We start from the raw sequence: 67,957 nt of genomic DNA, 5'->3' as shown, positions 1-67,957 counted from the left end.
CCTGCAGAAAACCATCTTGGTCTGCAGAGGAAAGCAATTTTGTGTGAACCAGCTGTTTTATTTAGCTTTTCTTGTCTTTTTGTTATTGTTATTTTAAAACTTTTGTTTTTTCAGAATTTTTTATGGAGTTGTTTCATTTACCTTTTGAAGTGTTTTGAGACGGCAAAATTGTTTCAGTTGTTTTGAAGTAGTGAATCATTTCTGAAACATTTGATACATTTTAAACATTTCCACGTGAAATGATTTTGTAATGTCACTGGTTCACTTTGTGTTTAAAGCATTTTAAAACTGCGAACCACTTTATTTATTTATTTACCATTTTGAAAACGATTTTTTTTCCTCTTTTCTCAAAGAATGTGAATCATTTAATATACTTGTCTCATTTACTTTGGAATGTTTTTAAAAAATAAATATTTTCTAAATGAATCTTTAAGTTTCAAACTAGTGAATCTTTTTGAGAACTGATTGTTTTTATCCTTTTTAAAAAAAAAAAAAAAAAAGCATTTCAAAACAATGTCTTTCCCTCACAAACCACACATTGAAATAGTAAAACTAAATGACACGCACGCATCTTCAACCGCTTAATCCAATTAAGGGCCACAGGGCACTGGAGCCTATCCCTGCAGTCACAGGGTGTGAGGCGGGATACACCCTGGACAGGAGGCCAGTTTGTCACATAGCCACATATAGACAAACACATTCAGACCTCCACGCACACCTACAGACAATTTAAAGTTTCCAGTTCACCTAACTGGAACTATATGGGAGGAAGCCAGAGCACCTGGAGGGAACCCAAGCAAACACAGGGAGAACACGCAAACTCCACACAATAGGCCACAGGTGGGAATCGATCCCATGGCCTTCTTGCTCTGAGGCAACAGTGCTAACCACTAAGCCACTGTGCTGCCAAATAAATTAGTAATTTTTTTTTTTTTAAATGGCCATCTGATTTAGCATTTTGAATCTTTTGAAATGGAACTGTTTCATAACATAACTGTTTCTTTTAATGTTTCCACCATATAGAAAATGGTGAAAACTTTCGTATTTCACTATGCAGCCATTTGAAGCAGAAATAATATTCTGATACAACTGTTTCATTTACTGCTTGCGGTGTTTCAAAACAAATTATTTTCTAAATGAATTATTTAAATTATTTACTTTTGAGCAGTTGGTCCATTTGGTTAAATCACTAGAACATTTTGGACGGATTTAAACAAGAAAGGTATCCTCGAGCTGCATCTGAATGTGTGTCATAATGAAAGCAGTTGTGAGATCACCGTGAGCTGGGTGCTGTTTGCATCATGTTGGGCGTGTTTGGAGGATGAGCGTTACCCCGGCACACGGCAGCAGGTTGGCGAAGTTTGTTGGAATCTTTGATGTTGCTTTACTGGCACACATTAAATTGAGAATAACTTAAAATTCTATTTGTTTTCCATCCAGTTGGAACAGGTAACCACAGAGGTATCACTTTTCATTTGGGATTATGCGTCGACTTCATGATGCAATTATTTATTTTCAGATAAATTGCTGCATTTCTTTCCTCTTTTTTTGGCTCAATAAGCCCCGCCTTCTGCATGGGCCTCTAACAATAGGCTACAAGGTCAAAGGTCATTCTTGTTTAAGAAGCAGGACTATTTTGGGCCTGTACAAACTAAACATTATCCCGTGTGACATTATTAAATAACAATATAAATAAATGAATATGTGATTATTCTCTATTCTCATTCTTTAAAACACGCTTTTTGAAGTCGCAAACTTTCCACTGTATATCAGCCAGTTCTGCTTAAATTTGAGAAATGTTGCATCCTAAATTGAACTCTTCCTTTGGCACAGAGTTCCATTCCGCGAGTCAAATAACTCGTCTCTGGTGGAGAAGCAGCCAAGTCAGAGATAAAGTTAACAGATGTTTCCACAGGAAATGTGATGTTTTCTCTCGGCGTGGGACTGAGAGGTGCTTCAGTGCTGACAGCAGCGGCGGTAAACACGTCTGCCCGGACGTGACAGCAGAGGTCACAGTGTGTGAGCTCATAAAGGCAGATAAAAGGCCATTTATCTGCTGACTGCCACTCGTACGTCTACAACAACCAGCCGTCTTAAAACGGTTTTCCCCTCCGGATCGAAATAAATAAACTTCTCCTCAGCTTTGGCATACGCTCTCTAAATTACAAGCCCACCTCGCCAGTTTAACACAGGGGTGATTCTTTAACTACGGGCACTATTGGCCTTGTAATGTAATTTCCACCACACCATTGCCTTACAATATAAAGTGCCTTGGGGCAACTGTTTGTTGTGATTTGGAGCTATATACATGTGCTCTGATGTCACTGTTTATCTCCGTAGAAACTACCCAAACAATCTTTCATACAAACTGTTTAAGGGACATTACAGTGTTTGTGGTGGAAATTACGGCAATAGTGTGGGACAACTACATTTTGTTTAAAAAATCACAACAGTTGTATGACATTGACTACCCCAATTATGTTTTGATTATTTTTACTGATATTTATTCAGAGATATTTTAAAACATTAGAAAAAATGTTTCTTTACCATTCATTTTTATCATTGAAGATCAAAAGTCTGGGTGTGGGACAAGCACAAAACGGCAATATTTGCATATAATGATGCTGAAAAAAGGTGGAAAAAGTCATCACAGACTACTAGAATAAATTTCTTAACACACTTTCATTGTAAAGATAACTATAAAAGTGTGGAAATTTCCCCTTTTTCTGTTTTTCATACAACTATGATCAAAGGACATAAGTGCCTGTAGTCTAAGAATCACCCACAAATCAAACTAATAAATGCAATTAAATTCAAACTGGCCAGATTAAGAGAGTTTATAATGAGGATGAACTGTTTCACATTTGGTGAAGTTTGATCAAAAATGCACCTTTGTTTTGCATATACAATATCTCATAGACATGCCTGCCACCTGCTGGATGGTTAGTCAATTGATGATGAATTAGGAGCAATAGTAACACCGCTTCTGCACAGAAATGCAGTACATTTGAGAAGTAAATCATTATTCTGTGATGTTAAATGGTAAATGGACTGCATTTATATAGCGTTTTCCATCGGCATGAGACGCTCAAAGCACTTTACAATAAAGCCTGACATTCACCCTGATGCGCAGTGCTGCCATACAAGTTACCCACTACACACTGTGAGCAACTAGGGGATTAAGGACCTTGCCCAAGGGCCCTTGGTGATTTTCCAGTCAGGCTGGGATTTGAACCAAGGATCCTCTGGTCTCAAGCCCACCGTTTAACCACTAGACCATTCCCCTATTAGCCCTGATGTTATATCATACCTACACATATAATGCTGTAGGAAGGATTTTGTATGAATTTAGCCATGAATGAAAGAGATTGTCACAGGTGTCTTGGTGGCTTCCCTCACTAGTTTTCTTCTTGCACAATCAGTCAGTTTTTGAGAAATTCCTGCTCAATGCTGTTTGTATTTCTTAATGATTGAAGTAAATGAAATCCAAGACATATGTAGTGACTCAGAAAACTTCATGTATCCACCTTCTGCCCTGTCTCAAGAAAACTGGCTGTAAAATTGATGATTTGTTTTCACTATAAACCTTCATTTGTCCACATACTTATGGATACAAAACTGTAATTCCAAAATAGTTAATGCAGTATTTCTAGACAGAAAGACTAAATTTTATTACTGTCCAAGTACATATGGGCCTAAGTGTCGGTTCTTCTGAAAGCATTTTATTATTCCTGCACAGCAACAACCAAACTTAACATATGGGGTTGACAAACAAAGGGAGGAAGGGTCACCATGACAACCAAAACCATGTAATATGCATATAAAATATGTCACAGGATCGGCAAGTGTATTTAACGGCACCATTGGACTGTTGTGAAGGTGTTGTGAATGTGAGGCATCATTGTAAAGCAGTTTGAGCTCCTGATTCAGATGGGAAACTGCTATATGAATACAGTCCATTTACCGCTGTAAGAGTCCTTCTACATACCACCAGAAATGTCTGACATTTTCAACTATTTCAGTGGCAAAAAGAAGTGGTTTGAGATTTTTTTGTGCTTGACCCATAGCTTCACATTGTGTAGCCTTTAGCAGGTGTTAGCATTCTCACTCAATACTGGGCTGATCATTACCGTTTTTATACTGAGTGAAAAGCCAAAACATAATAACACAGCTGTGGTTGAAAAATTCCACTTCTCCTTCCAGTGGCACACAGTGACCGCTCTGTTTTCAGCTTTCAAACTGGACTCTGCTGCCATCACTTTGTTTTTTTAAATCGTGCTCATTTTAACCCTTTAACGTTCAGCTCTAGTGTTTTTGGAAGAGCATGTTGACATCCGCTACATTCTATTGAAAAATGTGAGGACATTAAAGGGTTAAAAAGAATCTTCTTCTTGAATCATTTCAGCAAATCATTTAAAAGGTTACAGAGGAACACAAATGCGGTTTTACTGGAGCGTGACTCGTGTTGGACAGAACTCTGCAGGAGATTAGGCACAATCCCAAATCTCCTCTTTTCAGTGAAAGCATCATTCAGCTCTTTCAGTCACTGGTGTAACGTGGTATATTTTGAGTTTATGCAACAAACAATATGACAGAACTTATGATTCCGCAGCCGTAACTCCACAGCTACATCAGCGTTTCCATAAGCGCCTCTTGCTTTAACACATTTTTCATTTTTGTATTTTAACTGTCACTGCGTGGCCATGAAAGGTACCAAGACCTTCTTGTGCATTAACTGCATTTAAAGCTACAGTGTACGGAATTTGCTGCCACCAATGGTCAGGTTTGCAGATTGGATTATGCCATTGTCAGTCATGTTTTTGCTTCTTCGGTGATGGTGTTTCATGCTCCATTGCATTCTCTTGTGATGAGCAATATTTACAATCCTCTGCTTCATAAAATGAGGATTCTTTTGGGCTACTGGATCACCATGGTGGCCTCCATGAAGGGGCCTGATCCCATGTAGATATGAAGGCCTCATTCTAATCTCATTAAAACAAATCAGTTTGTCATTCCAGCTAATTATACGCTAATGAACAGGTGGTCATTAATGTGTTCCATTTATGCTAATAAACGCCCCTAAATCCTACAGACTGTCGCTTTAAAGTTCTTCCTGTCAGACTGAAGCTCTCAGCCTTCCTACTGCTGTCAATGTCCTTGGAGTTCATTTATTGGCACTGAACCCTGAGACGGGTGGGGGTGACAGAACACTGTCATTCAGTGAGCGTAGCTAATAATCAATAGGCGCCGTATTTCCCTCTTACGACCAGATTTTATGAACAGTCCAGTGGAGCCTGTCATTTCTACATCAGTGCAGAAAGCTTCATTGTGGCTGCCTTCAGTCACTTCACCGGCCCTGACGACGAACGACGCGTTGACTTTCAGTGTATGATTCACCTGGGGTAGAACGTCAAAGCGTATTAGTTCACAAAGTTCTGAAAGCTGTTTGCTGAACTTTAACAGGTCACAGCAGAACTTTATGAAGTTCTCAAAAAAGCTCTGGAGCCTAAAACTGATTGATTAATCAGAATATGGAAAAAACCAGACAGGTTTGATTTGAGGAGGTTCTGAGTTCAAATCAAGCTGTCCAGCCTGAAGGTTAAAATGTCTGTATCAGGGTGATTCTTTAACTACAGGCACTATTGGCCTTGTAAGTGTAATTTCCACCACACCCATTGCCTTACAATATAAGCATCTTGGGCAACTGTTTGTTGTGATTTGGCGCTATATACATGTGCTCTGATATCACTGTTTATCTCCATAGAAACTACCCAAACAATCTTTCATACAAACTGTTTAAAGGGACATTACAGTGTTGTGGTGGAATTACGGCAATAGTATGGGACAACTACATTTTGTTTAAAAAAATCACAACAGTTGTATGACATTGAATACCCCAATTATGTTTTGATTATTTTACTGATATTTTATTCAGATATTTTAAAACATTAGAAAACATTTCTTTACCATTCATTTTAATCATTGAAGATCAAAGTCTGGATGTGGGACAAGCACAAAACGGCAATATTTGCATATAATGATGCTGAAAAAAGGTGAAAAAGTCCAGACTACTAGAACAAATTTCTTAACACACTTCATTGTAAAGATAACTATAAAAGTGTGAAATTTCCAAAGGACATAGTAAGTGCCCGTAGTCTAAGAATCACCCATCAATGTCTGAAAGTGTTCAGATACATTAGAACAAGTAACAGTCGGGTGTCTGCTGAGTGATTCTTCAATCCGATTTTGTTGTAACGTCAATTTTGTCCATAAGTTCTAGGGTCTGACAGTCATACCAAACACCCAATGTGGAAATATCCGATTGTCGCTCACTTGGGTCATCTACAAAAAAAAAAAATCATGGTAGAAATGGCTGATTGGTTTGGTGATCTCTGCAATTGCAACAGAGGATAAAACATTCCTGGTTCTCGCTATGATGAAAGTGTGGCTTTAACTTTGGCGAGGGGGAGGAGTTTGGCACATGCTGCATCCAATCAAATAAAGAAAACAATTGATGCAATCACGTGACACTGTTAAGCATTTGTAGCTTAACGAAGGAAGCTCCACCCTAGATTTGTGATGAACGCAGGTTTTGTTGGACACTTGTTCAAAAGAGTTGCCCAGAAAACCTCAACATGTCAAGCAGGCTCCAGTGATGGATTTAATGGACATGTTGGCACACGAAACTGTTTGTGATCACGCAAAAAAAAAAAAAAAGCTCAGTCACACAATCAGGTGACAAAAATGCTCAGTTAAGATCTTGCAATTAGAAACATGAGGAGCCTGTTGGTCTGTTTTATGCTCTTAAGGTAGAAGATTTCCAGCATGAAGGATCTCTGGTCCTGACCTGCATCATCAGAACCCAATGTAGGACTGGATGTGCAATAGTTTTTACAGAATCAGTTATGGGAATTTCACAATTCCACACAGTTAGTCCAATAATCCTATACCTATACTTCTTTACCATTCATTTTTATCATTGAAGATCAAAAGTCTGGGTGTGGGACAAACAGAAAACGGCAATATTTGCATATAATGATGCTGAAAAAAGGTGAAAAAGTCATCATAGACTAGAACAAATTTCTTAACACACTTTCATTGTAAAGAACTATAAAAGTGTGAAATTTCCCCTTTTTTTCTGTTTTTCATACAATATGATCAAAGGACATAAGTGCCTGTAGTCTAAGAATCACCCATTTGTTTAAAAACAAAAAATAAATAAACTATACAGTTTCCCCAGGAATCAAAGCACTTAAAATTAAACAAAAGCCAAAGTGTGTTTTTTTTTTTTTTTGACAGGTGACAACATAATCTGCAAAATACGGTATGGGGGTGGCGGTTACACGGTTTGAAAGACACCGACAGATTTACACACATAAAATGGAGTGCAAGACCTTATTAACAGCTTCACCACAAAACTACAAGATTCAGATACAGAATCAAGATGGTCTTCAATAACCCAACTTTATTAAATCTTTGTTGAAAGCAGAATACAAAAAGGATTTTATTCCAATTTCACAGAGCGTAGTGGCCTTTGCTTCAGAAAATAGAAACAAGTCACTAACTGTCCAGAGTGAGAAAAAAAAAATCTTCCACTGCAGTGACTGAGATTAACAAAGTCAGCATGAAAATATCTTATGGCAATGCTGCTACATTAAGGCCAAAACTCCTACAAAACTTTGTTGGTAAAGTGACAATGTAGAGTTAATATATTTGACATTAAATACAATGTATGTGGGTGGGTGGGGGGGGGGGGTGGTGTCATCAGCAGTATTGCACAGAAAGTTCTCCCGGTACCCCTTAAAACAAAAAACACATGCACACATTAAATTCAAGTGTACACTCTGGAGACTTCAAACCGAGGTTTTAGTGGAACCAACTGCTGCTGGACAAGTTTCCATTTTTGTTTTTTTTTTTGCCTACATGATCTCGATGTTTGGGTTCTAGTGAGGAAATGTTTTGTTTGTTCCCTTCTTTTGAGATAGCAGCCTGAGAATCTCTTTTTTAAAGCGACAGTTACAAAGGAGTGTTTGCCAGATCCTGCATTTTTCTTCCACGGTCACATGACCTTCCACAAGAACGAAGCCATCGGTGACCTCGTTTCTCATCAAAATGCAGTGAGACGCCCGCAGAAGGATGTCTTGGCCTCTAATACCTCATCATTGGCAGAAAAGCAGAAATGTAATAAGTAAAAAATTAGAAGTTGCATTCACTCTGCTAAATAAAGTTCTGCTCACACCACAGAGATGACCCTTAAATGTTTGTGAACTTAAAAACAAAACATGGACAGTTTTCAGGTCTGTCGAAGCTGGAGCAAAACAAAACCAGAATACAATTAAAGCTAGGTTTCTACCGAGCATCAGGTCAACTGATGTAATAATTTAAATACAGATAAGCTAATCTAAAATTATGTCACAACAACGTAGTTAAAAAAAGAAAGAAATCAATTAAATATCATAAGAACCAACAAAACAGAGACAAGTCAGAGAGAAATAAAGAGTGGAACACAGACTAGCAGGAGTGGTTTGGGTCTGTGGAGCTTTGTGAAAAGCTAAGTTCATCATTCAGTCTATAAAATGGCGATCGGGCCGCAGGGCCTTAACGGTACCGATAGAGTCGGAATGGTTACGATTCTGCAGTCGCCTTCACGTGTGGTAGATCTTGTGCTCGTATTCACTGTGAGGCGACGCCGTGTCTCTGTAGATGGGCGGCGGGATGCTACCGCGTTGCTGGTGGTTGTCGGGAGAGTCAGGTTCAGCAGGCTGGTGCAGGTGGGCAAGTAGACGTGCTGCACGTGTTCCACCTCCGCCCGGCACACGGGACACAGCTGAGGTCAAAGGACAGAAATGGTATTTAATTCATGTACTGCGTGATCATGATTACAGCTGAGCAGAGATACATTAGGAACAACAGTAAGTCAAGATGAGTACAACTTAGACACTTGATAATGACATCATAGGGATGATGAACACAAGACATTTTATATATAAATAGCTTTCTCCCAAATAATTTAATTTTGAATTGCCAGCAGTAACTGAACCAAGTCTTTATGACAATTTTAACCTTCACAAAATTCCATCTATACCTGCAATGCTGCTCTACATCCTAAGCATCAGTTTAATCCACATACAGTCAGGTACGTACATATTCGAACAGTGAGAATGATGGAATGAAGATGTGTCGTAGGTCCAAGATTCCAGTATTAAAAAGGGTTCAACAAAAAAATATTGTTTATACAGCAAGAGGCCACTCACTGGCTTCCTGTTTCACCCTGGACTGTAGTACCATAAGTGGCCACTTGAGGCACTCACTGGCTACGTTTATAAACTGTTGTGGCATACCGTCTTTCCTCGGGTCAGACGCACAGCTAGGACAGGTACAGTACAATAAGCTATAAACTCGTTCATGTATGGACCTGTATTTGTTACATTTACCCGGCATTCATTTTGCCAGTGGTCAACTGATGTGCCTTTGACAGCAATTACAGCCTCAAGGTCTTCTTGAATATGATGCCACATCTTTGGGCAGTTTTGTCATTCCTCTTTGCAGCACCTCTCAAGCTCCATCAGGTTGGATGGGAGCGTCGGTGCACAGCCATTTTTAGTTTCTCTCAGAGATGTTCAATCAGATTCAGGTCTGGACTCTGGCTGGGCCACTCAAGGACATTCAGAGTTGTCCTGAAGCCACTCCTTTGATATCTTGGCTGTGTGCTTAGGAAAACAAGCTGAAAGATAAAGTGTCACCCCAGTCTGAGGTCAAGAGTGCTCTGGAGCTGGTTTTCATCCAGGATGTCTCTGTATATTGCTGCATTCATCTTTCCCTCAATCCTGACTATAGTCTCCCAGTTCTTGCTGCTGAAAAACATCTCCACAGCATGATTGCCTGCCACCACCAAGCTTCACTGTAGATGGTGCCTGGTTTCATTCAAACATGACACCTGTCTTTCACGCCCAAGAGTTCAATCTTTGTCTCATCCGACCTGAGAATTTTGTTTCTCCTGGTCTGAGAGTCCTTCAGGTGCCTTTTGGCAAACTCCAGATGGGCTGACGTGTCTTTTACTAAGGAGTGGTTCCGTCTGGCCACTTCTACCATACAGGCCTGATTGGTGGATTGCTGCAGAGATTATTGTCCTTCTGGAAGGTTCTTCTCTGTCCACAGAGGAATGCTGCAGCTCTGACAGATGTGAACACAGGATCTTGGTCACCTCCCTGACTAAGGCCCTCTCCCCGATCGTTCAGTTTAGAAGGGCATCAGCTCTAGGAACAGTCCTGGTGGATCCGAATGTCTTCCTTTTATGGATGATGGAGGCCACTGTGCTCATTGGAACCTTCAAAGCAGCAGAAATGTTCTGTACTCTTCCCCAGATTTGTACCTTGAGACAATCCTGTCTCAGAGGTCTACAGACAACTCTTTTGACTTCATGTTTAGTTTGTGCTCTGACATGCACTGTCAACTGTGGGACCTTATATGTAGACAGGCGTGTGTCTTCCAAATCATGTCCAAGCAACTGAATTTACCCCAGGTGGACTCCAATTAAGCTGTAGAAACATTTCAAGGATGATCAGTGGAAACAGGATGCACCTGAGCTCAATTTTGAGCTCATGGTAAAGGGTGACAATACTTGTGTACATGTGATTTCTTAATTTTTTTTATTAATACATTGCAAAAATCTCACATTGTCAGTATGGGGTACTGTGTGTTGAATTTTGAGGAAAAAAATGAATTTCATCCATTTTGGAGTGTACCAACAAGTATGGCTTCATATAAGGTGAAAGATTTTCAGGTTTGTTGGTGAAAACACTAAAGTGTGACCTTTTAGCTGCCACGTTTGTTATTAGAGCTCAGAGATCTGGCCGGGTGCTGTAATCTTTATAAAAGAACACACACACCCACCTGCCTCCATAAAGATGTGACACGTTTAGCTGATTAAGTGCGCCGACAGTCCTGCTCAGCAGAGCGCAAGCAAAGCTTCAGATGCTATTTAAAGACCCGTAAATGGATAAGACGTTTGACGTGTAACCAGAGAGCTTTCGGCATCTTTGCCAACTGAATGTAGGTCAAAGCAGTCGGCCTCAAGGACAAAAGTAAAGTCCTCAATGTCCTGTCACCTTTAAGGTCGCAGTGATATCGTCTGTTAAATGTCACTGCGGTTTGTTAAATATGGACACCAGCTTTAAATCAAGTCACAAACTTATCAGCCACCAACATCTAGAGATACTCTGAGTCAATCAGCGCCTCACCTGCAGCTGACTCGCACAGGCCTGGCAGCACACCATGTGGCCGCATGGGCAGAACACGGCGTCCATCTCCTCCTCGCAGCACAGCATGCACAGCAGCGCCTCTCTGAGCTTCTGAAGCCTCTCCTGCAGGGCTCGGCTCTGCTGACAGCTTCCGCAGTCCACCCCCTCAACCTGCTGGTTGTCCCGGCCCGGGGAGCGTGACGGTGAGGAGCGATCGCCGCTGATGGAGCGCGGCGCCAGGTCCACGACGCCGCAGTTATAGAGGGCGCGCCGGGCGTGGTCGTACACTTCTTTGGCGGTGCGCGGATATCGAAGACATATTTCTTGCCCAGGTTGATGTTTTCAGTGAGAAAACAGTGAGGCCAGGTGTCCTTTGAAATCTCGGCTGTACTGCATCATCCACCGCATTGGTAACTGTGTCGCACCTGTAGCACGAAAATGGAGGCGATTACTAACGTCGCCACAGAAAGATAATTCCCATGACAGCAGCTGTTGACCTTATCTTACAATAATCTCATCTGTTGAGAAGGCGCCAATTCTGTTGGACTCATTGCCTTCATGCATTATTTATTTAAAAAAAAAAAAAAAAAAAAAAAAAAAAAAAAAATCTAGCTTTCAGTCTGTTCTGACAGCACAGTTTACGCAAGCAGACTTAAGACTGCTGCAAAAAAAAAAATATGTAGACGGCATTATTACATCCGCTAATAAAGTTAGATGGACGTTATGTTTTCGCCCCCGTTTTGTTTGTGAACAGCCTAGAACCCACAATTTTTTCATATATCGTTATGAAATTTTACAGGAGTCAATATCCTGATAGGCAAGAACTGATTCAATTTGCAAGGTCAAAAGGCCAAATTCAGGAATTCCTATCCTTTAACATGAAAGGAATCTTCAAAAATTCCCAACTGTGAAAAAAGATCCAATTTCTTTCATATTGAGAGCAATATGTAGGCTGGCATCCTTTAACGACTGAAAGTTTGATCTGGATTACAGATTTTGTGGCTGTTGAAAACCCCATTTAATGTATATTTTACATTATATCTTAATCAAACGTGCCCCAATCACACTCATATTTGAAACTGAGGTGCAGACTAACACTCAGTATCACCTGACAAAGTTTGATCCAGATTGGGGATTTTGTGGACATTTTAATTTTAATATTCAAAGCCCATTTGGTGTACATTATATCTTAATCAAAACTGCTTTAATCAATTGTATGTTTGACAGTGAGGTGCAAACTGGCGCTCTTAATGAATAGAAGCAAGTTTGATCCACATCTGATCCTTAAGGTGAAGTTAGCAATTTCATTTTAACTTTGAAAAGCCCTTTTGATCTATATTTTGTATCATATCTTAGCCTATGAAAGCCACTTCAAACAGGACTTTGACATTGAAAATTTTTCCAAGATAAAAATTTGTGGAATTGGAAACTAGTGTTGGTGCAGGTTTGCACTCTACGAGCTCAGTGCGCTAGTTAAATCTGTTCTTTGAAAACAATAGTGCACTTTGTGCCCCCTGTGATTAGCACAGGACAATTTTACAATCACGTTAATAGTTTCTACCCCCCCAGTGCATCTTGCACAAACTATTGTTTGCTCAGCACAGATTCTGGCCAAATGCACATTGTTACAACCCTCCAACTTTACATAATTTTATCAAAAGACAAATAGCAGAACAAGTGTGTTCAGAATGTACTTTGGGCCACATTTTTATACTGTAATCTGTTGGTCTACTGTGTAAACCTGAGACATGCTACAGTTCTGAGGTTTGCTCAAAAGAAGGCCAGATGGTGAATGAGTACCGCTACAAAAAAAAATATCACATGATAAAGTTAATTTTAAATTGTTTCGGCAGTTGGCACACCAAGTGAGCTAAAGTCTACAGTAAAGTAGCAGCTCATGTTTTCATCTGTTCAAAATCCCCCTTTTTTTACAGTATGGCCGTTGTACTAGCGTTGGCGTACCTGTAGAAGGCGTGGGTCTCTGTGATGGCCCGATACAGCCCGCTGGCTGCTCGATTGCTAATGAGTTTAAACAAAAGCACCACACTGTCGCGTGTGTCCTTGGTGACAGTCAGGTAGACGCTTTTCCCTGACTGGGTGGCAATCTGGATGATGGATAGCTTATTCTAAAATGAGACAGACAAGAAGCCGGTTACTTGATGTAATATGTCAGCTGAGCTGGCACTGAGGTGTTACCTCAGCATGTACCTGTTAACTAAGGTGAAGTCCTCTTTGCAGATGGCAATTCCCTCAGGGCCAACTCCTATAGCCAAGCGCTGGCCACTGGCATCACGCGCCCAGTGCCATTCCACGCCGTAGTGCTCCAGAGAGGAAACCAGCTGCAGGGCCCGATACTCCACCGAGGCCGGAGGTCAAACCTTCCAACACCTTGTGTCTCGAAATGATACTGTAGCAGTAAGGTACAGGAGAATATCTGTTTAGTTGATCAATTAATGCTGCTTGACAAATTACAACAGCAAGTTTTTTTTTTTTTTTTTAAATAAGCTAAAATACAGTCACATTTTGCCATCACTGAAATCCCTTTAATTACCCAGTGGCCACTGAGACTCTGGTTAGGAACAGGCTCCGTAAAGGCTCCCTGACACGTGCAACGACTTTGATCTGTGCACTTGCATGCACAAAAAATTGAAATGTTCAAAATCTCCATCACCATTAATGATTTGAGCATTGCGCAAACAATGTGAGTGCAAGTGATTGTGTCAGCACAGTGCATCAGAGCGCAGGTCGTGTGAAACGATTATAAACGAGATGTTAAATCTATCATAAACGTACCTTTTACAGCTGCATACAAGAAAGAATGAACATGCAACTGTTTTACAAAACTATTACAAGTATAAACATTACAAATACTTACCTTTTTAGACTGCTCCAAATGCGTTCACCACATTAAGAGCGCATGTGTGACAGAGACAGAAAGGCTGCAGCAGTCTGCGATTCCAGAAGCGATGTAGAGGCGTTTTTCAACAGCCACTCCGACAGAAAATGATAATCGCTACAAAATAATTATTTTATATGCGCAGTGTCTAGTGCACGACGCGTGGCAGCCAGTGGTGGAACAAAGCACAGCATCCAGCTGGGAACACAGCAGTGGGATCATCACAACGAAGTGCATGCAAGTGCACGGATCAAAGTCGTGCAAGTGTTCAGGGCACCTTAAGTTGCATGCAAACAAAAGGCCTACTTCACGTTGTCTACGAAACTTCATGTGTGCGACAATGCTACAAAGATATCATGGATCACGATGGACCTATGATTACAATGGAGATTAATCGATACAAATCGGTATCTAGATACAACATGCGGGATGCGAATGTATCAATTCATTCAGGGTGCATCGATTCAATTGATGGGGGAAATTGTGATGCATCACTCGCTGCATGCGTGCATCGATTTTTTATGCGGCACATCGAATGCACAATCCTGCTCTGCGTTGTTTTGAACACGGAAGGAAGCCAGAAAGCACATTTCTCCCACAACAAACATGCAGGTCCACGAGAACAACAGCAAGCAGTCAGATGAGATTTTTGACACCCTAAACATTTAAATTCAGGCGTTTGGAGAGACTTCAGTTTTTTTTTTTGTTTTTTTTTTTTAAAAGATGGAAACTTGACAAGATGCAGGTCGTTTGTAAAGCATGCTGTGCTGCTATAAGGTATCGAGTCGGCTGCATAATGTAAACGAGCTCTGCAAACTGGTAAGAAAGTATCTCCTTACTTCTGCCAAAGCGGTACTCTGTCAGTGAGTGACCTAAAGTGAGTCACTCATTGAGAGTTTTCTTACGGTTTACTGTACTGTTTTAAGTTCTGACAGTGTGATTGAAATTGGTTCTAAACATGAGAGAATCGATTCCTGTTCCTTAGTGTTGAAATCTGGTAAATTTGATATTCATAAGGAGTAAACAAATCCTCTGCCTCTAGTAGAATCAGAAGAATACTACAGTACCATACTGAATTGCAGCTTCTTATTTTCTATTTAAAGTTTTGGTATAATTTCTTGCATCATGTTGAATCACATATCACATCGTGAGGAATGACTCGCCATCAAATCCATATCAAATCAGAAACAGGGGTGAATCGTATCGCATCAGATTGTCATTATTGTCATGTATCTCATCGATGTCAGTGATTAGATTCACATGCCCTAATGGAAACACCTCAAACTCATGATTTCTAATAAAAATAAAAAAAAACACACAACATTGAAAAAAGTGATTGCTGCTGAGCCACGTTTCTTGAAGAAAGTCACACCTGTTGATGGTGGCATTACTCGGCTCCCTCTCCACAGAGTTTCTGAGTACCAGTAATGTGCTGTGTTCTGATTGTAGTCGCCAAATTCCAGCCTGTGCTAGGAGTGCGCTCAACTCCTCAGCTTGCTCTGTGGCCATGCGCAGGTGTCCACTGTGGAGATCCTCCTTCACGTGTAGAAGAAGATGTGTCTGTTTGACAGAAAGTACAAAATGGACACAACCATTAAGGATTTGGTCTGCGTACTTCAGACCTGCTCTTTATAACTCCGCGTTTGTGCATTGAGGAGATGGTACATTAGGGTGGGCAATTAATCCAAATGGTCAGACTCTCTAATCAACTTAATACTGATCATATCAGTTACTGACAGTCTGAATGTTCCTTTTTAAATTAAAAAAAAAACAAAAAAAAAAAACTTTAGGGTTCTCTCTCTCCAGCTCTTTGGCATCAAACCATGTTCTTGATATTATTATTTTTGTTAAAGTATCAAATTACTGTTTGACAATCAGTTTGAAATAACCGTGATATTGCCTTGAGTTATATTTGTGCCCACTGTTTCTATTGACTAAATATCATGAAGGATGTTGAACAATTGACTTTTTCTGCAGTCAGCAGCCTTGTTCTCTTGTCAATATAACTCACTTTCTCCTTAAGTTCTTCCTCAAACTGACCACTTGAACTTCCTCTGACCGTTAAATTCACTGAGAAGAAGTTGAGAACTTAACATGCAGGATACAGTAGTACTTCAAAAAACTGGTAACTCAAAATTCCTCACTCTCGTATGCCAATTTCTGGGCCTATGCGTGACACCCGCCACGTCCCGTTAGCCCGAGAACACCAACCCTATGTATATCCGTCACGTGAAATATTCCTGCACTTGTGTAATACATCCAAAGCTCAGACATCCTCATAAGGAAGTTCCGTCATCCCTTTCCCTTTGTTCAGATAATTCATTTATGCTATGACAAAACACAACCGTTCAAAGATCAATAGTGTTCAAAAGAAACAATGGTCTCCGTCTGGGCTGAACTATTAGATATGAACACAGAGTTCTGGTGTGGCCAACGAAAACAACAACATTCACTAAAAAAAAAATAACCCGCAGTAGGTCCGCCCCATTGTTTTGACTGGAAGATGTGAGAAATTCCCGTCTTGTTAACAGCAGGAGATATGACGTCAAAAAAAAGAGCAACACCCCCACTTAGTCCTCAACAAGGAAAGATACTGAGCTAAGGTAACCTCCATAAATACTGGAGAGTCATTTTCATATCTGAAATGTTTCATCTATGTGCTACCTCTGACAGTACATTTTCAGTTATCCACCTCAGTTAAAAATAATGAAATAAAGAAAAAAAAACCCTCTTGAAGAGTAAAAATCCCTATACAAGTCACACTTTTTTTTTTGGTATTAGCTCTTTAATATGTACTCAAGACTACTACGAAACAAATGTCCCTCTGTGTACAGAGTTAAGCTTTGGAATGCACTGACTCAAGAAATTAAATGTACAAATGTTTACGAGTTCAAAAAAAAATGTATAAAGATAAAATTATGAGAGAATACAGTAAACTAGAAGAAAAATGAATACAGCTGCTGAAGTGTGAACGTGGATGTTGAAATGTAGGATAATCGTGTTGATGTTTGGTGGCTTGATGAGGGAGCGGCGTTGGGGTTGAAAATGAAGTGACAGTGGATTTCTGTCTATTTTGTTACAAAGAACAGAAAATACAACATTTGTCTTCTTTCTGTTCTTTTTGTTCATGATGTGTGTTTATGTGGATGAGAAACGAATGAAATGATGAGTATGAACAAATAAATTATTATTCATTTGGGATTTTTGTGCATTGTGGTAGTGTACGTTTTATCACTGACATTTGTTCCATTTTTTTGTTTAGTGCTTTGTAAGCATGGTGGGTAAGTGGTTTAGTGCGCTTGGGTTCAGTGCAGAAGGTTCCCAGTTCAAACCCCAACACTGCATCAGGAAGGGCATCCGGTGTCAAATGTGTGCCACATCAACATGCAGATCCACCTTGGATCTGCTGTGGTGACCTCAAGTGAAAACGAGGAAGCAGCCAAAGGGACTTAACTATTTTCTTTAGTGCTTTGATTCCTATTAATATCCTATATAAATAAATAGTCCAATTATTATCAACAAACATGTGATTTTCAGTAGACGCGTTGCACCACAATATAAATAGGGAGGGGTGTTATTTCAAAAAAATGTGGAAATCTATAAATGTTTGCATGGAATATGGAAATATACACGGAATAAACCATAGCAGGATAAATTTGGGGTCATCTGGTTCCAAAAACCCATATGGACGGAGCCAGTGAAGATATCGGGTTCAAAAAATCGCCACAAATAGACGAAAATGTCATATCTTGAGAACCGCTGTACCTAGAGACTTGAAATTTGGCTCCAAATGCACAAAACTTCCTAAACTAGTAATAAATGAATAAATAAGACTTGTAGTCTAAAAATGTAGTACTCCCTACAGTGAGAAATGTAGTTTTGCGCCTGCAGCACAGTCATCTGCAAAGGCACGAACTCCAAATTTCTGCTGAAACCTATGCAAACCAGTCATTAAGGTTTTCTACCCTATAGATAGTCTAAAATATTCACAAGACTGTATTTAAAAAAAAAATAAATAAAAAAAACAACAAGGACACACACCCTTGCAAATTAGCAGTGGTCCGCCACCGACTGTTAGCATGGGGGGGACTCCTGGGCTAAAGTTCCCTTTGAGCCTGATGAAACAGACATTTTTCATTTGTCTACATTAAGGTCATACTTGACGATATTCCCAGAATCAGGAGAGACAAATACCTCTAAACTTACAGTCACTTAAGTGTGTTTTTATAGACAACATCTTTGAAATGTCTCCTGGGCGTTTCATTTCCTCATCATCCAGACCAAAATCTCTAGAAGTCTTCGTGCACACCTGGTGGCTAAATACACAGATCTGTAGGACTGCTTGTACAAGAACAGACAAGCCTCATCCACGAGACATGTTCACTTATCAACAGCCTCGAGCTGTGAGCCGCAAACAATTCACCGCCCCGTCAAAAAGCCAGACCATACAAGCGAAGCCCCGCGGCCGACCTAGCCTTCGGCATAACAAACAGTGCTTTGATATGGTGTTAAACATCCCATTCTCTCCCATGCACACGCACACAAACACTGCGCTCCATTGTGTCAGGCCCAGCAGGCATCATGTGGTGGAGCGCTGCTAGTTAGCTACCTGTCTGACACAAACAATAGGCCTCGACTTGACCGGGTTTACTACAGGTTGCCGACAAGAGGTTACTATAGGGCAAGCAGCACAGGTTACTTCAGTTCAGCTGAGAGTCATGAGGTAAATACAGGTTACTGTGCATTTGAGCGAGGATCATCTTAAAACCTTCCATCAGGACAACTCTCCTGTTTGGTTTTTCTGCATGTGGAAATGCGGAAAGAACAGTTTAATGAACCGAGCATCAATGACAATGCAACTGTTGGATATGGATCTGAGCACGATGCGCTTCCTGTGTACAGCAGAACAGGTTAAGGATGTCCACAGCAGAGGTTACTAAAGTTTCAGCTTTGCTGGCTGAAGAACTGTCATATTAACGAACAAACACCACCATAACATGAACGCCAACTATTAACAACTGCTTTACACGGAAAGCAGCTTTCTACTACCTGGCTTTTAACCCAGCAGGAGACTCCATTCATTCTTTTACTCTTCTTGTTTTAAATCGTCTCATAACTTTCTTATGTCTTAGTATTTCATGTATACTTATTACGCACTTATTTTCCCTTTCGTATGGCTAGCATACTGGTATAGTTTGTTTTACCCTTTTTACTCTTAATTCATTTATTAGGAAACGGAGCGTGCCACGGCCTCACTTTACCTAAATTCTGGTCTTTTAGTGAAGCTTAGGGCTCGTGGTTGGCGATCACCTTAGGATTTCTTCTGTTTTCTTGTTGTTTAATGCTGGAAATTAGATTGTATTTCTTGTCTCTCTGATGCCTGATTGTTTTTTTTTTTCTCTCTGTTTAAAGTGCAGCTCCATCAAGAGTGGAGTTGTACAACCCCTGGCAAAAATTATGGAATCACCGGCCTCGGAGGATGTTCATTCAGTTTGTTTAATTTTGTAGAAAAAAAGCAGATCACAGACATGACACAAAACTAAAGTCATTTCAAATGGCAACTTTCTGGCTTTAAGAAACACTATAAGAAATCAGGAAAAAAAAAAAAAAAATTGTGGCAGTCAGTAATGGGTTACTTTTTTAGACCAGCAGAGGGAAAAAATATGGAATCACTCAATTCTGAGGAAAAAATTATGGAATCATGAAAAACAAAAGAACACTTCAACACATCACTAGTATTTTGTTGCAACCACCTCTGGCTTTTATAACAGCTTGCAGTCTCTGAGGCATGACTTAATGAGTGACAAACAGTACTCTTCATCATCTGGCTCCAACTTTCTCTGATTGCTGTTGCCAGATCAGCTTTGCAGGTTGGAGCCTTGTCATGGACCATTTTCTTCAACTTCCACCAAAGATTTTCAATTGGATTAAGATCCAGACTATTTGCAGGCAATGACATTGACCCTATGTGTCTTTTGCAAGGAATGTTTTCACATTTTTCGCGGCTATGGCAAGATGCATTGTCTTGAAAAATGATTTCATCATCGCCAAACATCCTTTCAATTGATGGGATAAGTGTCCAAAATATCAAAGTAAACTTGTGCATTTATTGATGATGTAATGACAGCCATCTCCCCAGTGCCTTTACCTGACATGCAGCCCCATATCATCAATGACTGTGGAAATTTACATGTTCTCTTCAGGCAGTCATCTTTATAAATCTCATTGGAACGGCACCAAACAAAAGTTCCAGCATCATCACCTTGCCCAATGCAGATTCGAGATTCATCACTGAATATGACTTTCATCCAGTCATCCACAGTCCACGATTGCTTTCCTTAGCCCATTGTAACCTTGTTTTTTTCTGTTTAGGTGTTAATGATGGCTTTCGTTTAGCTTTTCTGTATGTAAATCCCATTTCCTTTAGGCGGTTTCTTACAGTTCGGTCACCAAACGTTGACTCCAGTTTCCTCCCATTCGTTCCTCATTTGTTTTGTTGTGCATTTTCGATTTTGAGACATATTGCTTTAAGTTTTCTGTCTTGGTCGCTTTGATGTCTTCCTTGGTCTACCAGTATGTTTGCCTTTAACAACCTTCCCATGTTTGTATTTGGTCCAGAGTTTAGACACAGCTGACTGTGAACAACCAACATCTTTTGCAACATTGCGTGATGATTTACCCTCTTAAGAGTTGATAGTCCTCTCCTTTGTTTCAATTGAGATCATCTCGTGTTGGAGCCATGATTCATGTCAGTCCACTTGGTGCAAGAGCTCTCCAAGGTGTGATCACTCTGTTTTAGATGCAGACTAACGAGCAGATCTGATTTGATGCACGTGTTAGTTTTGGGGATGAAAATTCACAGGGTGATTCCATAATTTAGTCCTCAGATTGAGTGAGTCCATATTTTTTTCCCTCTGCTTGGTCTAAAAAAGTAACCGTTACTGACTGCCACAATTTTTTTTCCCTGATTTCTTATAGTGTTTCTTAAAGCCAGAAAGTTGCCATTTGAAATGACTTTAGTTTTGTGTCATGTCTGTGGTCTGCTTTTTTCTACAAAATTAAACAACTGAATGAACATCCTCCGAGGCCGGTGATTCCATAATTATTGCCAGGGGTTGTATTTGTGCTGGTGACCCTCCTGTCCTGTGCACCAACAGCATTTCCTGTATATTCAGTTTGTGAATTGTTCTGTAATTTGTGTCGGTAGCATGGCCCAAGCACCTCTGAGTCTGGTATGCTTGAGGTTTCTTCCTCACAGGGAGTTTTTCCTTACCACTGTTGATCTGGAGGTTAGTAAGGTTAGACCTTACTTGTGGGAAGCACCCTGAGGCAACTCTATTGTGATTTGGCGCTATATAAATGAAAAAGAAAAAAAAAAATGTACAGCACTTTGTACAGCTGTAGTTGTTTTAAAGCTCTATATGTGTAGAACAGTGGTGTCCAAACTATTCCAGAAAGGGCCAAGAGGGTGCAGGTTTGCTTTGCAGCCACTGACTCCAGCAGGTCAGGGGTAAGAGGCAGATTGCAAGACTGTAAATTGGTGAACAACTAGACTGGCAAGACATAAGACTTCATGGCTTCCCACTACATGTGGCAGCCAAGGGGTTAAAAAAAAAAAAAAAAGTAGTCATTGGTCTCTACATACCCAAGAAGCTTCTTAGCCAGCTGCCACAGGATCAGGGTTGCCAGCACTCCATCTGTAAGATGGAGCCTTAATCTCTGAAAATCAAAGAGTACAAGATCAATACTGCACAAGTTTAAGAACAACAGTCTGAAATGCTTTTTTTTTTTTCCAGCCTTTACTTTTGCTTTAAAGTTGAAACGGCAAGTCACATGAAATGAACGCAATCATGCAGCAAGAGGAAATCATTGTTATTGAGCAATCAGTCAACAGTCTCAAATACTACAGTTCCAGCACATGGTACAGGCGGGTTTGCAAAATCCTCGCTTTAACACACTATGCATCAGTAAGTCGAAAATCGTCTTGCCTACTTTCCTGTTTTAATAAACCTCAAGAGTTCTTGTCCTTCAGAGAGCCAAAATCTTAAAAGGCTCAACTGTCCACAGCTGTGATAACCCCGGAGATGACCTACAGACCAGGGAAATGCGTGCACTTGCAAACAATGTGTGGTGGATATATTGGTGCTCATTTGTACATGCACTTTTTATGTTTCCAATCAAATCAGGTCACAACTTCTGGAAAGGATAATACATAGTGCAGCCAAGTTGTAAAAAGAAATATCTGATTATTTTTTCCCCCACTCATTTCATTCCATAACAGAGACGACCTAAAAATCTATCCATATTTTATACCATTCAAACCTGAACTGCATTCCAAATGCAGTGTTGTAATAATTTTTTCCACTTTTGTGGCCTCTTTGCCAAAGACAACACAATGAACTTTTGTTGTTCCTTAAAAGTACAGACTCTCAAGTCAGCTTGACTCTGTTGATAATCTATAAAAAGTTGTTTTCTGCCTCAACTGTTTATCTCAACAAGTCTGCCGCAGCATGTCAGCGCCAGTTCTCTACAGCAGATGAGCAAAACATCCCCACAAACTGAAACTCAACACTTCTGCCTCCAGACCGCACCTCCTCCAACCAATCAACAGTAGAGTTTCAGACCTCCACAGTTTGGCACTCGACAATGCGGTTTGTAAGCTAGTCAAATACCACTGCCGGGAGCAGCGTGCAGAGGTTACTACAAGGTCAATGAACTATAGTAAACTTTGTACCATGTATGGGTGAAGGGAAACATTGACTTTTTGAACCAGCGAGAGAAAAGAAAACCTATTCAACAATTTCAGGCACCAATTACAACAAGTAACACACTTTTGTCTACTCCGGATTGGACTGAAAAGCCACACAACTATAGAACAATGACCTGTTTTGTATGCTAAGTGCCTTAGATCACAAATGGGTGCTCTGTACTGGATGGTAAGATGGTGATTAAGCCCTGCATCAATTCTCGGTTCAAGGGCTAATGTTATGGCTTCAAACCATGCAAACCACCGCTGGGTTACTAAAGTGCACAAAGATTATAACAAAACATGGTGGGAATAAAAGTCACTGGAAAGAGCGACAACAGCCAGCTACCATCTGTAACACTTGCTGACTTTAAAATAAGCACCATTTATTTAAGTACTTGAACCAGAGCGTCTGTGATCTCCATCCTGATACCAAAGCAAGCAACTTGTGTGACTCGAATCATTACCTCAATGGAACACTTTCTGCAGAAACATTCAGTTCAAGAGGTAGTGCATACACTTTTAATCAGACACAAAACCCTCATTTCATTTCTTGTGAGGGAACAAAAAATTGAAACTTCAAATTACCCATGTGCAACTAAAGTTGTGCCACACAGAATAAGACACAATGTTAAATTAAAACCCATGTGTGGCCGATGTACCATCATATCTTGTTTTAGATGTTGCAGGGATTTTAGGTTACTCCAGTGCTACCCATTGCTGAAGTCCATTTGTTAAAGTTTAACTATGAAGTCTGAGAGGTTTTTCTTATAGCGTTTAGCCTTCAAGATCTTACAAAAACCTGCAGTTGTTGTTGCCCTGTAAATGTTTAGACATCTTAAGGATGGCTGAGAATCTTCAAGATATTAACCAATCTGTCAATGATCCCAAGACTCTAGATAATTGGATAGCTTTTAGGACCTCCTGCTCGCTGGCTGTGATTGCATCATTCCACTGTAACTCATGCACATTTATGGTCATGTCAGCCAAGACACTGGAAATGCTTTTAACTCACAAAAAGGAAACAGAAGCCAGGGTCGCTCCCTATAGCTAGAGGTGCTGGGGGGCCTCAGCGGGCGCATAAAGTGGAAATTCCTTTGTTTACTTAATCATCAGGTGGGCCCAATGAATACTTTGGGACTAAAACATAAGAATTTGTGTCTTTAATAAACACTAAAAACACACAAGAACTAAACACCATCAGAAATTTGACAGATTTCTCCTTTTGGTCTTAATTGGTCCCAAAAGAGATTAACAGGTCAACAATGAGGAGCTCTAATAAAGCCTGTGCTATAACTGTTCCCTTGTGGGTAGCCAACAACTCTGTGATCAGAATACTAAATACAAAGGAGAATGAAAAGGGAGCATTCACATATTAAAACCTGAATCACCCCTTAGGAAGTAGTGTTTAATGAGGCAGATAACTGTTGTTGCAGCTTCAAGTTTGGATCTTTTAGCCAATCAGTACCATTGATGGATCATGGAAGCAGCTGGACATAAAAAGTCCTGCAAGTTTTTTTTAAACTTCTTTATACTAGCACAAAAATATATTTAAGCCAAGGATCTGTTGACCCTATTTAATCATTTAAAAAACGAGGCAGTACAAGTAGTTTTTCTTCCTCAATGAAACACTTTCAGGAGCTGAAAATGGAAGCCAAGAAAAGGAGCCAAATGTCTTTCAGATCCTCCATTTAGGGGTCAAAACAGCAGATCAACCTCAGTCTCACTCTGTCCTCAAACCACCACCTGCATGTCCTCCCCCAGAATCCAATCTTCTCTCTCTCATCAGCTACTCAAATTACTCCTCCACCTTCTCAACATACTCTCCTCACTTGTCAGTGCATTTCCATCTGCATCCTTTATCACCATAACCTGCTGTACATCTTTGTAGCTCTGACCATTTGGTGCAATACCTTTTTTCACCTTACTTAGTTTCAACTCCATGTATAGCTAGCTATATACCCTTTCTTAACCTAATCTACTTTCATCATTTCTTCAACTATCCCAAATCTTTATTTTTCCAAATCTCTACAGCTTCATTGCCTGGCTTGTGCACCCAATGTGGAAGATATTTAACAAAATTTATGGTGTATACCCTTCCTACTTCTTCCCTCCTCATTGTATGGGCTTTGGACAGGCACGTAGAATGCACTGGCTAAAGGAGCACCCAATTTGCAAAACAGCTTTGAAATACACGTTTCAGAAGACAAGCTTGAGAGAAGGAGTGACAGGGAAGTGTCACCAATGTAATAAAGTAAAACTGAAGCTGGCAAACAGTTTGTGAGTTTCTTGTGGTTATCTTGCTTTAACATAAAAACTCAATGACAGAGGTGGTGATTCTAGATGTTTTTTCACAAGGAAGTATAATTTTTGGGGAATGCCATCATTGTGGAATTTGGGTGAATTCAAGTCTGAACAGTACACATTTGAGAATATTTGAATCAAATTAATACTGCATTTTGCCCCAACACCCCCCGCACCCCACAATAATCAGCTGTATGTGTGCATCACCATTTGATCCACCAGGCTTTACGTGGCAGCAGAATACACAAGCCTATATAAGCAGCTTACTGACCTCTACGCTCCCAGTCCAGTGTATGTAATAAAGCCTGCAGGGGGGCAGAGACAGAGGTCCACCCCTCAGGACTTTCTGAAACTGGTGCTACAGATGCATGCTTTTATGCTGCAGACACCTCACATATACTTACTGAAATGAACCATTTCCTTTTATACAGTAATTTTGATTGGAAATCGCTAATGAATCAACCACACTGTCTGAAGCCTCACTGGGCAGTTACCCTGAACCAAGTTTCTTCCTTGTTCTTATGATTCCAGGCTGGAGTTGCTGACAGAAATAAGTTTTTAGACATACCTTGCACTGTTAGAAGTGGGCTACAGGCATTTTGAATAAAAAAAAAAAGTAGCACAGACAGTAGAATAAGAGTACTTAATATTGGTGGTGGCTAAGTGGTTAGTGTGCTTGGTTTCAGTGTGGAGGGTTCCTGGTTCAAACCTCACCTCTGCCACATTTCTCCATGGGAATTACCTTTAGAATCCGGTATAAAACTTGTGGCCAACTCAACAACATGCACTGAGGTGGATCTGCTGTGGCAGGTGAAAAAACAAGGGAGCAGCTTAGCATATTAGCAGTCAGTACAAGATACACAGAGGCTGTGGAATGCCAAGTAGGGCAAAGGTAACAGCTTCAAATAATCGCGTAAAGCAAACTATGATACCCTATATCTCGACAAATCACGAAGGTTCAAATTTAAGCAGTAAAACCTCCAAATTGACTAATTACAAAAAAATGAAATCAACTAGAACAACAAATTGAAAAACATGGCATTAACAAGTAGCCTACAGGGAAACATTGTTTGTGCTTCTACAAGATTCAAGATATTCAAGTAGTCAACCTGACTTCTTTAGTTCCTCACAAAAGAGCTAAACAAGTCCAGTCGATCTGACTAAACCTACTTGGATGCCATGACGTGGATAACAATCTCACACATATCGATGCAAGATACTTCTTTAAAGCGAAGGGACTGCTGGCAGTGTCGGCATGTTGGTTGATGGTTGCCGTCTGTCCTCGGTGAAAATCTCTGCAAGGGTACCCAGTCCTCCGACTGATAGGGTTACCAGACAATAGAAAACTTGACGGGATGGGTACTACTTAATCATAGTCTATCATTATGACTAGCCGTCCCAGCCCTAAATGAACCCTGCCAGGTCCTCATAGTGCACAGTCAACATTTAATACCCTCATCTCCAAAGATCAGAATGTCTCAGACACATTTTTGGCCTTGCATTCACAGAATTAAACAATTGGCCCACAAGACAACATGTGTCCTGCACAAGTGTCTGAGACACCCCCACCACTGTCAAAAATACCCTTCCCTGCCATCTCACACCTTTATCACAACTGTATTACCCCAGACACCCGTCATATGCTAGCCATCTGTTGATAACCCTTGCTGATCTAGTAGAGGTCAAAGCAGCAGGCAGCCAAGTCCTACCCCCGCCCACAACACACACCCTTTCACTTTATCAGCAAAGGCTACTAAATATAGGCCAAGACAGGGAACCATGACAACACTGAACGCCAGAAACGTGTGTGAATATATCTATATATATTGGACACATATTTAAACCCATCAAGGTTGAACATAACAAATGCTCAAATTTTAAAACAACGGCTGTTTTATATTAAGGCAGGGCTTCAAGCTACTGAGCTTGTTCCTTTTGTTCTGAATAATTTTTTGTTTTGTTTCATCTGATGACAAATGTTTAATTAATGAGATTTCAACAGAAAACTGTTAAAATATTCAATTACATCAACAACATAACTACATATGTTGAAACAGCTTAAAAACAGAAGAAAACACCACCAGTTTCTAAACTGCAAAAGTGTTGAACTGTGTAGATACTTTGTAGAATCCACAGTTCAACACGACAAAAACGGCGACAGATAAGACAAAAAAAAAAAAAAAAGAGGGGAAGAAAGCACAATAAAAGTTATTCTGAGCTGAATTGGGGCCTAGTGTCTGACTATTGAGGTCCTCGGGGGCAGACACACAGCAACACATGGCCTGTGTGCAGGATCAAATTTCTCGCCTTGCGCTTCACCACAATGACTTATAGTAACCCCGGAAAGGCTCAGAGAAGGTTACTATCCGGGCATTCTACAGCACTGGAGGCAGATTAGCTCGGGAAGCCAAATTATTATGAGTGTGCTTTTGCAAGCCGTGCGCCGTCAGCAAGTAACATCAACTGTTAGCACATCATCCACCAGCTGGTGTAGAAAATGATACTTCAATATATTTTTAAAAGCTAACATTCAATCCCATACTTAAAAAAAAAAAAAGTATTTTGTAGATAAAAGCTTTAAATGAGTCTGAAGAGTTTCATTCTGATGTTCTGTGGCAGAGGAGAAGCTTCGTGTGATTGCATGTTTGTGCAGCAAACGCACCCTCGTCTGTTCCTGCAGAAGGAGATGGGGCTCCACGAAGAACTTGATCCGCAGCCTCAGTCGACACGGGGCACAACACTATCCACTGCTGGCAGATACGGTTCCTCAGATTCAGCCACAGGTTCTCTCCTTGCTGCCAGTGAACTGCAGTCCAAAGTAGTCCACTTCAATTATACCCAACTTCTACAAACCTGCAAAGAGATTCGGAGGGAAAAATAAGCAAAGTCAGTCGTGAAGTTATTTGGGTATTCAAGAGCTTTAAGAGATGTCTAGACATCTTCATTCAAACTCCGCTTTTTCCATTTCTACCGAGGCAGAACTGGATTGGTGTGGAGCCCAATTTTGGAATATTTCAGTGCATTATGACCACAATAAAATTAGTGTAATAGCAACCTCACTGCACATAACCACCTGGAATCTTGCAAGAAGAAAACATGTAGAATAAAGAATATTCAGTGGCCTTCTGACACAGACAGCGGTGGGTGGACAAGTGGTTTCAGTGCAGAATGTTCCCGGTCAAACCCCACCCCTGCCTATTTCTCCATGTAATTTGGAGTTGCGTCAGGAAGAGCATCCGGTCCACCCCGGATTTACTGCAGCTACCCCGAGTGAAAACAAGGGAGCAGCCGAAGGAACTTACAGTGGCCTTGTGAACACATATTTATCTTGCACTTGTGGAACTCTCAGGTTTTGAGGGCAAAAGAAAGGACAAATGGGTTGTACATGGATTATTGTGGGGGAACAAAACAGAACGGTTTTATTAGAAGTCGCTGACAGATGCGGAAGTTTGAGGACATTTTAGAAGTTTCTTGATGCATGCCAGGATGATGGTTTTCAAAATCAACAGACTGAGACACATTCAGCAGTGATGGAGTTTGTGGAGAACGAGCCATTCCTCTGTTCGTGTAGGTGTCTGGTTTTCTATGTTCTATGCCACTGATTCAAGTCGGTGACAAAATGGATGTAATGTAAACTAGTGAACTTCTAGCTTTTTTACACTCATGGCACCAGGGTTCTATGACTTTAGAATGGAACATATTCTTGAACTTAGGGGTGAGGTGGAAATGAGTTGTGTGAAAACGTGGGAAAGCCGAATTCATGCTGTACTACGGCTTTACTACAATTACTTCCGCTTAAGTCCTGCCCACACTGATAATGACCAATCAATAATAGCAATCCCATCAAAGACTGCAATAAACAGACTCAAATGAAGAAGCTCATGAAAGCCATCAATTCCATGGTCGTGGCCATGTTCTTATATAAGACTGACAGATGTCTGCAGGAGAAGACAAAAGTCATTTAGACCAAATTAATAAAAACAGGCCCTAAAGTACACATGACGACCCTACAGTGTCTGCAGCCTTGAACACTATAAAAGAGTTTGTGAAGTAATCGGGGTCCGTTTAACACAGTACGTGACATTCTTCATTTGATATGGACTCCAGAGCAATGTTGTGCAACATTGGTGTTGTGAAGCTTTCAAAGGACCCATCCACATGGAGACAGGTTTAAGTGTATCTACAAAAATTTTTGTATCATAGCCGCATTTCGGCCACACAGAACCGATGTGTTTGGAGCCTGAAAATTACTTTTTGAAAACGGGTCCCAGAGTGGATAACTGGTGAGTTTTGATGCGGTTTTCATGTCTATAGCCAACAGGGGCAGAACCATGGACCAAAAAAAAAAAAACAAAGAAAAAAAAAATCCCTGCCAAATGCCGCTTCTGAACCCTATTCAGCAAAGAGTTACTCAATGAGACACCCAATTATGATTCAGCTACAGGCATTTCAAATGTTCTCTGTTATCATACAAGTTCAAATGAATAAAAAAAAACAAGTTAAGAATCTTTTATCTGTGGTGGAGTAAAATATGTGCCAAAACGCGCACAGTGTATAGGAAAAGTTCCATTTCTGTGTGGACAAGGCAAAAAACATTACAGAACAGTGTTAAGTTTCCCATCAGTAATTTGCAGTATAGACGTAAAGTTTTGCGCACAACCATTTGTTAATTCCAGTTTGGGTTTACATGTAAACTACACGTAAATTCAACTACATTTACCCCAATCCAGCCAGCAGGTGGCAGGCACATCTATGAAATATTCTGAAGACAACAAAAAAAAAGTTGCTTGTCCTACTGATCTGGTGCATCAACTTAACCATCTTCTAATCACTTCATTCTTAATACATGCTCCTGTAATGTTGTGAGTTACAAGGTGATGGAAAGTACTGCTTTTGAGTTATTGCTTACACAAAGTCAGCTGGGATGGACCAACTCACTTTTAATAAGGGAATAAATAAATAAAACCCACTTACGTTGCTTGTTGCTGTGACCTCAAAGAAAAGAAACTAACAATTCGTAAAGTTGTAGACGTTTTCCTTAATTTATAATTAAGCATATGTGTAGAAATTTAAATATCACTGCCTTTTTGTCTTAATACAATATTTTAGTCCATATTTAAATTGGAAGCAAAAGTCGAGCATTGACGTCACTATTATATATTCGGTTGTCAGGTTGTGTCACAGAAATCCAGCAGGATACTTTAAACACTCCTTCCTCCTCCCGACACTTTATTTTACAGACCACAAAAATCACCGATACACCCTACCTTATTCAGACAGTCTTCACCGTTCGCCTTCGCATCAACTTCCACTTCATTACAACCGAATCCGGACGGGTAACGTGGCAAAGCATTTTCACTACTTTTAAAATCTTTGGTGTGCCACTCTTTCAACCTATAAAAAAAAAAACAAATTCTATAGCTTTCCAAAACCCTTTAACATCAAGCTTTCTTCACTTTCTTCCGTCTCTTTCATTTCGTGTGGCGATTCATTCTGTAGCCTCAGCCGCCAGCTGTAGGATATATCAATGAAATCCCGCTCACAGCACCGCCCACTTTAATACAGCCAATCAGAGCGTACTTAACACAGTGATTACTGAAATCAGACCAATCAAAAGTGTCATTACATCACCGCTGTCACACTCCCGAGATGAGAAGCGTGAGAAACCCACTGCGCCCCCGTGTGGCTCTCCTTCGACATAATGACTGGTTCTTTCAGCTTTTCATCAACACACCTGCTCCAAAGTTGACCGGTTTTGGGTAATAAGTTTAATAGCGTTTATAGGGTTTTCGACCATTAAAGTTAAATATATCTGGGGATGTAGTGCACAGAGAGACACTTTAACAGGAAAAAAGACACTAAGCAGAAGCAAAGGGTTAGCAAAATTTCATGCTAGTATCTCTGTTGTTTCTAGTTCTTTCACTTCTTTGTCAGTAATTTTACTCTTGTCAATTATGAAGTAAATGTCAAAATCACACTTACACTTTGTAACAATTTGTTTCAACATGCAGTTTGTTCACATCAATACATTTTCATAATCTTTGATCTTTATGTGTTTTGGATACTTTATTTTTACTTTATCGAAGTTTTACTCATATAATCCCAAATCAGAAAATGTTAGAACATTTTCTGATTTGGAAACAACAACAAACACCACAGCTATTCTGATATGTACTTTGACTTCTATTTCATTACAGATCATATGAACTCAAGATATATTTTGTGTTTTGTGTGGTCAGCCTCATTTAACGTGCGGAACTCCTCCGCACGTCTGTCTCAATGCGCCGAAAAAGTGCTGATGTCCACGTCTTTTCACAATTCCTGTGCTAGTCAGACGACATACCGGATCAAGACAGCGTCCAGTTTAGAAATGAACGGCACATTCCACTGTTACAGGAGTTTTTGTCATGGAAAGAGGACCGGAATTCCGCGCGTCGCGGTGGAGCCGCATGGCGCAAAGCAACGCCGCGATGAAGCCTCACAGGACATGTTGGGGCATGTCCAGCTCATGCTCAATTTCTCGGATAATCACACGACTGAAAAGCAACCGACAGCCATCTGAAATCCACCTGAAAGCCGTCCTGTGAGACCAACACGGAGGTTTTGTGCTGCATCATGAACGGCTCCGTGGTGCGTCCCTCCGCTTTTCTTTCCATGAAAAAACTCCTGTAACAGTGGAATGTGCCGAAAAAGTGCTGACATCCACGCCTTCTGCCTTTTTGTGAAAGTCAGATGACGTCCCGGATCAACAAAGCCTTCACGTTGGAAATTATCTGGTTGTTTCAGTGGGGTTTGAGCCTGTCGATCGGCGCTTGGAGCACGGCGCACTCTCAGCAGTTGTGGGCGGTCTTTAAACCGTCTGGATCACTCCTTAATCTATGTAATCCCCATAAAATCGTCCCTGAAAGCCATATTAATTTTCCGAACGGTGTCCACCTGGAGGTCTCTCACAGTTTCTGGAAAAAATTGATGCAGCAAAGTTCCAAATCGTTCAGACATTTATTCGCAATAAAAAAACGACGAGAGGGGTGGACCAGTGCTCACACAAAGCCTGCTCACAGGCGAATGACACAACCGACAGGCGTGAAAAAACTCACATATGTGCACGAAGGTTCAAGCTTGGCTGATGCAATCACACGTGATTCAAATCCATATGGTTTTTGAAAAAAATAAAAAGGTCGGATACTTTTCTAACAGACCTTGTATATATATATATATATATATATATATATATATATAAACATTTTTCAACATGAATAAAATAAAAAAAACAAGCAACAAAAAACAAAACAAAACAAATATATATAAATATATATATATATATATATATAAACATTTTTCAACATGAATAAAATAAAAAAACAAGCAACAAAAAAACAAAACAAATATATATATATATATATATATATATACAGGGCTGTCAATAAAGTAACGGTCCTTTTTATTTTTTCAAAAACTATATGGATTTCATTCATATGTTTTTACGTCAGACATGCTTGAACCCTCGTGCGCATGCGTGAGTTTTTCCACGCCTGTCGGTGACGTCATTCGCCTGTGAGCACTCCTTGTGGGAGGAGTCGTCCAGCCCCTCGTCGGAATTCCTTTGTCTGAGAAGTTGCTGATAGACTGGCGCGTTGTTTGATCAAAATTTTTTCTAAACCTGTGAGACACATCGAAGTGGACATGGTTCGAAAAATTAAGCTGGTTTTCAGTGAAAATTTTAACGGCTGATGAGAGATTTTGAGGTGATACTGTCGCTTTAAGGACTTTTCACGGTGCGAGACGTCGCTCAGCGCTCTCAGCCGCCGTCGTCAGCCTGTTCAAGCTGAAAACCTCCACATTTCAGGCTCTGTTGATCCAGGACGTCGTGAGAGAACAGAGAAGTTTCAGAAGAAGTCGGTTTCAGCATTTTATCCGGATATTCCACTGTTAAAGGAGATTTTTTTAATGAAAGACGTGCGGACGGGTCCGTGCGTCGGCTCGCAGCCAACGCAACGCTCCGCCACAGGAAAAACACCTCTGTTGGAAGCCTTAAGGACAAGTTGGAACATGTCCAGCTGTTAAACAATTTCTCATATACTCACTCCACTGAAAGCCATCAAAAGCCGCCTGGATTTTACAAATGGTTATCAACACAGAGGTGTTTTTCCTGTGCCACCGCACCGCGGCGGCTGCGTCCCGACGCGCGGACCCGTCCGCACGTCTTTCATTAAAAAAATCTCCTTTAACAGTGGAATATCCGGATAAAATGCTGAAACCGACTTCTTCTGAAACTTCTCTGTTCTCTCACGACGTCCTGGATCAATAGAGCCTGAAATGTGGAGGTTTTCAACTTGAACAGGCTGACGACGGCGGCTGAGAGTGCTGCGCGACGTCTCGCACCGTGGGAAGTCCTTAAAGCGACAGAATCACCTCAAAATCTCTCATCAGCCGTTAAAATTTTTACTGAAAACCAGCTTAATTTTTCGAACCGTGTCCACTTCGATGTGTTTCACAGGTTTAGAAAACATTTTGATCAAACAACGCGCCAGTCTCTCAGCAACTTCTCAGACAAAGGAATTCCGACGAAGGGCTGGACGACTCCTCCCACAAGGAGTGCTCACAGGCGAATGACGTCACCGACAGGCGTGGAAAAACTCACGCATGCGCACGAGGGTTCAAGCATGTCTGACGTAAAAACATATGAATGAAATCCATATAGTTTTTGAAAAAAATAAAAAGGACCGTTGCTTATTGACAGACCTCGTATATATATAAACTTTTCAACATGAATAAAATAACAAAAACAAGCAACAAAAACAAAACAAATATATATATATATAAGTAGAAAGACTGAGGCGGACACAGCTAGTACACCTAGGTGACCAGAGATCCCATTGGGAAGAAGTCAGGATAAAATTGGGACAATTTCACTCAAAAGATTTGCTGGATAACCGCTGGCTACATAAGACAACAGCCACTCAGGTCTCCTCTACCAGCTGTCAATAATAATAATAATAATAATAATCATAGTAGTAATAATTACAGTTACAAAGGTTTTTCTTGGTTTGCCAAAATTAATCAGAGGAGAGATTAACCTTGAAGAGGCTTCCAGAAGGGCCCACCGCACATGTCTCTCCACCTGTCCAGCACCCCTGTTCAAAGTGCCATTTGGCCTCAGACCAAGCAGCTAAGCCCACACTTCCCTATCCTCGGCCAAGTCCTGTAACTCTTTCCAGGGAATCCCAAGGCGTTCCCAAGCCAGCTGGGAAAAATAATCTCTCCAGTGTGTCCTGGATCTTCCCCGGGTCCTCCTCCCAGTTGGATGTGCCTGGATGACGTGCATTGGGAGATGACCAGGGGGCATACTCACCAGGTGCTCAAACCACCTCAACCGGCTTCTTTCAATGCGAAAAAGTAGTGGCTTTACTCAGACTCCCTCGACCTTGTCACCCTGTTCAGGAGTTTAAGCCCAGATACCTGACACAGGAATCTCATTTCTGCAAGTTTGTCTTTTTATTCGTTCAGTCATTACCCAAACTTCATGACCATAGGTGAGGATAGGAGCATAAATCGACTGGTCATTTGCAAACTCTTAGAAAGCGAAATCACAATACAGTGGAATCCACCTCAAAATAAATATTTCACAAGCGATTAAAATAGCTACAGTTTTGTGATTATGTCACAATAATAACTAGATTTCAACACAGAGAAAATTTGGTCAATAACTTTTTTTTGGGGGGGGGGGGGGGGGGGTCATAAATGATCAGCCAGTTGTCTTGAATGCACCTAGAAGATCAGCCTTCTGAATTTGAGATCAAATGCAATATCCAAATGTTAAGTCTTTCTGTTGCAGTGTTAACATTTTCCATCGCTCCCTGCCCTGAACACACCCATTGAATAACCAGCGATCAAAGGTTTGTGTCTCTGTGGAACTGATTGGTTATATGGACCTGCTTCGGTATGGCAGAAAGGAATGGAAAATACACGAGGCAAATGATTTCCATTAGCAGAGTTCATAAATGTTGCTGAAAAGGACTGTAGTCTTCTCTCACATGTAAAAATAGCTTGTGAGTGAACAAACCTAAGGATCATCTTGCCAATCTGTTAAACATCATTATTTTATGACTGTCCCGTTCTAACACGCTTAAGTTTCTTACTAATTAATGTTAAAGGTGGAGGAGAATCAAAGCATAAAAAAATGTTTCTAACAGTGTAATTTATATAATGATATCAAGCTTTTTGAGTTATTAAGCAACAGTGGTTTCATTTTTAATGTTGGCGTGATGGAATATGAAAAATCTAACGCAGTTAGTTTGTTTTGCTTCTGCTGTGTTATTATTCTGCTGACTTTTACTTTGACTTTTTCTCCTTTTTTCACACAGACTGAATCAACAGATTTTATCAGCTGAGGCTCTGCATGCTTCGGTGGCCTTTTGTGCAATAAGTTTGGACAGTCTGCAGTCAGCAATGGTGAGTGTCCTTTTGCCCCGAGGTGACATAAGAAGGCATACAATGACCACAGAGACATACAGTCTGCTGCCTAAGAGTGAGCAGTCACTGCTTCTGTGGAGCTGCAGGTGCACAGAAATCATATCCACACATGTAATAAACACCCAAACCATCTGCAGAAAAGTGTTATCCCGTGTCCTGAAATATAGCACACCAGCCTAGTGTGTGATGATACACGTAAAATAATGACTGCATAAAACTGCAATTATCTTTAATTTGTCATCTTTAATCAAAGGTACCAACCTTTCCAGATGTTTATACATTTAGTGTTCATAATTTGGGTGTTTAAGAAGGCAGAAAAATGATCTTGGTGAAACTCGCTCGACGATATGTTACGGGATTTGCTTTGCATTAGTTCCCCATAGAGGTGCCTCACACTCGCTGACTACAGTAACACATTACTTAGTCAGCATGATGAAGTAAGTAGTTTTTATCCTTTGCTGGCCAAAGGCCCGAAAGGGGATTATGTCGTGGCGATGTCCGTCTGTCTGTCCGTCCATGTGTCCCTAAAAGGGTACAAACATTCTGACATCAATTCATCTTGCATTTTTAGGAGGAATTTTGTGAAACTCTGTACAAGTTCTTGTTATATGTTGGTAATACGCATATTATCATATCGGTCAAGTTGGGTCCATTTTACCAGAGGTATGGGGCCCTTGATTAAAAAATCTAGACTCCATCACTTTTATGAGTGGGTACATGCATTTTGAAATCAACTCCTCTCACATTTTTAGTAGGAAATTTGTGAAACTTTGTACAATTCCTTGTTATACATTGGTAATATGCATATTTTAATATTGTACAAGATTGACACATTTTGGCAGAGTTATGTCCCTTGATTAACAAGCCTATACACCCAGTGGAGTTCTTTTGGTCACATGGACTTGGAGTTCCTCGCACCTCTTCAGTTGTGTGGTGTGTGCGTTCTGCTGGCCCTGTCTGTGTCTTTTGTGTTTAGATTAATGCCTAGTCCTTGTCTGCATATGTTTGGTCTGTTTCCCACACTCCCCTTTTGGTTCTGTGTGTGTGTGTGTGTGTGTGTGTGTGTGTGTGTGTGTGTGTGTGTGTGTGTGTGTGTGTGTGTGTGTGTGTGTGTGTGTGTGTGTGTGTGCGCGCGCACGCCACTGGGCCATGTCTGTCTGGTGTATGTGTGAGTGGGTGTCTGTTTTCCTGGTTTGTGTCCCATGTGTGTCTTTGTGGGGTGGGTCCCATATGTGTACGTGTGTGTGTGTGTGTGTGTGTGTGTGGTTTCTCCAGCGTCTGTCATTCGTGTGTATTCTGTTTCGGTGTGTGTGTATGTTGGCATGTCTCCTTCGTGTTCCGTCTGCTGTCTGTGCATCCTTATCACTCCCTGGTTCCCGATCCATCATGTCTCAGTGTTTTTGCTTCTGTCCTGTCTCTGTGTCTCCGTCCTCTTTTCCAGGACTTCTTGGATTTTGTTTTTCAGTTTTGTTTTGTTGTTCTCAGTAATTGGTCACCTTCCTCAGTTCTTTATTTTCCCTCTTGCATTTGTCTCTTGGTTTGTTGTCTGATCAGTGTTTGATGGTTTATCATTTATGATGTTGTTTTTCCATTGTGTTATTGCATTTTATGTTCCTTTAGTTCATTGGTGTCCAAACTATTCCAGAAAGGGAAGAGAGGGTGCAGGTTTTCCTTGCAGCCACTGACTCCAGCAGGTGATTTCACCGATGAACTCATCCCACCAGCTCAAAGTGATGTTAATCAGTGAAATCACCTGCTGGAGTCAGTGGCTGCAAGGAAAACCTGCACCCTCTCGGCCATTTCTGGAATAGTTTGGACACCACTGCTTTCATTCCTGTGGTTTTCACTTGTCCTTGTCATTTCTGGTCTGTAGTGATTTTTACACCTTTTACTCATTTGTTTTTCTGCTTTTAAGCCACTCCCGTTTGTCTTTCTGATTCCGCTCAATTAATGTTACATTTCGCTCAAGTGTCATGGTGTTATGTCTCATGATCTCTCTTGTATTCCCTATGTGTTATAAGTACTCCTTTTGGTTAATCGCAGACTGTATTGTCAGTTGTCTTTAGTTTTACCTTCCCCATCGCAAATCCCGGTTATTCTCCGCCCCATGTTTTTGTGTTGGATTTTTTTGTTGTACTCTCATAGCTGCACCTACTTGTTTGCCATTTATTCTCACCCCTGGATTATTAAAGCACTATGGTTTTGGTATTCTCAGTTTTGTGTCCTGGCTGCCTGCTTATTTGGGGTTCTGTTTGACTCAGATTCAGCCTAATCCTAACAGAATTGACCGGCCAGCACAAACCCTGCAGGCAGCCTCCAGACCTAGTGGCTTTAAAGCCTTCGGAGAGAAATTCAGACTCTTTTTTTTTTTTAAACTTGTTTCACTGTTGTTGCACTTTGAAAAAGAAGAGACTTACTGAATCAAGCCTGGGATTTATTGGATTCTAACATGTGAAGTTTTGAGCATTTCCAGAGTTGTACACAGAGGGACTTTTCCACCAGGACAGACTCCCGGACTGGACATGTGACCCAGTGGAGTTCTTTTGGTCACATGGACTTGGCGTTCCTCGCACCTCTTCAGACACGGGTGGTCCCCACACCACCACCACCAGCAGTACAGGCCAGCCCTCCTCGGTCACTGCCCTTGCCTGACACCACCTGTAGCACCTAGTTTGTATCCCGACTCATGTGATCTTAGTTGTTTGTGTAATTTGAAGACAATCTGAGGTATATTGTGCGTGTTTGGAATGTTAATTGTTGAAAACTATTGTCCTTTTTCAATTACAAATATTATGAAATATTTTAAATCCCATGCCTGGATTTGACTAATCTAGTAGTGTGACAGGACTAAGTTGACTTTCCCAACCTACCACGCTTTACCTTCTCTAGAAGTTTCAAATCAATCAGCTCATTTTACTGGATTTGTAAACAAAATGTCTGTAAGTGTAGAAAAATCACGCAAAATTGAGGAAATTCTGTTTTCAAGTGAAAGTGATAGGTTTTTCATTATGTAAGCCTTTATGAAAAGTGTAACGGTAAAAAAAAAAGAGAAGAAAAAGAAACTAGATTGAAGTTTATAATAGATCTGTAAATAAAAGCAGTGTAAAGAGATGAAATGTAGAAAATGAAAATGAGTATTTGGAGTTGCTTTCTGCACATCTAGGTCAATTTTGTGTATAGGATGCCCCCCCCCCCCCCCTCCGCCACAACCACACAACCACAACCATCTGGGGTCGCATATAGATACAGATCATTTGCAGACTCCCAGTTCGGGGCAAAGTATGACATCATATAATGTGACATCACTTCCCTCCGAGGCAAGTCATGACACGCTCGACTGGAGCGTGAATACATAACCATGCAGGGCTTCCTGTGTGTGTGTGAGTGAGACATCACAGCGTCATCACTGCCCGTTTCCATAGCCAAAGCTGTGCCTCTTCATGCACAGATTATGTCAGAAAGGGGAAAGCCAGCAGAGCTGCTGCTGGAGCTGTGGTAGGCTTAACAACATTCCTTCCTTCATTTAAATTCTTTACAACACTGCAGCAGGTTAAGTCGTGTTTCCGAGTATGAGGAAAGGCCAGAGGTCAAGCAGCTACTCTGAGTTTGGGGAGAAAGAACTGGAGGCCAAAGTTCAGCCGTCGTTACCATCACATAGATGGTCATCAAGTGAAGATTCATCATCAGATTCGGAAGCCGAGGCTGAACGTCGGCTGAAAAGGAGCTGGAGGTGCGGCGGCTTTTTAGTGTCTGGAGAGGATCAACGGCTACAGGCAGATAACATGGAGGGACCTAAAGAAACGTTACCAACGAATGGAGTAGCTGCTACAGAGTCAGACTGCATGGAACTCAACAAGCAGGACCGTTCCTGTGAGACAAATCAACCTCTGAGGGCAGGTGTGTTTAGACCTCAAGAAATATGGCTCAAAGTGACCAGATGTCTGTCCCTCAGATGGGCCCCTTGTCTGCCCATTCACAGACTAAGTAACAGGAAACTAGCCTACCAAGTGGATCTTAACCAATCAGAGGACACAAAGTCATCCGCCAGCTCAGAATCAGCCAATGGGAGCTGTAAGGACACATCTACCTCAGAAGAACATGACGCGACGCTGGCAGCAATCGAGGAAAAAGAAGTGTGGACCAAAGGGGTTAAAAACAGCCCACCTCCTGGCCGAGGGGTTTCTCGTTCCTCCCCCAGGTTACCAAGAGCAAAACAAGCTCCACTTTCTGTGTTGGCTTCAAGATGCTTGGAAAAAGAAATGTTCCTTAGGATTGAGCTGGTAGATACGGGAGAAGAGAGTGGAGATTTGCGCTACTGGGCGGAATGGAAGCTGTCAGAGAGAAGCAAGGAACTGGCACAGGGAATCTGGCTCTCACGAAGCCAAAGAATGACAGACTAACCCATTATGTTCGAAGATCAATTGCCTTTGATGTGTATTATGCCTCCATCAAGTACAAGAAGCAGGAGATGCTAACTCATTAAAATCATCAGTCGACAAGTTATTATTCTCATCTATTTATAGTTTGTGTGATTGCTGATTAGGAGTGGCCTAGATTTAACTGAATAATCAGCAACACACTGGGTTTGTGCCGCAGCTGTGTGAATCGCTGTGTGCTGCTGTGACTGTAGCTAACCAATTACAAATCCTATTTTCAAAAACAAGCATGGTTTTAATAATGCCCCTCCCCCATACATTTCTAGATCTCTGCTAAAATGTCATGCATGGCTGTTTCCATGTGTGGGATGGACGGCTGACACAATAGAATACACTCTGTCATGCATCTATAAACAGGACTTTTTCCCCCCAAAATGGTTTTTATTTCTAACTGCAACAAAACAAGTAAAGTAAATCCATTTTACACCAACTTCACAAGCAACAGAATACTACCTAGTCATTTTGAGTCCGAACAGGACAAGAAAAACGATGTTTGTTGTAACTAACCATGCAATCTGTTACCTGTTTACTATGCAGTTACCTGTTTATAGCATGAATGCATACATACATGCAAAAACTGACCAGTGATGTGTACAGTGTATTCTTAACATGGTAGGACTATTTGAATTTGTTTACATTAAAATTCAATATTGTGCATTAAATATTTTATTTGGCAAGCTCATGAAAAATATTGCCTTTAAATGTCATTATTTCTGCTCCATTTTCCAATTATACATTATTATAAGTTAATATTCCTCAACATTTCAGTCATATTCCTCAAATTTAACCAGTCTCTTCCTGACTTAAAGTGTACAGTATGTGCAGTGTACAACACAACTCAAGCGTTTGCTAATATTAAGAAAAATACATTTGTTTGCAAATCTTTGCACACTTGCACATGATTTATACACTTGGCCCATAGGGCTGGTTTTTATATTATTCATTTTTTTAACGAATGAGTAAAGATGCTGTGCACCTTTGATAAGGATGAGGGAAGTGGTTGCATCTAATGTGATCCAGATGTTTTGTGAAAGAAAGGCTTAGCTTTAATCCAGATTGTCAGTTTTATGATAAAACAGATTTTGAGAACCTTAAACTTATCCATAAATATCCATTTAATCATTCAGGTAGCTGATTAAATCAGCTTAAGAGTCTCAAGTCTCTAAGGCCCCCTGACACTTGCACAACTTTGATCTGCTCACTTGCATGCACTTCGTCGTGACGATCCCACCCGCTGTGTTCCCAGCTGGATGCCATGGTTTGTTCCGCTGGCTGCCATGCATTGTGCGCTGGATGCTACGTATATAAAATAATTATTTCATAGCAGATAAATCATTTTCTGTCCAAGTTGGCTGTTGAAAACGCCTCTAATTGCTTCCAGAATCACAGAGGACTGTTCCAGCTGCCGCTTTTCTCTCTCGCACGCTTAATGAGGTGGAGAACACATTGGAACCATCTAAAACAGGGGTGGGCAACTTGGTCCAGAAATGGCCAAGAGGGTGCAGGTTTTCTTTGCAGCCACTGACTCCACCAGGTGATTTCACTGATTAACTTATTCCATCTGCTCAAAGTGACATTAATCAGTGAAATCACCTGGTGGAGTCAGTGGCTGCAAAGAAAACCTGCACCCTCTTGGCCCTTTCTGGAACAAGTTGCCCACCCTTTGATTCAATGAGGTAAGTATTTGTCATGTTTGCATTGTAATAGCTTGGTAAAACAGTTGCATGTTCATTCCTTTTTTATAAGTACTTGTAAAGCATGTTTATGATAGATTTACATCTCGTTATAATTGTTCAAATGAGCTGCACACTGATGCAGTGCACTGATGCAATCACTTGCTCTTCACCGCAGTGTTTTTGAATCGTTTGCGCAATGTTCACTTGAAGTTCACGTAATTAATGCGTGATGGAGATTTTGAACATTTCAAAATTTTCTTTGCTCACGTGCACAAAGTCGTGCACAGTTTACAACAGGGGAGGTGATGGTCTAGTGATAAAATGTGCTAAAGCACTAGTGCTCTGGTGCTAAAGGGGAGGTGATGGTCTAGTGCAGGGGTGGGCATCGAGGGCCGAGACACTGCAGGTTTTCCATGTAACCAATCACCTCAGCAGGTGGGTTGCTGATGAGCTTCTGCTCTGAACATAAACACCTGGTTGTCAATGAAATCACCTGCTGAGACACCTGATCATTAATGAAATCACCTGCTGAGGCGATTGGTTGCACGGAAAACCTGCAGTGTCTCGGCTCTTTATAGCACATGATTGCCCACCCCTGGTCTAGTGGTTAAGTGTTGGGTGTGAGACCAGAGGATACTCAGTTCAAATCCCAACCTGACTGGAAAATCACTAAGGGCCCTTGGGCAAGGTCCTTAATCCCCTAGTTGGTCCCGGTGTGTAGTGAGTACCTTGTATGGCAGCACCCTGACATCGGGGTGAATGTGAGGCATTATTGTAAAGTGCTTTGAGAGTCTGATGCAGATGGAAAAGCGCTATATAAATGTAGTCCATTTACAACTGTTTGCAACGAGTTTGAGACGAGTTTACTCTCATGCGTGCAAGTACGCGGCTCAAAGTCAGGCCTTATGAAAACTGTAAAGGGCAGCTGTGGACCTGTTGGACTCAAAGTAAATATGCATTACATATGTTGTCTCTGTCAAGCATTTGTTGCATGTAATATTAAATGACCAAACGTTACATTATGTATGAGGAATTAGCACTTTTTTCTTATCTACTCGCGAAATAATTGACAAAGCATCCTGTAGTGGAAGAACATGTGCAGAAGTGTAATATCTCATCATACACCCTAGTACAGGTGGAGGAGAGGCTTATTCCACATGTGTGAAGGAGAAGATGTCGCACAGAAATCGTCTTCATCCTCAATTATATAAGTCTTTGTAAACTGTGCTCGAAGGAACCATTTCTAAAGATAGTTACGTAATGTGATGATTGGCTGCAGAGGACACATGCTGTCGTCACCAAAGGACAAATGTGACTTCTCTGAAATTTGAGTTCTTAGGAGGCCAGTCAGACATAAATTGCTTTGTCTGCTTAGTTAGGTTTTAAAAAAGGAGTGTTACGCTATTGTGCTTAAGTGCATAAAATATATGCCATCTTTGACAGTAGTTTAGACGAAGGAAGTATCTCATATCTGTGTAAGACTGTCAGAAATCCATTTTAAAGGGGTCATATTGCATACATTTTTCAGCAAAGTACAGTTAATGTCGGTGACTAGGGGTCTCAATCCCTCCATTCGAAACACCGCAGGGCTTGGACAGCAAAAGTCTAGATGAGGGGGGTGAGCGATTTAGTCCATCCCAACCAGCTTGTGTTGACAATAACTCAAAAACAATAAATGCTATGATGTTTGAATATATAATGAAGTCAAATCTTATTGCATTTGGTGAACCTTGATGATTTTAAATTTGTGCCTGCAATCTCCCGTAGACATGTATGCCACCTGCTGGATGGTTAGCAGATGATGGATAAATTATTGATAATTACAAGAAGTAGTTTGTCCACCTCCTGAACGCTGGACATGTTGTGTTCACTTGAACGTTATATCTTCATTTGAAGAAAATCCTTACTTTGGCCACTCCACCATGAAGCTATGTAACTGTTGATGCAACAGGTAGAAGTTGCAACATGCATGGTTTTTCCGATCACAGCCACAGAAGCCTATAACTCCTTCAGTGTTGTCTGGACATCTTGATGGCTTCCCTCAGTAGTCCCCTTCTCACACAGTAACTCAGGTTTTGAGAACTGCCTTCTGTAAAGTTTCTATTTCTGCACTGATGTAAATGAAATCCAAGACATGCAGTGACTTAGAGACATTCATGTACCCGTATCTTGATTTGGCAAACAAAATCCTGTTTCTCTTTCTGCATGTCTGCACACATTATTTATATGGTATAAAGTAGGGATGCACCGATCCACAATTTTTCACCTCCGATCCGATACCTGAATTTGGATATCTGCCGATACTGATACTTTTCCGACCTGATACCAGAGCTCTGTTTGCATTAACATTATTAGTATCATTATTGTTGATTTTATATGAGGATTTTCTTAAAAAGGAGACCTGAAAGTTGAGATTTGATGTTTTGGTGAAAGAATTAAGTACTTTTATTTTTTTTATAGACTTTATAGCCTTATTTTTATAGACTTAAAGAGAGCAGTCTGTCTGTCTCTGTATGTCTCTGTCTCTCTGCCTGTCTCTCTGTCTCTGTCTGTCTCTGTCTCTCTCTGCCTGTCTCTGTTTGTCTGTCTCTCTCTGCCTGTCTCTGTTTGTCTATCTCTCTCTGCCTGTCTTTCTGTTTGTCTGTCTCTCTCTCGCTCGCTTTCTCTCTCCCTCTCACTCTCTCTTTTTCTTTCTGTCTCGCTGTTTTTGTGCTGCGCAAACTTCAAACTTTTGGGAAACGTGAAGCCTTTCAACTGTAAAATAAATGTATCATCATCGAGGCTCATGCGCAGGATTTTAATGGAGACTTTTTTCCCTTTCAGCGGACAGAATCTCTGTTCAGCTCCTCCTTGGCTGCACACTGAGCTGGCTTTTCATAGCATTTTACAGCCTCGGGACAGTGAAACGGCTAACTTTTTAGCGCACATTTTCAGCAACAATTCAGTTAATTTTTGGGAAAATCCGTGCTCCACGATCAGAGAATTTGAACCCGCGATCCGAGCAGAAATTTTCCACTAACTGTAGCTAAAACACTGCGGAAGAGAGCTCTCTCAAACAGCCCAGCTTCAAAACTCAGACCGATCCGGGATCAGATCGGTCCCATCCCTAGTATAAAGTATGTAGAGGTTACTCAGCATCACATGAAGGTTTCTGAAGTAAAATATTATTATTATTGATGGCTTTACAGAGCAAAGGGGACATTGCTAAGTTGACTCAGGATAATAAATTGGAGTTTGGTGTTCAGCATGTGTGGTGTGATTCTGGAGGACAAATGAGAGTGTGAAGGATGATTCCAGGAGGGTTTTGTGATGATGGCCAGAATTAGTCAGCCCTGGGCACACATGGGTGCACTGCACTCACACCACAAGGCTTTTCAGAAGGTCATAAGTAGTCTGCCTGTTTGGAATTCTTAGGAGATTTACTTATCTTCAAATGCGTCTGTCCCAGCATGCTCATACGCTGCTGCATCATCAGTCTGTACCTGTGTGGTGCACCTTCTGTAGATGAGAATGAAACACCAAGGTGGCTTTGCACGACAGAGCAGGTTCTTTCCTAGATGATAAATTGCCGCCTCCTATCACTTCTGTGACCATTCTCTGTGTAACTAGGATTTCTCAAATGGACACAGTGTAATCTGCAGTTCATCCTGAATCCAAATTAGAAGCTACCCAACGTGGTGTTGGTTCATTAATGCAATTCATCTTCTGTCATGACTTAATTGTGAAGGTGGTTTGGCTAAAACACCTGGGGATTAGGAGACATAGTTGGCAGTGTTGCTCAGAGAGGAGCAGCTACAGTGAGGAAAATAAGTATTTGAACACCCTGCGGTTTTGCAAGTTCTCCCACTTAGAAATCATGGAGGGGTCTGAAATTTTCATCTTTGGTGGATGTCCACTGTGACAGACATAATCTAAAAAAAAAAAAAAAAAATCCAGAAATCACAATGTATGATATTTTAATAATTCATTTGTATGTTACTGCTGCAAATAAGTATTTGAACACCTACCAATCAGCAAGAATTCTGGCTCACACAGACCTATTAATTTTCCTTTAAGAAGCCCTCTTATTCTGCACTCTTTACCTGTATTAATTGCACCTGTTTGAAATTGTTACCTGTATAAAAGACACCTGTTCACACACTCAGTCAATTACACTCCAACCTGTCCACCATAGCCAAGACAAAAGAGCTGTCTAAGGACACCAGGGACAAAACTGTAGACCTGCACAAGGCTGGGATGGACTACAGGACAACAGGCAAGCAGCTTGGTAGAAGACAACTGTTATGATTATTTATTGGAAAGTGGAAGAAACACAAGATGACTGTCAATCTCCCTCGGTCTGGGATTCCATGCAAGATCTCACTTTGTGGGGTAAGGATGATTCTGAGAAAGCTCAGAACTACACAGGAGGACCTGGTCAATGACCTGAAGACAGCTGGGACCACAGTCACAAAGATTACATTAGTAACACATGATGCTGTCATGGTTTAAAATCCTGCAGGGCAGCAAGGTCCCCCTGCTCAAGCCAGCACATGTCCAGGCCCTTTTGAAGTTCACCAGTGACCATCTGGATGATCCAGAGGAGGCATGGGAGAAGGTCATTGGTCAGATGAGACCAGAATAGAGCTTTTTGGAATCAGCTCCACTTACCATGTTTAGAGGATGAGAACAACCCCAAGAAAACCATCCCAACCGTGAAGCATGGGGGTGTAAACATCATACTCTGGGGTGTGCTCTTCTGCAAAGGGGACAGGACTACTGCACCGTATTTGGAGAAGATCTCTATGGAAGAGTGGACCAAAATCCCTGCTGCAGTGTGTAAAAACTTGGTGAAAAACTTCAGGAAACGTTTGACCTCTGTAATTGCAAACAAAGGCTACTGTACCAAATATTAACATTGATTTTCACAGGTGTTCAAATACTTATTTGCAGCAGTAACATACAAATAAATTATTTAAAAAATCATACATTGTGATTTCCGGATATATTTCATATGCACCTATGAAAATTTCAGACCCCTCCAAAATCGCAGCGTGTTCAAATACTTATTTTCCTCACTGTCTGAAACATTTCCAGTATTCAGAATTTGCTGTGTGATTCATTAACTTCTCCTGTGATTCACCTTTGCTCATCTGAACAAAAGAAACCTCTGATCAGCCTCCATAGGCCATGATCAGCAGTTTGCTTTCAATTGCCAATGAGTGGCTTATTCCAGATAACTTCTAATTATCAGAAATATTCTCACTCACTCATCTTCAAAGGCTTACTCCAATTAAGGGTCACAGGGGGGTTGGAACCTATCCCAGCAGTCATAGGGCGTGAGGCAGGGTACACCCTGCACAGGACGCCAGTCTGTTGCAGAGCTACATATAGAGGAACCCGGCGCACCCAGAGGGAACCTACACAAACACGACGTGAACATGCAAACTCCACACAGAAACAACCACAGGTGGGGATTGATCCCATGACCTCTTGCTGTGAGGCAACAGTGTTAACAACTATATTCTTTAAATCTTAAATGCCTGATTTTCCCCCTGTTTTGTATTCTCAAGACGTCTTTTTTTAAGTAGCCTGTTTCTCCTAGAAGAAGGGGGAGGGAGAAGGTATATATTGTCTTTTTTAAGTAGCATATTTAAGAAAAAATAATTCAAAGAAAAACATGATGACAGGTTGTGACTATGATCGCTTTATATTAGGTTTTAAACAGTTATGAGTTACTGTGGCTGACGGTGCTTATTAAACCATCACTGTCATTCTGAGGTTATTTTCAAGTTCTAGCCCATTTGGTGTATATACTGTGCCAAATGTCATTCATTCTAGTGAAAAATCAGCATTCTTACATTGTGATCTGGCTCCTTTAGAAAAGAAAATGTATTGCTGAGGATTTGGAAAAGTGACCCATGATTCTTTGATGGAATTAATCCCCAAATGCATGAAATTTCTGAAGGACTTCATCTTCCAGGTAATTAAATCTCTAAGTGGCTTAGACACAAGAGTAATGGTGCAAGTGTAGGAAAGGTTTTTGCCTGTCAGAGCAAATTAGACTAAAATGTGTTAGAATGAAATACAAGTTATAAACTTTTTAAAATACAGCATAAAAAAATCCCATTGAATACCGCATATATATATATATATATATATATATATATATATTCATAAATTTTACATATGTATATTATTATTCCTACCTCAAAATATAGTGTTCTTATCAGCCTTGTGGCTTCTCTGCATTTCTCAAGTTTTAAGCGATGTCAGCGTTTTGCTGACTGGGGTCAAAGTGTTTATACAGTTGGCAACAGTAGGTTATCTATTAAAGAGAGTCATAATTTTGCCAATGTTGGCACAGAAACACAATGTCTTAAGGAGCAGTAAAACAATATATCCACATGTGTGTGAGCTTATTTTTTATGCCTTCAAAATACAGTTGTGTTCAAAATAATAGCAGTGTATTTAAAAAAGTGAGTAAAACTCAGAATCCTTCAAATAGCTTTTATTTCCATACATGCAGTTACATTAGAAACACTGCACATTCTATTTCAAATCAAAACATCAAGACAATTCATTTTATCACATTTGTTATTACTTTACAGAAAGTGAAGGAAAAAAAATGAATATTAGGCTGTTGAAAAAAAATTTGTAGTGTCTGCATTTTTGTTTCTGTGACCCTTGTTACACCCTTACTGAAGGACAAAGGCAGCAAATGTTCTTGCTGGTTGTTGTGGATTTCTCTCTGAAAATGGGAGCAAACTGGGTTAAAAAATTGATTGGAGAGGGGAAAATGTATGAAGAAGTGCTAAAAATGATCTCAAATGCTTTAAAATGGCAACCAAAACCAGAAAGACGTAGAAGAAGATGGAAAACCACCATTCAAATGGATCGAAGAATAGCCAGAATAGCAAAGACTCAGCCAATGATCAGCTCCAGGGTGATCAAAGAAGGTCTAAAGTTACCTGTCCCATTGTTGAAAAAAAAAAAAACACACTTGTGCTGAAGAGGTTACAATTTGCTAAACAACACATTGACTGGCCTAAAGAGAAATGGTGCACCATTTTGTAGACTGATGAAAGAAAGTTTGTTCTTTTGGGGTCTAGGGTCTGCAGACAGTTTGTCAGATGACACCCCAAAAACTGAATTCAAAACACAGTACACTGTGATGACAGTGAAACAAGGTGGACCAAGCATAATAATATGGGGATGTTTCTCATACTATGGTGTCGGGCCTATTTATCACATACCAGAGAGGGATCATGGATCAGTTTGAATACATCAGATTACTTGAAGAGGTCGTGTTGCCTTAAGAGGAAAGGCCCTTGAAATGGGTGTTTCAACAAGACAACAACCTCTAACACATCAACAAGCGATCAGCGTCTTGATTCTAGACCATCATGAACATCTGATTTCCCCCACCCCCTTTGTGAACACTGAGGCTGATTGGGCAGGCAGCGGAGCAGGTACAAGTACCTAGACATGGAGATTGACAGTGTCCTGTCTTCCTCCCAACACAGTGACTTTGTGTGCAAGAAGACATTACAATGCCAGGAAGGACATTTTGACAACTGTATACAAATAACTCAATGAATCAATATTTACTTTCAGTATCCTATCATGGTTCATTTGCATCTATGTTAAGAACAAATCAAAACTTTCCTGGATCACTAATCAAGCAAGTAAAATAATGATCTGTACTCTATACACAAGCAGTTATAAGGTAAGCCAACCACATAAATGCCGATCCTACACACCCCTTGTGCAAGTCTTTTGAGTTATTGCCATCAGATCACCACTATAACGCCCCCTAACAAATAAAAATGGCCATAACCTCCCCATTCACACTGCCATATGAACCTTAAAGAAACAATAAGATCCCCCTGTCACTATTACAGAAGCACAAGGAAACTTTGCAGACAAATAGCATTGTATCTATTTTATAATTTCATTCTGCTTTGCACAGCTATAGTGCAGCAAATAACTGAAACAATACTTCATATGGTGATACAAGCACCAAATCCAGCACAAATTCTCCTTAGACATTGCTCTTTTGAAGAAAAAAAAAACGACGGGCCATTTTCAATAGGCAGCCACGTAGGGGTCAATTGAAGAATTACACAGGGGTTAAAATATAAAAATGTTCCAATCATAAACTATACCACATTATTTGTGTGAACATAAAGATTCCAAAAGGGTATAGTTTGGACTATCTGTGACTGAATGTTATGGAGTTATGGGGTAAAAACTTTAAGAATGGTGACAAAGGTCAGTTTCAGTTTGTACAGGGGTCAAAAGTTAAAGTTGCTCCAGTTTTAGTAAAACTGGTGCAAATTGTTGATTGAGCTACTTGGATTAATAAATGAAATAGTTTTGACTGTGTTGAATGCTTGGTCTCTAAAGTAAAGGTCAAATAATGTTGACGTCCATTGAATTCTATGACATGTGACATATCTTACCCCGTAACATGATAACTAAGCATGATACATGGTGCAAACTATTCCTTTTTGAAACCCTATTAACAACCAATAATCACCTGAACAAAGTTGGAGCAACTCTAACTTTTGACCTCTGTACAAACTGAAACTGAACTTTGTCACCATTCTTGTTGTTTTTACCCCATAACTCTATAGAATTCAGTCATAGATAGTCCAAAAGTATACCTTTTTGGAATCTTTACAAGCAGACAAATAATGTGGTATAATTTTCAATATGACAAGAGCATTTTTGGATAATTGCACTCCACGCTCCACTCCACTTTGATAATTGGACTCCACGCACACGCGTGGGACTGCAATTATCACTCAGCCATGTGTGTGTGTATGCATGCATAATGCTGCATGGGCCACTAAACGTGCGCTCTTGGACATCTTCGCTCAAAGTTTTCTGAATGTTGGACCATGCTGTCCCTCAGACGGAGTGCCTTTCCAGGGAACCTTATTTTTTCTTGTTTGCCCACTTCAGGAACACAACACAGCTCTGGACATCGCAATAGTTGGATTATTACATGGAATTAATTTTTTTCTTTTTGGTGGGAGGATTTTGACCGCAGGCTGCTGTCCCAGCTTCACATCCACATACGCTGTGAAACACTCCTGGACCGCTGTTGGAGGTGAGATTCATGTTTATGAATGGTGTAACAGCCTGGCACTACAGTTCCATGTCATATCGCCTACAGAGTTAGAAGGCGATCATTTATTACAGCGTGAGATCCATTCAGCTCCGAGCCTGACGCGTGCAATGACGCTTTACTGCGCACGACAGAGAGATGCAGCTGCCCGTGCTATATGCAGTTATGATGGAGACAATAATTCACATTATTTGCGTCACCCATGGGAAGGAATGGACAAATATCTGTACTGTAAGGTCTATTGTGGATATAACAGCCTGTTCAGATTTGCGGTGGCATGCGTGCAGTAGGGCATGGAGCTTTCAGTTTGATAGCCCTTGTTCAGATTCACTGTACATGATAATAATTCGTAATTATTATCGTGATGAAGCGTGCCACAAAAATTTCAACAGGTCCTTTGCGCTCCGGGTGGGGGGGTGGGGGTTGGGGGTGGTTTTGTGGACATTATTATACGTGGCACATGCAGGTCATACCAGCAGGCTTTGCGGTGCCAGATCCATCTTGAGGTTCCCTCGTATGTGCTCAAATCATTTTGGATCCCGTTTTGCCACCACTGGAATATGTAAATTGTGGTCAGATGGTCCTCAGATTACACATGGACCACCGTCGGATAGGTGTTCCATCTCAACTGCGCTCAGAGAGTTTTGAACATGTGCATCACACTCGGGGCCGCCGGCCAATTTTGACCAGCTGTTTCGACTTCCGTAGATGGCTGTCAGAACGTTTTGGAACTGAAATCCAACAGTTTTCGGATGTGCAGCGATTCATAATTCTGACGCCATTCTGCATAATTCCGGCTATGTGTGACAGGCGTATAAGCAATACATCTTTGAAAGATTTACAACTCTGATTTCCAATTTCATTAGTCTGAGATGTGGCAGTGCATGTATCAGCAATAAGTACAGTACGGCTTGAATATTTCATACGCATACATTTACAATTCAAACACATGATCCCAAAATCAGCGCACATTATTACGTCCGACAAGGATGTAATAAAAACATTGGGGTTTGTTTATTTATTTATTTGTCTATGTTTTAGCAGGATTATGTCAAAACTACTGCATGGACTTTGATGAAATTTCCACCATAGGTAGATCTTAGACCATGGAAGAATCCACTACATTTTAGAGGTGATCTAGATCCGGATCCGGATTCTGGGTCGTTTCACTTCATAGGCTTTGAAGGATTATTGTTAGCAGTATTACCTCAAAACTACTGCACCGATTTTGATGAAATTTTCAATACAGATACGTATTAGGCCATGGGAGACTTCACTGAAGATTGGAGGTGATCCGGATCCGGATTGTGGATCAAGATTTCACTTTGTTTAGGCTTTGAAGGATTACTTCAAAACTACTTCACGGATTCTCACCACATTTGCAGCACAGATAGATATTAGGGCATGAAAAACTCCACTGAATTATGTAGGTGATCCGGATCCAGATTGACAGACGTCAGAAATGTCTGATTGCTCTTGTTCCCATGTGCACTCTGTTAGGAAGAATGTTCCCTCAATATTCACTCCAAAAATAAAATGAACATGCCACCAGAATAAGTGACCCATCTGTAGATGAACCTGGATGCCATCAACTACAGTATTTGTTCAAATTGTTGCGTAAAGTGTGTCGGCACAATGTTTTTGTCCACTTATTCAACATATCTGTATAGATTATTCAGAAAGCTTTGCCAACACTCTTATAAAAGCAATAATTTAGTTGTAGAAGGTAAGATTGAACTCACTGAACTACAAAGGCAGATTTAAACATTTATGCGAAGTAAAGCACACTTTCTGCTGACTTAAAAAAAAGTACAGTATGTCAAAGCTTTGAAACTTCAAGTGAAATCTTCAGCAGATAGCAGGATGATTTATCTCTAAAGGCAGCCACAGTCCAGGCCCAAAGGCTCATCAGTCTACACTCGTGCGTGTGTGTGTGCATGCGTGTGCGCGCACGTGTGTGCATGTGTGTGGTGATTGTGGTGGAGGGTGGACTTTTTTCTGGTTCCGGAGCACAGCGGTGTTCTGCTGTATCTGTTAGCTGTTTGAACTGAGCTGTTTGAGTTCTTTGAATTAACAGTCTTTTTCAAGACTTTTTTACTTTTTTTTACTTTTTCACCGTGCTCCAACGCCTAAAGAAGACCTCTAACGGTCGAAGCATCGCGACGGAGCTCTTTTATCAGCTAACCTTCATCAGCGTTGGCAAGCTAACTAGCTTGCTAACGCTTTCGTTTTTATTTTTATTTTATTTTTTAGCACTGTTGTCGTGCTGCTCCACAGCCTGCCTAGTGGATTTTTATTTTATTTTAGCACTGTTGTCGTGCGTTACCTGTGCTGCTCCACAGCCTGTCCAGTGGATTTTTATTTTATTTTTTGGCGCTGTTGTCGTGCGTTGCCTGTGCTGCTCCACACCTGTCCAGTGGATTTTTATTTTATTTTTTACCACTGTTGTCGTGTGTTACCTGTGCTGCTCCACAGCCTGTCCAGTGGATTTTTATTTTATTTTTAGCACTGTTGTCGTGCGTTGCCTGTGCTGCTCCACAGCCTGTCCAGTGGATTTTTATTTTTATTTTATTTTATTTTTTAGCACTGTTGTTGTGTGTTACCTGTGCTGCTCCACAGCCTGTCCAGTGGATTTTTATTTTTATTTTATTTTATTTTTTAGCACTGTTGTTGTGCGTTACCTGTGCTGCTCCACAGCCTGTCTAGTGGATTTTTATTTTATTTTAGCACTGTTGTCGTGCGTTACCTGTGCTGCTCCACAGCCTGTCTAGTGGATTTTTATTTTGTTTTAGCACTGTTGTCGTGCGTTGCCTGTGCTGCTCCACAGCCTGTCCAGTGGATTTTGATTTTGATTTTATTTTTTTTGGCACTGTTGTCGTGTGTTACCTGTGCTGCTCCACAGCCTGTCTAGTGGATTTTTATTTTATTTTTAGCACTGTTGTCGTGTGTTGCCTGTGCTGCTCCACAGCCTGTTCAGTGGATTTTTATTTTATTTTTTAGCACTGTTGTCGTGCGTTACCTGTGCTGCTCCACAGCCTGTCCAGTGGATTTTTATTTTATTTTTAGCACTGTTGTCGTGTGTTACCTGTGCTGTTCCACAGCCTGTCCAGTGGATTTTTATTTTATTTTTTACCACTGTTGTCGTGTGTTACCTGTGCTGCTCCACAGCCTGTTCAGTGGATTTTTGTTTTGTTTTTTGGCACTGTTGTCGTGTGTTACCTGTGCTGCTCCACAGCCTGTACAGTGGATTTTTATTTTATTTTTTACCACTGTTGTCGTGTGTTACCTGTGCTGCTCCGCAGCCTGTCCAGTGGATTTTTATTTTATTATTTTATTTTATTTTATTTTTTTTATTTATTTATTTATTTATTTTTTTTTAGCACTGTTGTCGTGCGTTACCTGTGCTGCTCCACAGCCTGTCCAGTGGATTTTGATTTTTATTTTATTTTTTTGGGCGCTGTTGTCGTGCGTTACCTGTGCTGCTCCACAGCCTGTCCAGTGGATTTTTATTTAGCGCTGTTGTCGTGCGTTACCTGTGCTGCTCCACAGCCTGTCTAGTGGATTTTTATTTTGTTTTAGCACTGTTGTCGTGCGTTGCCTGTGCTGCTCCACAGCCTGTCCAGTGGATTTTTATTTTTATTTTATTTTATTTTTTAGCACTGTTGTTGTGCGTTACCTGTGCTGCTCCACAGCCTGTCCAGTGGATTTTTATTTTTATTTTATTTTATTTTTTAGCACTGTTGTTGTGCGTTACCTGTGCTGCTCCACAGCCTGTCTAGTGGATTTTTATTTTATTTTAGCACTGTTGTCGTGCGTTACCTGTGCTGCTCCACAGCCTGTCTAGTGGATTTTTATTTTGTTTTAGCACTGTTGTCGTGCGTTGCCTGTGCTGCTCCACAGCCTGTCCAGTGGATTTTGATTTTGATTTTATTTTTTTTGGCACTGTTGTCGTGTGTTACCTGTGCTGCTCCACAGCCTGTCTAGTGGATTTTTATTTTATTTTTTACCACTGTTGTCGTGTGTTACCTGTGCTGCTCCGCAGCCTGTCCAGTGGATTTTTATTTTATTATTTTATTTTATTTATTTATTTATTTATTTATTTTTAGCACTGTTGTCGTGCGTTACCTGTGCTGCTCCACAGCCTGTCCAGTGGATTTTTATTTTATTTTTTAGCACTGTTGTCGTGTGTTACCTGTGCTGCTCCACAGCCTGTCCAGTGGATTTTTATTTTATTTTTTAGCACTGTTGTCGTGTGTTACCTGTGCTGCTCCACAGCCTGTCCAGTGGATTTTGATTTTGATTTTATTTTTTTGGGCGCTGTTGTCGTGCGTTACCTGTGCTGCTCCACAGCCTGTCCAGTGGATTTTTATTTAGCGCTGTTGTCGTGCGTTACCTGTGCTGCTCCACAGCCTGTCTAGTGGATTTTTATTTTGTTTTAGCACTGTTGTCGTGCGTTGCCTGTGCTGCTCCACAGCCTGTCCAGTGGATTTTTATTTTTATTTTATTTTATTTTTAGCACTGTTGTTGTGCGTTACCTGTGCTGCTCCACAGCCTGTCCAGTGGATTTTATTTTGTTTTAGCACTGTTGTTGTGCGTTACCTGTGCTGCTCCACAGCCTGTCTAGTGGATTTTTATTTTGTTTTAGCACTGTTGTCGTGCGTTACCTGTGCTGCTCCACAGCCTGTCTAGTGGATTTTTATTTTGTTTTAGCACTGTTGTTGTGCGTTACCTGTGCTGCTCCACAGCCTGTCTAGTGGATTTTTATTTTGTTTTAGCACTGTTGTTGTGCGTTACCTGTGCTGCTCCACAGCCTGTCTAGTGGATTTCTATTTTGTTTTAGCACTGTTGTCGTGCGTTACCTGTGCTGCTCCACAGCCTGTCTAGTGGATTTTTATTTTGTTTTAGCACTGTTGTCGTGCGTTGCCTGTGCTGCTCCACAGCCTGTCCAGTGGATTTTTATTTTTATTTTATTTTATTTTTTAGCACTGTTGTTGTGCGTTACCTGTGCTGCTCCACAGCCTGTCCAGTGGATTTTTATTTTTATTTTATTTTATTTTTTAGCACTGTTGTCGTGCGTTACCTGTGCTGCTCCACAGCCTGTCTAGTGGATTTTTATTTTATTTTAGCACTGTTGTCGTGCGTTACCTGTGCTGCTCCACAGCCTGTCTAGTGTCGGATTCCCTGTTTGGGAATCCGCTAGCTTAGCGTAGCTACTAGCTCTTAGCCGTTTTAGCATGGCGGCTTCTCCTGTCTCTCCCGTACTTTTCTGCTCTGGGTGTGAAATGTTTAGTTATTCCTCGGCCTCTTTTAGCAGTAACGGTACATGTAATAAGTGCAGCTTATTCGTAGCTTTGGAGGCCAGGCTGGGCGAATTGGAGGCTCGGCTCCGCACCGTGGAAAATTCTACAGCTAGCCAGGCCCCTGTAGTCGGTGCGGACCAAGGTAGCTTAGCCGCCGTTAGTTCCCCCCTGGCAGACCCCGTGCAGTCGGGAAGGCAGGCTGACTGGGTGACTGTGAGGAGGAAGCGTAGCCCTAAACAGAAGCCCCGTGTACACCGTCAACCCGTTCACATCTCTAACCGTTTTTCCCCACTCGACGATACACTCGCCGAGGATCAAACTCTGGTTATTGGCGACTCTGTTTTGAGAAATGTGAAGTTAGCGACACCAGCAACCATTGTCAATTGTCTTCCGGGGGCCAGAGCAGGCGACATCGAAGGACATTTGAAATTGCTGGCTAAGGCTAAGCGTAAATTTGGTAAGATTGTAATTCACGTCGGCAGTAATGACACTCGGTTACGCCAATCGGAGGTCACTAAAATTAACATTGAATCGGTGTGTAACTTTGCAAAAACAATGTCGGACTCTGTTGTTTTCTCTGGGCCCCTCCCCAATCAGACCGGGAGTGACATGTTTAGCCGCATGTTCTCCTTGAATTGCTGGCTGTCTGAGTGGTGTCCAAAAAATGAGGTGGGCTTCATTGATAATTGGCAAAGCTTCTGGGGAAAACCTGGTCTTGTTAGGAGAGACGGCATCCATCCCACTTTAGAGGCTCTCATTTCTAGAAATCTGGCCAATTTTTTGGGATCCTCCAAACTGTGACTGTCTAGCGTTGGGACCAGGAGGCAGAGCTGTGGTCTTATACACCTCTCTGCAGCTTCTCTCCCCCTGCCATCCCCCTATTACCCCATCCCCGTAGAGACGGTGCCTGCTCCCAGACCACCAATAACTAGCAAAAATCTATTTAAGCATAAAAATTCAAAAAGAAAAAAATAATATAGCACCTTCAATTGCACCACAGACTAAAACAGTTAAATGTGGTCTATTAAACATTAGGTCTCTTTCTTCTAAGTCCCTGTTGGTAAATGATATAATAATTGATCAACGTATTGATTTATTCTGCCTAACAGAAACTTGGTTACAGCAGGATGAATATGTTAGTTTAAATGAGTCAACACCCCCGAGTCACACTAACTGTCAGAATGCTCGTAGCACGGGCCGGGGCGGAGGATTAGCAGCAATCTTCCATTCCAGCTTATTAATTAATCAAAAACCTAGACAGAGCTTTAATTCATTTGAAAGCTTGTATCTTAGTCTTGTCCATCCAAATTGGAAGTCCCAAAAACCAGTTTTATTTGTTATTATCTATCGTCCACCTGGTCGTTACTGTGAGTTTCTCTGTGAATTTTCAGACCTTTTGTCTGACTTAGTGCTTAGCTCAGATAAGATAATTATAGTGGGCGATTTTAACATCCACACAGATGCTGAGAATGACAGCCTCAACACTGCATTTAATCTATTATTAGACTCTATCGGCTTTGCTCAAAAAGTAAATGAGTCCACCCACCACTTTAATCATATTTTAGATCTTGTTCTGACTTATGGTATGGAAATAGAAGACTTAACAGTATTCCCTGAAAACTCCCTTTTGTCTGATCATTTTTTAATAACATTTACATTTACCCTGATGGACTACCCTGCAGTGGGGAATAAGTTTCATTACACTAGAAGTCTTTCAGAAAGCGCTGTAACTAGGTTTAAGGATATGATTCCTTCTTTATGTTCTCTAATGTCATATACCAACACAGAGCAGAGTAGCTACCTAAACTCTGTAAGGGAGTTAGAGTATCTTGTCAATAGTTTTACATCCTCATTGAAGACAACTTTGGATGCTGTAGCTCCTCTGAAAAAGAGAGCTTTAAATCAGAAGTGTCTGACTCCGTGGTATAACTCACAAACTCGTAGCTTAAAGCAGATAACCCGTAAGTTGGAGAGGAAATGGCGTCTCACTAATTTAGAAGATCTTCACTTAGCCTGGAAAAAGAGTTTGTTGCTCTATAAGAAAGCCCTTCGTGAAGCTAGGACATCTTTCTACTCATCACTAATTGAAGAAAATAAGAACAACCCCAGGTTTCTTTTCAGCACTGTAGCCAGGCTGACAAAGAGTCAAAGCTCTATTGAGCTGAGTATTCCATTAACTTTAACTAGTAATGACTTCATGACTTTCTTTGCTAACAAAATTTTGACTATTAGAGAAAAAATTACTCATAACCATCCCAAAGATGTATCGTTATCTTTGGCTGCTTTCAGTGATGCCGGTATTTGGTTAGACTCTTTCTCTCCGATTGTTCTGTCTGAGTTATTTTCATTAGTTACTTCATCCAAACCATCAACATGCTTATTAGACCCCATTCCTGCCAGGCTGCTCAAGGAAGTCCTACCATTATTTAATGCTTCAATCTTAAATATGATCAATCTATCTTTGTTAGTTGGTTATGTACCACAGGCCTTTAAGGTGGCAGTAATTAAACCATTACTTAAAAAGCCATCACTTGACCCAGCTATCTTAGCTAATTATAGGCCAATCTCCAACCTTCCTTTTCTCTCAAAGATTCTTGAGAGGGTAGTTGTAAAACAGCTAACTGATCACCTGCAGAGGAATGGTCTAGTTGAAGAGTTTCAGTCAGGTTTTAGAATTCATCATAGTACAGAAACAGCATTAGTGAAGGTTACAAATGATCTTCTTATGGCTTCGGACAGTGGACTTATCTCTGTGCTTGTTCTGTTGGACCTCAGTGCTGCTTTTGATACTGTTGACCATAAAATTTTATTACAGAGATTAGAGCATGTCATAGGTATTAAAGGCATTGCGCTGCGGTGGTTTGAATCATATTTGTCTAATAGATTACAGTTTGTTCATGTAAATGGGGAATCTTCTTCACAGACTAAAGTTAATTATGGAGTTCCACAAGGTTCTGTGCTAGGACCAATTTTATTCACTTTATACATGCTTCCCTTGGGCAGTATTATTAGACGGTATTGCTTAAATTTTCATTGTTACGCAGATGATACCCAGCTTTATCTATCCATGAAGCCAGAGGATACGCACCAATTAGCTAAACTGCAGGATTGTCTTACAGACATAAAGACATGGATGACCTCTAATTTCCTGCTTTTAAACTCAGATAAAACTGAAGTTATTGTACTTGGCCCCACAAATCTTAGAAGCATGGTGTCTAACCAGATCGTTACTCTGGATGGCATTTCCCTGATCTCTAGTAATACTGTGAGAAATCTTGGAGTTATTTTTGATCAGGATATGTCATTCAAAGCGCATATTAAACAAATATGTAGGACTGCCTTTTTGCATTTACGCAATATCTCTAAAATCAGAAAGGTCTTGTCTCAGAGTGATGCTGAAAAACTAATTCATGCATTTGTTTCCTCTAGGCTGGACTATTGTAATTCATTATTATCAGGTTGTCCTAAAAGTTCCCTAAAAAGCCTTCAGTTGGTTCAGAATGCTGCAGCTAGAGTACTGACGGGGACTAGCAGGAGAGAGCATATCTCACCCGTGTTGGCCTCCCTTCATTGGCTTCCTGTTAATGCTAGAATAGAATTTAAAATTCTTCTTCTTACTTATAAGGTTTTGAATAATCAGGTCCCATCTTATCTTAGGGACCTCATAGTACCATATTACCCCATTAGAGCGCTTCACTCTCAGACTGCGGGCTTACTTGTAGTTCCTAGGGTTTGTAAGAGTAGAATGGGAGGCAGAGCCTTCAGCTTTCAGGCTCCTCTCCTGTGGAACCAGCTCCCAATTCAGATCAGGGAGACAGATACCCTCTCTACTTTTAAGATTAGGCTTAAAACTTTCCTTTTCGCTAAGGCTTATAGTTAGGGCTGGATCGGGTGACCCTGGACCATCCCTTGGTTATGTTGCTTTAGACGTAGACTGTGTTTCATAATTATTGTATGGCCTTGCCTTGCAATGTGGAGCGCCTTGGGGCAACTGTTTGTTGTGATTTGGCGCTATACAAGAAAAAAGTTGATTGAGTTGATGTGTGTAAAATCTCTCACGATCATTGTCAGAAGTTTTCCTTCTGCTATCTGTCCTACAATGAGTTGCTTTTCTTGTCAGTCCTCACTTCAGTCAGAATAATCGCTTCTCTTGTTAATTATGTCTTTACCCCACGGAGCTGTCAAGGCTCTGACTGTGAAATTAATTGTGAGGGTTTGTGTCTGAATTAATTTCTGATACATTTTAAAATCTTTTCTAATTTTCGATTCTTACCCTTTTGTTGGTTCCGAGCATGGACAGCCCGCTTAAAATCACATCACATATTTTCAATAATATTCAGGTCTGGGGACTGAGATGGCCATTCCAGAATGTTGTACTTGTTCCTCAGCATTAATGCCTTTTTGAGCAGTGTTTAGGGTCGTTATCTTGTTGAAAGATCCCAGCGGTACTTCAAATTTGTCACTGATTCATGAACATTGTTCTCAAGAATCTGCTGATATTGACTAGAATCCATGTGACCCTCAACTTTAACAAGATTCCCAGTACCTGCACTGGCCACACAGCTCCACAGCATGATGGCACCACCTCCAAATTTTACTGTAGGCAGCAAGTGTTTTTCTTGAAATGCTGTGTTCATACTGCCCCTTGTTATGTCCAAATAACTCAATTTTAGTTTCATCAGTCCACAGCACCTTATTCTAAAATGAAGCTGGCTTGCCCAAATGTCCTTTAGCATACCTCAAACAACTCTGTTTGTGGCGTGTACACAGAAAAGGCTTCCTCTGCATTACTCTCCCATACAGCATCTCTTTGTGCAAAGTGCACTGTATAGTTGAACGATGCACAGAGACACTGTCTGCAGCAAGATCATGTTGTAGGTCTTTGGAGCAGGTCTGTGGGTTGACTATGACTGTTCTCACCATCCTTTGCTTCAGCTTATCTGAGATTTTTCTTGGTCTGCCACTTCGGGCCTTAACTAGTATTGTGCATGCGGTCTTCCATTTCCTCACTATGTACCTCACAGTGGAAACTGACAGCTGAAACCTCTGAGATAGCATTTTGTATCCTTCCCCTAAACCATGATGTTGAACAGTTTTTATTTTCAGGTCATTTTAGAATTATTTAGAGGCTCCCATGTTGCCGCTGATTAGAAGAAATGCAAAGAGGGGAAACATTTGCATTTGGCCACCTTAAATGCCCTTTCTCATGATTGGATTCACCTGTGTAAGGAGTTTACCAAACCAATTTTGTGTTCCGATAATTAGTGCTAAATATATTCAAATAAATAAAATGACAAGGGTGCCCAAATTTATGCACCTGCCTAATTTTGTTTAAATAATTATTGCACACTTTCTGTAAATACTAGAAACTTAATTTCACTTCTCAGATATCAGTGTATTCATCTGCTGTATCATATATTTAACTGAAATTGTTGATCCAGACACCCAGTGATTTATAAAGGAAAATCATGAAAATTATCAGGGGTGCCCAAATGTTTGCATACAACTGTATATGTATGTGAAAAAAATGTGAGACTGGGCTGGTATGTATGTATGTACCGGTATGTGTGTATGAATAAACAAGAAAAAGATCAAATGTTGGTCATCAATGCAGTAAAAATGTGACTGTATTTTTTAAACTTGCATTGTGCGGCTGACATATCTTACATGCATGCATAGTTAGCCTGAAAAGATGAAGTGATATCAGTAACAGTGTTTGCTCTCATTTGGGTCTCGTGGAACAAAGAATGACATGCCACAGTAGCCTCTGATTAAACAGTAACTCCCGCTGAAGTTAGTAATAGATTTATGATGTTCTCGTGCATATGTGTCTTTGTCTTTTGATTGTATGTGTATGTGTGTGTGTATGTGGGGGGGGGGGGGGGGGGGGGGGGCACTTGGACTGCAAAAAATATACATGAGATGGGGAATAAATAAATGATCTTTTCATAAGATAAAATATAATACAAAGTATAGATCAAAGGAGCTTATCAAATATCCGCAGTACGGATCAGATGCGGACCAAACTTAGTCTGTTTATTCAGAGCACCAGTTTGCACCCCATTGTCACAAATGAGAGGGATTAAGCTACTTTTGATTGAGATAAAATACAAACTGTAGACCAAATGGGCTTTTCAATATTAAATTCAAATGTCCACAAAATCCCAATCTCAATAAAATCCCAGTGAAACTTTTTCAGGCAATATTGAGTGCCAGTGTGCACCTCCCTTTCAAATATTGTGATATTGAGTGATTGGGGCATGTTTGATTAAGATATAATGCTAAATATACATTAAATGGGGTTTCCAATGTTAAATTTAAATGGCCACAAAATCTGTAATTTGGATCATATCCGGATCAAACTTTTTCAGTCGATAAAGGATACCATCCTACATAATGCTCTCAGATATGACAGAAATTCGAAAACTTTTTTGACAGTTATCAATTTTGAAAATTCATTCAATGTTAAAGGATAGGGATTGTTCCAATTTTCCAAGATTTTTTCTCCCTTTGACCTTTGACCTTGAATTTTGAATCAGTTCTTGCCTATTAGGATATGAATCTTTAGTAAAAAGTTCATAACAATATATGAAAAATTGTGGGTTTTAGGCTGTTCACAAACAAATGGGTGAAAACATAACCTCCAACCAACTCTGTTGGCGGAGGTAAAAATTACAAACAGCTGTGATAAAAAAAAAAATGCATATTTTTGTGTAATTCCTGAACATTGAAATTGTGTGTTTGCTCATATGCTCCACTCAGCTAACAAACTAGCGAAAGCAGGGAAATCATGATGAAAACTAATAGACAAAGAAATTGGACACACATTGGACCCAGTATTCAAATATCCGCCATCATGGACTCACAGACTTTGAAATGTGTTCACACTAAGAGGGCTTAGGGGAGATATTGGGACTGGGCCCTTGTGAACATGGTGTCACCCTCTCTTGCCTCTTTTTAAAAGCCCTCAGACTTTGTGACGCCTACCATCAGTCCTCGCTTTGCTGTCTACACCCTTCTGCATAGTCTTTGTTGTGCTGAATCAATTTATGATTAAAGTTCTCCAGCAATGGCTGCTGGGCTTGGAAAAGATGGCCAGAAAAGAAGAGTTCAAAGCCGACAAGCTGTCGGGATCGGCACTGAAGCTTTTTCACTGCTTTCTATGTCACCTAGCCCGAGGATGCAGAGATGGAGAGCGGGAGAATATTCCGGAGTGGGTGAGCATCAGTGATACATAGAGCGGGAATAAAAGTGTGACAGAAACCGTGCACGGCCTTTTCAGCTGTGACTGTTAAAACCACAAAATGTTGCACTTGTTAATGTATTTTATGTACTTTTAAGGCAGAAAGCCACATGATTTTTATGGAAGTAAATCTGTGCCATCAGAGTTTGAATTTGAATTTTGAAGATTTAATGTTTTTAGCATCAAAATCAGTTTGAAGTTGAATTTCTAAGGTTGACTTTGTTTAGCATCAAAATATTCAGCCTCAAAAATTTCAACCTAAAAAAATTCAACCTCAGAAAATTCAATCTCAAAAAATAGAAATGCAGGGAGAAGCAATTGATCCCTGTCATCCAACGTTTATCTATGGAAGTAACTCTGTGATGTTGGATGATTGAGACAGGGATCGATTGCCTCTCCCTGCTTTTATTTATTTATTTATTTATTGGTTGAATTTTTTTAGGTTGATTTTTTTTAGGTTGAATTTTTTAGGTTGATTTTTTTTTTTAGGTTGAAGTTTTTGAGGCTGAATAATTTGATGGTAAACAAATTCAACCTTAGAAATTCAACTTCAAACTCTGATTTTGATGCTAAAAATATTCAACCTTAAAAATTCAAATTCAAACTCTGATGGCACAGATTTACTTCCATAGATTTTGCATCTTAGCCATCTACCATTAATGCATCTTCATTGAATCAATTGTCATCACACTGTACACAGTGGGGACATTTTGAGCGCTGTGGGGACACGATGCTAATGTTGATGTAGTGCTGATGTAGATGTTTTTTTTAGAGAAATCTAAAAGATTTTGTCGTGTGCTGCGATTGTCATTTTGCAGTGTTGACACATCCTTTGACCTTTACTTGCATCATTTCTCAGTTGTGTTTTGTCTCTCTTAAAGCTACAATATGTAGGATTTAGTGTTCTCTAGTGGTGAGGTTGTGAAACAGTTTTGTTTCCCTTCATGGAAAAGTTTCTGTCACGTCACAACCTACTCATATTTTTAAATTTCCACTTGACTAAAATATGTAGGCCATGTACTCTGTGTTGCGTTCGCGTCCCAAAACAGAGGTTTACATAACAGTTTGATTGCCATGTGTTTGAAGTAATGGATGTGTGCAGGACTGTGTGTGTTTTTGTTCTGGCCTGGTGACTGACAATACTGCTGCCTACAGGGATATATTTTTTGTGTAATATAAACCTTCATGAGCCCACATATCAGTCATTTGACATTATGTTAAAAACCCAGAGCACATGTCCTTCAAAAGTTACACTAATGTGGTTTGTAAAAATTACAAACAAGCTATGCTTATTCTTATGACAGTATAAGATAATACTTTTGTCTTCTATCATGTATGCCATGCCTGATTGAAAACAGCCTCGCTGTGAGAAACCAACTTTGTTTTTCTTGGCTGTTCCTTGCTTCATGTGGGGATATAGGTTCCAGACTCCTGTGACCCTGAAAACTGATTGATAGCATCGATTCATCCTTCACCACTCGGCAAATAAATCAGAGGTGTGATTACTGACAATCATGACAAGTTCAAGAGAGGATAAAATGTAGCAACGCCGTGGAACATACTGGCAACTCTGAAGCTCCGAGCTATACCTCACCGCATTCAGTAAAAAGGTTCAAAATATGGTTTGGCAGGAAACGCGTGATTACAGATTACTACATATTATTCATGGTCACCGGATCTTTGTGCGTGATGTAATATTAGACATGTAATTAGTTCATCACAGACAGAGTACACAGACCCTCACTGACTGTAGCTTTTAAATATGAAATTCAACATTTGATATAGAGGCACATTGGTGAACTGTCCAGCAGGTGCCAGTGTTCAGCATGTTTTTCTTTTGATATGGACTCTGGAACAGTATTTATAGAACATGGATATTGCAAAGGTTCCAACATGTGTTTCAAGTTATCCATCACTAATTTGCAGTACTGACAGAAAGTTTTACTCTTTTTTTTAATTCTGGTTTTACTTTCTTGTTCTGTTGTATATTTTGTCCAATATTTGGCCATCTAGTGGTTGGTTTCTGTTGTGTGGGCCGCCAGAAGAGGAGGTACTGCTGGCCCACCACCAGAGGGCGCCCTGCCTGAAGTGCGGGCTTCAGGCACGAAGGGCGCTGCCGCCACGGACACAGCCGAGGGTGACAGCTGTCACTCATTATCTCTTGACAGCTGTCACCCATCTACTCTACATCATCTCACTCCATAAAGACCAGACGCCATCTCCACCTCGTTGCCGAGATATCGTACTTCTATGGAGGTAACTTTCTCTGCCTGTATTAATTGATTCCAAGAGCTATTGTGTTGCAGCTGTCAACCAGAGGACCGGCGTGGGTCGCGACTGTTTCGTCCTACGTCCCATCAGATAAGTGGTTAAACAGACGCTGCACAAGTGTGTGTTAGAGGTGGAGGTGGCATTCCCACCGTTGTTGTTACGGGGTGTACACACACCCACACTTGACTGTCTTTGTTCTTCGCCAGCAGTACCAGATCCGACAGTCGGGGACGGTGATCACCTGGGAATTCGGGACTTGGCGGCTCCAGTATTCACCAGGTTCGGTGGCGGCGGAAATCGTGTGGTTCCGGCTCTTCTCAGGACAGACGTCTTCTATCCTCGAGCCTGCCCACATGTCACCTTTGTGGATTGACTGTTATCAGATTCTGAGATTGTCTGTGTATTCGTTGTGCACCTTCACAACATTAAATTGTTACTTTTTTGGCTCATCTATTGACCGTTCATTTGCGCCCCCTGTTGTGGGTCCGTGTCACTACACTTTCACAACAGGATATCTCGGCCAGCGTCATGGATCCCGAGGGGCGTCACCCATCTGTTGGACAGCCAATGGAAGAGCAGGGTGCACAGGCGTCTGCAGGAGGCATGCTCGGTGAGTTGCAGCAAATCCTCACCGCCTTTACCGCTCGGCTGGATTTGATGTCCGAGCAAAACATCATCCTTAATCGCAGGATGGAGGCTCTCACCGCACAGGTGGAAGCGCGCGATCAGAGCGCTGCTGCGGCTCCTCCTCCTGCCGACCCGGTGCCGGGTATTAACATTCCACTGGTCGTTCAACAAACCCCCCCACCATCCCCTGAAGCATACATAAGTCCCCCTGAGCCGCACGGGGGTTGTGTGGAGACGTGCGCGGACTTTCTGATGCAGTGTTCGCTCGTCTTTGCACAACGACCCGTGATGTATGCATCTGACGCCAGCAAGGTGGCTTATGTTATTAATTTGCTTCAGGGTAAGGCACGCGCCTGGGCTACGGCGCTCTGGGAACAGAACTCACGGTTGTTATCAGCATACACTGGGTTTGTGGGGGAGTTCAGAACAGTGTTTGATCACCCTAACAGAGGAGAGACCGCTTCAACAATGCTGCTGTCAATGCGACAGGGGCGCCGGTGCGCAGCCGAATATGCAGTCGACTTCCGCATCGCGGCTGCGAGGTCCGGCTGGAATAACGTTGCGCTCCGCGCCGCCTTCATAAACGGACTGTCATCGGTCCTGAAGGAGCATCTGGTAGCTAAGGAAGAATCGCGGGATTTAGATGGGCTTATCGATCTCGTTATACGGTTAAACAATCAGTTGGAGGAGCGCCGTCGCGAGCGAGGCGAAGGACGTGGCTGGATACGCGCCATCCCTCTCCCTTCCGGGTTCGAAAAGGGGCCGCCCTCCCCACGCTCCACAGCCGCAGCGCTCCGTGGGGCAACAGCTCTCCCTGCTGACGTTGTTAGGGAAACACACAGGGCCAAAATGAGGAGGCTGGTCTGCGGGGAGTGTTTTCTCTGCAGCTCAAAGGAGCACATACAGGAAACCTGCCCCAAACGGCAACAATGACAACAACCGCCCTTAGAGACTGGGCTAAGGGGGGGTCATAACATTCAGGTGGGACACACACAGATTGCCACACGACTCCCAGTTACAATCCTGAGGGGGGATTTAACCCTTCAAGCCCCAGCACTGGTGGACACGGGGTCAGAAGGGAATTTGCTAGACAGCAGATGGGCAAGGGAGGTAGGGCTCCCTCTGGTGGCGCTTCCTTTGCCATTGCAGGTGCGGGCACTAGATGGCACCCTCCTCCCTTTAATCACACACAAGACACAACCAGTAACTCTGGTGGTGTCTGGAAACCATTGGGAGGAGATTGAGTTTTTTGTAACTCCTTCTACCTCCCGCGTGATTTTGGGCTTCCCATGGATGTTGAAGCACAATCCCCGGATTGATTGGCCGTCTGGGGTGGTGGTTCAGTGGAGCGAAACCTGCCATCGGGTGTGTTTAGGATTCTCGGTTCCTCCCAGTTTACATGCTGAGGAGGAGGTCAAAGTCCCTCCCAATCTGACGGCGGTGCCGGTTGAGTACCACGATCTTGCTGACGTCTTCAGCAAGGATCTGGCACTCACCCTTCCCCCGCACCATCCATACGATTGTGCCATTGATTTGGTTCCAGGCGCTGAGTTCCCGTCCAGCAGGCTGTACAACCTCTCACGACCTGAGCGCGAATCAATGGAGACCTACATCCGGGACTCATTAGCTG

The 67,957-nt window shown here is 41.1% G+C and overlaps 1 protein-coding gene and 1 long non-coding RNA gene across 2 annotated transcripts in view; one reads left to right on the top strand and one right to left on the bottom strand.

The window, feature by feature from the left end:
• LOC117501623 overlaps positions 1 to 2,542 on the top strand; it is a 16,637-nt gene extending 14,095 nt beyond the window's left edge. Inside the window, exons 2-3 of the long non-coding RNA XR_004558052.1 lie at positions 2,389 to 2,396; positions 2,531 to 2,542. This is a non-coding gene — a long non-coding RNA (uncharacterized LOC117501623). The remainder of the gene's footprint in view (positions 1 to 2,388; positions 2,397 to 2,530) is intronic.
• A 4,897-nt stretch (positions 2,543 to 7,439) lies between these two features.
• Positions 7,440 to 30,661, bottom strand: mylipa (myosin regulatory light chain interacting protein a). Its single transcript, XM_034160815.1, is given in 19 exon segments — positions 7,440 to 8,743; positions 8,746 to 8,827; positions 11,241 to 11,545; positions 11,548 to 11,593; positions 11,595 to 11,639; positions 11,641 to 11,665; positions 13,203 to 13,353; positions 13,356 to 13,366; positions 13,449 to 13,603; positions 13,605 to 13,647; positions 15,509 to 15,542; positions 15,545 to 15,596; positions 15,598 to 15,696; positions 27,849 to 27,920; positions 27,922 to 27,980; positions 27,983 to 28,031; positions 29,193 to 29,202; positions 30,449 to 30,503; positions 30,506 to 30,661. Coding segments are annotated over 19 exon segments (1,425 nt in total). The 5' UTR covers positions 30,540 to 30,661; the 3' UTR covers positions 7,440 to 8,645.
• Positions 30,662 to 67,957: the final 37,296 nt, after the last annotated feature.

The sequence above is a fragment of the Thalassophryne amazonica genome, chromosome 20 (genome assembly GCF_902500255.1).
Source record: "Thalassophryne amazonica chromosome 20, fThaAma1.1, whole genome shotgun sequence".
NCBI lineage: Eukaryota > Metazoa > Chordata > Actinopteri > Batrachoidiformes > Batrachoididae > Thalassophryne > Thalassophryne amazonica.
Note: the sequence above shows the minus strand (reverse complement) of the source record. Positions and strands in the feature narration are given on the sequence as shown.